This window comes from Leptonychotes weddellii, chromosome 4 (assembly GCF_054177405.1).
Source record: "Leptonychotes weddellii isolate Sample4059 chromosome 4, ASM5417740v2, whole genome shotgun sequence".
In the NCBI taxonomy this organism is placed as follows: Eukaryota; Metazoa; Chordata; class Mammalia; order Carnivora; family Phocidae; genus Leptonychotes; species Leptonychotes weddellii.
In genome coordinates this window covers 85034385-85104753 of record NC_138372.1, presented here as the reverse complement: position 1 = coordinate 85104753, position 70369 = coordinate 85034385, and the positions used below count along the sequence as shown (strand labels likewise).

The window sequence follows — 70369 nt, the reverse complement described above, 5'->3', positions numbered from 1 at the left end:
CACAGAGAGGTCCAGGAAGTGACCTGTCCAGGGCTACTTGCTCCCTGAGTCTCCCTGTCTGTGTTTCTTTGTCTCTCTCTGCTTTTCTCTGTGTGTCTCTCTGTCTCTCCCCTTCTCTCTCTCTGTCTCTGTCCCCACGCCCACAGCTTCTCTCTCCCCCTCCCCTCCCTGCCTCTTGCTCTCTGTTTTTCCAGAGTGGAGTTTATCCTTTGTGAATAGCAGGCCATCTTGGACTGCAAGCTGTTTGAATAAACCCATACTTCTGCTGCTTTTTCTTTTTCTTTTTTTTTTTAAAGATTTTATTTATTTATTTGACAGCGAGACACAGCGAGAGAGGGAATACAAGCAGGGGGAGTGGGAAAGGGAGAAGCAGGCTCCCCGCAGAGCAAGGAGCCCGATGCGGGGCTCGATCCCAGGACCCTGGGATCATGACCTGAGCCGAAGGCAGACGCTTAACGACTGAGCCACCCAGGCGCCCCTTCTGCTGCTTTTTCTAAGCTGTTTTCTCTCAACCAATGGTCAGATCAAGATTTCATTCTCCTTTCCTGTGAGGAGTGCTTCTGGTCCTTGCTGCTTGCCTGTGGTCCCCAAGATCAGCAATACCGGCATTACCTGGGAGCAAGGAAATGCAGAATCTGAGCCCACCACAGACCTACTGAATCAGAATTCTCATTTTAACAAGATCCTAAGTGATTCATTTCCACATTAAAGATGAAGAAGCACTGGCTTTGGTCTTCCCAAGAGGAGGCATATTAAAAGGCTGGGGAACGTTGTGAGCAATGAGTAGGAGCTGCAGGTTGTTTAATAATAATATCTTACACTTGTGTCACGTTGCATAAATTTTCCAAAGCACTTTCACCAACAGTATCTCACCACATCTCAAAATAACCAGTAGAACAGATTTGGTTATTATTCTTACACTGTAGATGAACAAACCCAAGGACAGCGACTTACCCAGAAACAGTGACACAGTCAGTGCTGGAACCCACACCTACCTACTGGTCTAGTGCTCTCTCTGCTTGTGGATGCTCTGGAATTAGAGGGAGAAGGATGCAAGGGCTCTGTCTTTCAGAGGATCCAGGCAGCAAACCTCTGGGCAGGAACACTCTTTCCTGGGGACTCCAGCATCTCCATGCATCCTGGGAAGACAGAGCCTGCCTGGCCCCTTGCTCCTCAGTCCTTTCCTTGGGCAGTGGGCAAGCAGAAACACTCTCAGGTGCTTTTTACCGGGCCCATCTCTGTGAGTTTATGCACAGGCTGGTGATCCTGAGTGTGGGAAGTGTGTGCACCACGGCCTCAGAGCACTGCCTCAGGAAAATAGACCTGTCCACCTGCCTCGAGGTTCAGCTCCCACTGAGTCATGAGGAATTGACTAGTAGCCTGTACGGGCAGCTTGGCAGGGAGCAGCAGGGGGCCCTAAGACATGTGCCCAGATTCTAGGCCCACCCAAGGAGGGTGGTTGTGGCAGGCTCACCTGAGAAACTGCCCTCTTGGGAGTGGGTCCTGCTCAGCCCACTACGCTCCCAGGATGAGGGAGTGGAGTTGGAATTCCCCAAAAGGCAGAGAAAGAAGTTTTTACTCTGTTCCCCCCAGCCCACCCCCATTCATCCCCTCAAGGAAGGAGGCCTGCGCCTTCCTCTGACCCGGTACCCAAGTCTGGCCATACCTCAAAGGTGAGTCAGTGTAAGAACTCTGGGCCTCTGGGCCGCAGGTCCCTGCCCAGCTCCACTTCACACAGCCCAAACCACACAATCCACAACACCTAATCCTGGAACACACCCAGCTCCACACAACCCTGCAAGACACAGAGCTACAGCCACAGACCCCGCCACACATCTTCCACTCCATGACAGCCTAACGAATGCACCCGTGTGAGAGAAAGCTGCTTCTCTTCCTTCTTGTTGTCCTGAGTGCATGCCCTAAGAAGCTGGACTTAGTTATCCTTAAGGTCCCTTCCTGCTCTAAAAACCCCAATCTCCTTCTTGTACTTTAGCCTCAAGCTCTCACTTAGCACAGAGTCACATAGAGCCTGGGCTTTGCATAAGACATCACTGCCCTAAGACCTGGGCAAGCAGGACTCCTGTTCCAGGCCTGAGCCTCAGGGTTCTAGGCCTTGGAGTGCCTTCCTCACAATTTTCTAAGTTCCTTTCTAGTTGCTCTCCTTCAGGCCACTTTCCAATTCCCTACCCATCCCTCACACCCAAGCACATGGGGTTGACCAGATGTCCCAAGGCACTCCCAGATGCACACATGTGGGATCATGCCGAAGCCCTGCGCTGGGTTCCAGTTGCAGGATGGTGGCCTGGTGAGCAGATTGCTCCCACTGGCTGGTGTGGCATTTCTTTTACAGGATCACACAAGCTTAGGTGCCAGAAAGGTGATGGCACTCTGATTTGGGGTGATACAAATTCTCGTAGACACTGAGTCCTTGCAAAAATTCCTTCTCCAGGATCCCAAGCATCCTTGGGGTGGTTTTGACAAGAGTCCACATGCCCACATTCTGCCTTCTGGGAGCCACATGATCACAATTCTTTACACCAAAACCTCTCCCCACAGATGGGTGAGACCATTTGCCCTTCACATCAGCCACCCGAGGTAAACATTATTCCCCCCATTTTGTCACATGTGGAAACCGGTTCAGAGAGGTTCATGGGCCAGGAAGCAGTAGGGAGGGATTTAAATTTAGGTCTCTTTGATGCCAAAATGTCTCCTACCATGCTGCCTGTTAACCAGAACAGCTTTCTGTGAGCAGAGATATTTGGGGCTGTGGTCATACAGACGGTCTTGGCACATTTCTGGGAGCAGGGAGGCTGTTTCTCCCGAGGCCCTGCTTTCTTTTTCTCTCTGACTCTATATTCAGAGCCACGTGCTGGCCTCACACCTTCCCATGCTGCCAACGGTGGGATGAAAAACCCCAGGGCAGATTGGGCCAGTGCCCCCAGAGGCCAAGATAGAGTCCCAGAGTCTGCAGCCCCAGCCTTTCTTTTCCTGGGGCCCAGCCAGAAAGGGTGTAGACTAGCAGGACAGAAGGGAGCCACTCCGTTTCTTTAGCCAGTGTGGTTACCCCTAGAGGGTTAGGAGCAATGAGATCTGCTTCTACAGAAGAGCACCCAAGGTGACTCACTGACAAAGGGAAAGAAGAGAGTCAGGGCAGACAGGACAGCACTGCCCAGGGGGTCAAGTGTGAAAGGCGCTCTCACTACCATCAAGGAGGGAAGGACTTGTCAGCAGCCAGACCCAGACAGGTCCGGGGAGGAACAGAGCAAGGTCTGAGGCTTCCTTCAGTGAGTTCCTATTTACTGAGTGCCGACTGTGTGGCCCACATTTTATAGCCGCTGAGTAAAGACATAGAAAGAAGGGAAAGGTCCCTTTCAATGTTCACAGTAAAAATATGCAAATAATGTAAGAGAAACAAACAAACAAACAAAAAACATCTTCAGAGGGGCTACAGCTTGTGGAAGGCTTCCAAATCTTGCATTTTCTTTTCCACATCATGCCGGCTGTCTTTGCAAAGAGCAGTGCAAGTCAGGAGTCATTGTTGCATTCATTCATTCTCTTTAAAAAGTGCTTTATAAACCAGAAAGGCTCTCATAAACTTCATTGTTTTGAGTGGAAAGCTCTCTAGACTTGGAATCAAAGGACCTGGCTGAATTTGTACTAATGGTAGGACTCGGGCCTCAGTGGGCCTCGATGGGGGTCTCAGTTTCCTTATGTGGAAGATGAAGATTAAAATAAAATAAAATAAATAAAATAAAAACAACCTCTGACCTCACAGCAAAGGTGGTAGGATTCTCCCCGCCCGACAGCAGGGAGCAGGCCCTGAGTCCTCCCAGCCACCCTCCTTCACCCAATCTGGCCAACGGGATGCCTCAGGACCTCTGCAGGCCACCAAAGTGGCTGCTCAGGACCTGCCCTCTGTTAGAGACGGCCCCTTGTGACTCCCTGCTTCTTTGCCTGTCATACGTGTACTCACCCTCTTTGAGCTTACTTCCAAATCTGAAAAATAGGCAGAATGGCACCCACCTCCCCAGGCTGTGGGGAGGAAGCGGGGATGGGGTGTGACTAAAGGTGATTATGGGGGAAAGCACCACACTAGTGAAAGGAATGATTGCTCTTTAAAAGCTGTCATTTTCGGGGTGCCTGGGTGGTTCAATGGGTTAAGCGTCTGCCTTCGGCTCAGGTCATGATCCCAGGGTCCTGGGATCGAGCCCCGCATCGGGCTCCCTGCTCGGCAGGGAACTTGCTTCTCCCTCTCCCTCTGCCTGCCACTCTGCCTACTTGTGCTCTCTATCTCTCTGTCAAATAAATAAATAAAATCTTTAAAAAAATAATAAATAAAAGCTGTCATTTTGGACAAATCAATTAACACTGCCTGGAATAAGGACAGAACTCACCTTGGCAATCTGCATCAGATTGTGACCCTAAGCGGAAGGCCACAGATTTCAAAGACAATATAAAAATAGAATTAACTGATGTGGGAAAGGAAAAGGGGTATGAACCGGATAAGATCATGTTCAATAACCAACTACCTGTTCAGGCGGCTTTGCACACATGTCATTTCATCTGAAACAGCCACTATGAGGTCGGTATCATTTCATAGGTATCAGTGCAAGGAGCACAAAATCAGGGTGATCAGACATAGATGGCACTCCAGTTGTCCCATCCCTCACTTTCTCGACCAAAGACCCAATTCGCTTCACCCCCATGCAAACCGGAGGCGGTAACTCCATCACCCGGGCCGGCAGCATTCCCTGCAGCTCTGGGACATCAGAGAGGCTGAGGTTGGAGCCACCGCTCACTGCACTGGTCTCACCTGGGCCGTGCCACCGAAGCAGAGGCCACACAGAGGAGCTCAGCCACTCTCTAAGAAGGACCCCTGGGACAGACCCTGGGCGTGAACCTGCCCATGCAATGCGGCCCAGAGCGGCGGCCACCCCAGATGCTGCTCACCCATGAGGCTCCCTGCCCGCTCTCTCAGCCCTGGTGGCCCTGCCCAGCTCCCACTCTGCTGGGGACGCAGTCCCTCCCCCACCACCTGCTCCGCACTCCCGAGGGTGCACACGCTCGTGCAGGAATGCGTTCCAGCCGGCTACTTTCCGTGGCAGGTGCCAGAAATCCAACTCAAACGAAACAAGAGAGAAAACTTTATCAGCTCCCGTGATGGAGAAATTCAGGATGAGAACAGATTGTAGCTGAATCTGGGGTCTCAAACACTGCCCCCTTCGGAGCTCAAGTCCCTCCTGTCCATTGCCTTTCTCTGCTTCCCTCTGCTGGATGGCCGTTACGGCTCTCGAGGCAGACGTTCTCTGTGGGGCAGGGAGCGTGGCAGCCCCCAGGTCACAGCCTTATCATCGTCCAACCAAAAATAAACAAATATACATACATATATATATATATATATAATCACCTTTGCATCTAATTATTATTGATAATTCCTCACAAAAATGTCAGATCCAAAAGGTAGAGATTTGGGTCTGTCCGGTCCCGCTACTATATTCCCAGGGCCTATCATAGCACGTAGCAGGTGTTCAGTAAATATTTGTTGAATTAACAAATGATCCCTTCAATCTCTCCCTCCCAATTACCCTAAAGAGATCAAACTAAGCCACTCTCTCGGCCTGGTAAGATTTTGTTCTCCTTCACCCCTACCCTCTCCCTCTCCTCACCCCTACCCTCTCCTTACTCCTTAATGAGGAGTGACTGCAGGTGACCCTTGAAGCATTGGGGGGGGGCTCTGGGGCCTGGGGGGCAGCTGGAAAGGGGCACAGGGGAAGCCTGGCTTGGAGCATGCTCCCAGCCAGTAGCGAGAAAGCTCCCTTCCTCCCCCCACCCCGGGGGCGCTGCTCTGTCTGGTGGATGGGATTAAAGGAGGCCAAGGGGACTCAGGATCCGCCTCTCTCTGAAGACCTGGCTCTGAAGGTTGTAGACCGCTTTACAGCTTTCCAGGGCAACACCTGACCTCCAGAAGGCCACCCTTCTCAAGCATCCTGGCAGTCCAGCCTCCCGGGGCGGTTTGAACTGCTCTCCTCATGCTCCCCCTGCCCAGGCCCTCAGCAGGCCCCTCTCCCTGGAAGTCCTGCTCAGATCATCTCACAGCAGCGGCCCGCCCACCAGTGACAAGGCCCACCTTCCCCCTCCTCCCTTTCTCTTAGGTCCCCGGGGGACTGAGGGGACTGGGGGGACTGGGGGGAGGACAGGAGGGAAGGGGACATCCAAGATGCCCCTTGCCTCTCTCAACAGCTGATTCCAGCCTCCTAAAAAATAAAATGCATTCCCCCTGTGGAGTGGAGCCTCCGAAGGCTCTTTGAAGTGAGAGGAATAAAGCCACCCTGGTCTCCCCCCAGAGACCACAGTGTCTACCCAGCCAAATCCTAGAGACAGGAGAACGTTTGCCCTCAAAAGTGCAGATGAAAAGGCACGGGGCGGGGTGGGGCGGGGGGTGGCAGGGACCTGGGGGGATGGGTAAAGGGAAGATCAGACAAGCTTTTGTTAGTGCCTCTCAGGGGGAGCAGAGGCAAAAAGCTGCCCGTGAAATGTCACCGGATAATGAATGCTATTTTACTCCCACGGCTGAGGTGCCAGTCAGATGCACGCCAAGGGAATGGCAGCGACCCTCGTTAGGAATTTGGGCTGGATCTCCTGCTCTTCTGAGCCTGAGGGGCCGTGGCTGAGCCCCCTCCTTCCCACCACCACCCTCTTGTTCTACTGCTAACAGAAATAATAAATATAAATAGAGCAGGAAAAAAAACAACACAAATAATAAATAACACCAAACTCCCAAGGTTATTGTGAGACTCACGTAAGATAATACATTAAGTTCCTTAGCAAAGGTAAAACATGTTGAAGGTCAGATAGAGGTAGATGGAACCAAGGATAAAAAGTCCCTCAGAGCTTGGAAACCATGCAAGGGCCATGGCTTTACCTTTTCCATGTGATAAGCCCAGCCCAGCGTCTGGTGCATAATAGATGCTCAACAAGTGAAGGAAAGGAATGAGGTAGAGAAACAAGGGAACAATCCAAGGCAGAGCCGAGGCTATAGGAGGGCCGAGTCAGAGGCTCCCAACTCCCCCCACATGCCCCAAAATGATAATACTTATGACCCAGTTACCTGGAGACTTTGGGTTGAAGTAACTTCCTGGCACAGAATTTTCCATGCAGGCCTGAATTCTCAATTTTTTCCGAGATCCCAAGCAGCAGAACGTAAGGAGTAGTCACCTTGTCCCCGATTCACGTTCTTGGGGGTATAGACAGCATGCTCATTCTTTCCTCAAACATTCTCCAAGTTCCAGCTGTGGGCCAGATGCCCAAAATGGCTCTGGGGTTACAGAACTGGCCAAGATCGGTGTCTGCCCTTGCGGAAGAGAAATGGCCTCTCTGTGAATTAGAGCTCTCCCTATGAATGGGGAGCAAGCCGCCCCTCCTGCTCCCTGGCTCATTCACACTGGAGGGAAAGCAGCCCCATGTTCTAGCCAGTCCTGGGACAAAGCCCACAGAACTGAGGGAGTAATTAAAGCTCAGTTTCACCACCATGTTCAGCCCCATTGGGAAGCGTGTTACCACATTCAACTGGGAAAGAATCTGAAGCCCTGGGGCAGGGAGCGGGGGTCCTACCAGTGCTGGACACAAATTCTGGCCTGGGAGGGAGCTCTTGCAGAGGGAGCAGAGGGAGAAAGATGGTCCCTTCTGGTCCTGAAGAACAAAGTATGATGATGCTTCCCTTTGGGTGGGGAAAGGGAAAACAGGGTTTACATTTCCCAGGACAGCATCATCTGCCTCATCTTGGAGACAGTGGGGACCTCACTGCAAGGGATAGAGAAGGAGGCAGGGCCTGTGGCTCTCTCTCTCTTCTTTGGGACAACAGAGGGGCACAGACGGGAAGAGAAGGTTTGTGGCCTGGGAGCTACGGGGCTGGAGGGGGGGAGGTGAGGGGTGCTGAAGTCCAGCATGTTGGAAACAGAAGCGGCTTTTTTAAAAAGCTTCAGTAAGTGAGTAGGAAGAGCAATGGGCTGCAGCCTTCCCTTTGAAGCTGGATAAAGGAGGAAAAAAGAGGGGAAAAACTAAAGATTAAAAATAGTTACTTGGAGAGGAAAGAGGTATTCAGATGTCTTGAGGCTTGTTAGGATTTTCTCTGAAGCCTCATCTGTAAGTGAAATGCTCAAGTTCAACGGTTTTAATAATAGTTGGGTGCTTTTTTTTTTTAATGGAAATTAGGTGTGGATCACTTTACTTGCTAAGGAAGCACAAAGCAGATATCACCGTGTTGAATTTGGAGAGTCCGTATGTGGAAGGAGCCCTGGTTCTACAGCCTTGGATTCAGATCCCAGTTTTGCTGTGTGACTGTGACCAACGTATTCAAACTCTCTGAGACCCAATCCTTTCAACTGTAAATTGGGGCTCTTTGTGACTATTAGAGATGTCAAGAGAATCAAATAAGACATCATCTATAAATTCCCTTTCATAGAAGAGGCACTAAATAAATAGATGTCTCCCCTCATGTGGGATCTCCAATAATTGTTCAAAATGTAAGCAAGGCCCTTGTTGCCACTTGGTTGCAGCATACCTGAACTCAGGATGGGACAGTGAGTACCAGGAATCACTGTGGGCCCCTAAGAGAGTCTCACATTTTCCCGCAAAGTAGGAATGTCTACCTCTATGCTTCCCTGGATACTTCTCTGCGTTCTCAGAATCCCCTCCAATCCCAGGATTAACGACAGCAGTAACCAATGCCGTGGGGTTTATTTATAAATCATTCTGGGTGTGTTTTTATCTCCTTTGAACTTCACGAGAACCCTGTGAGGTATTCAGGAGGGTTTTGGCATTTGTCCCATTTTGGAGGTGATAAAACAGAAATTCTGACAAAGTCCGTGACTTGCCGAGTCTCACCATCTAGGCATCGGTGGAGCAGAACCCAGAGCCTGCAGGCTCTCCCCGATACCGCAGCTGTCTCCCGTGAGCAATTCTGGCCAACACAGCTTATCAGTAACTGAGCATCTGCTCTGAGAGAAAATGGGGCCTCTCCCTTAGACACCATGGGGAATTGGCCTTTCCTGGGGGTCAGATGTTTACTCTGCATCTTCTGGTGAGTTTTATTGCATTACTATGCTAGGCTGCCATAGCGAAGGACCACGGGCCGTGTGGCTCAAACAACAGAAATGGATTGTTTCATAGTTCTGGAGGCTAGGATTCCAAAGTCATGGTGTCGGCAGGTTGGTTCCTTGGTGTACAGATGCCTTTCTTCCCTCTAATTTCTTCACATCATCTCCCTTTCAAGTCTGTTTCTTTGCCCACATTCCCTCCTTTTTATAAGGACACCAGTCATATTGGATTAGGCTCACCCTAATGACTTCATTTTATTTTATTTTTAAAGATTTTATTTATTTATTTATTTATTTATTTATTTATTTATTTATTTGAGAGAGAGAGAGAGAGCGCACAAGCAGGGGGAGGAGCAGAGGGAGAAGGAGAAGCAGGCTCCCCACTGACAAGGAGCCCAATGCAGGACTCGATCCCAGGACCCAGGGATCATGACCTGAGCTGAAGGCGGCCGCTTAATGACTGAGCCACCCAGGAGCCCCCTAATGACTTCATTTTAACTTGATTACCTCTGTAAGGACCCTATCTCCAAATAAGATCGCATTCTGAGATATTGTTAGGACCCCAACATATCTTTTTGGGGGTGGGGTGGGGGGGAAATTCAATCCATAAAAATTATCATCTCCCCTTTGCAAATGAAGAAAACAGTCAGAGAGGTTAAGTCTCATGGCCAAAGTCACACAGCTAGGAAAAGAGACAGCCACCAGCACGGATGCCAGAGGCTACGTGGTCACCCACAACACCATATCCCTGGCTCAGTGGCTAGGCCTCCGTGGAGCCCCCCGCCTGCCATGCGCACAAAGGGCACTGGGCTGCAGAGTTGCCCCTCATGGCTGGGTCAAGGATTCGAGAGGGGAAGGGAAGAGAAGGGGTCCCCTCCCTCCCTGCTGCTGCCTCCTCAGGCCAGGGAGTGTGAACAGGAGAGGGGAAGACGTGACAGGCAAGGAGTGGGTGCGAAGGGGAGGAGGGGAGGCAGCCAGCACGTGGGGGGAGGCTGGGGGTACTAGGCAAGTCCCCAGAGGGTGGGCCCCACCCCCCTTCCCCAGCTCGCCAGGCTGGTTGGTTTCCACCATCTCAGCGGAGAGCCCGCGCGGGTTCTGGAAACAGCTCCCACTCAAGACTTGTAAAATGAAGCTGTTTTTATTCAGATGCTTGAGTCATGTTTTGGAGTTTCTTAACGGACTGGTTCCTGCCTTGCAGTCCCAGTAAAGGAGCCCTGAAGTCAAGAATTAACTCCGCACACTCTACACCACTGGCCTCGCTCACACACACCCGTCCCTGAAGTCCTTTCCCAGGGACACGGAGAAGCATTTGGGCCTGTGGAGGCTGTAAGAAGGGCCGTGGGACAGAGCAGGGAGGCAGAACAGGCAGCCCAGCACCAAAGGCGGTTTCCAGCAAGATGACACCCACCTGCGGCCCTTCCTCTGCTGGGAGCACAGGGGCCCCAAGTTTGCCGACCGCCCCCTCCATGTCTGCCCCACTCACCCAGGAAACAAAACTCTGCAAGCACACTCTGCAAGAGCAGATGCTTCCCGTTTAGGCATCACTGGATTCCTTTGTCTGGGTTGTGTTCTGTTTGCCCTGGAGAGTGGGGAGACCCACGCCCTGCACTGGCTGCAAGACCCAGCGGGGCAGTCATCCACCAGCCAAGGGATTGGAGAAATTCAATAGATAATACAGGATATTGCTTAGCAAACAGTAAAAGGTCCTGTGCAAAGTAGGGTGCAGGTGGATGGTGACAGGTTCATGCTCAACGGACATGTGAAAGGTGGGTAAGATCTAGAATGAAAACTCACCAGGGAGTTGCAAACCCTTCCAGAGCCACGGCTGTGCCCTTTTAAGGTTACCATCCCCACACGGCGTCTGGTGCACAGCAGATGCTCCACAGATGAAAGAAGGAAAAGAGTAAGAGAAAGAAAGAGGGATGTTGCAAAGAGCAGATCATGTCCCTTGAAAAATAACAGTGTAAATTACATTCAGTGCATGCCATGCCCTATTCCAAGACGCTTGGTGTAAATGAGTCAGCTTAAGGCTCATGACCCGCTATGAGGTAGGACGTGTCATGAGCCCACGTTATATATGAGGCAGTGCCGTCATCACTTGTCCGAGATGCTCCAGCAAGCAAGTGGCCAAGCAGGACTGGAAGCCAGGGGCTCAGCGGTAGGTGTCAATGCTTCTCCTGTGCCCCCAAACCACCTCTCCTCACACAGGGCTGTCTCAGGAGAGCCAGGATGACTGAACCCAGGAGGCAGCCAGAGCCCCATCGGGTCCCCTCCTTCTTCCTCCACACCTCCCTCCATACAGGACAACTGCCCTGCTAGCCTGACCATTTTGTGCTCTTGTCATTGCTAGAAAGCTGTGGGAAGAGGCATCCTCCCTCCAATTTTGCCTAGTGCTAACCCCATCCAAAAAAGAGGAGCTAAATCTGCCCAGTTTTTTCTCCTCTGTGGTCAGCTCAGTGTCACATGCTTGAAAACACTTTGAACCACCTCTGTCCCTTCCCCCGTGAGAGATACTCTTTACCTTATTCCTTGTTTTTAAGATTTTGGTCATTTAATTTAGAGACAGAGAGAGAGAGCAGGGGGAAGGGCAGAGGGAGCAGGGGAGGGAGAATCCCAAACAGATTCCATGCTGAGCACGGGGCTCGATGTGGGGCTCCATCTCATGACCCTAGGATCATGACCTGAGCAAAAACCAAGAGTCAGACGTTCAATCGACTGAGCCACCCAGGCACCTTATTTCTGCCGTTTGAAATCCTACCCATCCCTCAAGACATTCCAAACGCTCATTCCTCCATGAAGCTTGCTCTGATCTCACCTTGCCTATCCCATGTGTACCTGTCCCCTTCCACTGGGAGCCCCTGGAGGGCGGGGTCTTGTCTGGCTCATCTCCAGAGTCTCAGAACCCTGATACCATGTGCCTGGCACAGAGTAAGTGTTCAGGTGTATTCACTACATTAAAAGTGTAATGATAGGGGTGCCTGGATGGCTCAGTTGGTTAAGCGTCTGCCTTCGGCTCGGGTCATGATCTCAGGGTCCTAGGATCGAGCCCCACATTGGGCTCCCTGCTCAGTGGGAAGCCTGCTTCTCCCTCTCCCACTCCCCCTGCTTGTGTTCCCTCTCTCTCTGTCTCTCTCTGTCAAATAAATAAATAAAATCTTAAAAAAAAAAAGTATAATGATACTGCAAGTCCTTAGTGTTGAATACCACTTTATAGTGTGCATTAGCTATCTATGGCTGTGTAACAAATTGCCCCCCCATTTAGCAATTCAAAACATGCATGTATTGTCTCAGGGTTTCTGTGGGTCAGGAGTCCAGGCTCAGCTTGGTCGGATCCACTGGCTCCCAGTTTGTCATGCAGCTGAACAAGGTGTCAGCTGGGGCTGCAGTGACCTTAAGGCTCAAAAGGGAGTGGGTCCACTCTCAGCTCCCTCAAGTGACCATCAGCAGGAGCCATTGGACTGAGGGGGGCAGTTCCCCTCTGGCTGTTGGCTGGAAGCCACCATCAGTTCCTTACCATCTGAATCTCTTCATAGGCAGGTCACGACAGGGCAGCTTGCTTCCTCCAAGTGAGCAAGTGCGAGTGTTGCTTGTCTTTGCAAAACAACCTTGGAAGGGATAGTCCATCGCTTTGGGTTTTCTGTTTGCAACACGAACTCCAGCCCACACTCCAGGGGAGGGCTTACACAAGCTATTGAATCCATAGAGGCAGGGGTTACTGGGAGCCATTTTGGGAGGCCGTCAACCACACAGGGAAAAGCATTTCATAAGACAGTATTTGCCAAAGTGGAGCTGGTCCAGAGGAGGGGATGGTCAGAATGAGAAAAGCACATGGTGGGGAGGGCTGTGAGTCTTTTCACCACATGAAAATATAAGGTCTCCCACAATGGTTCAATTCCTGGACCAGTGTGACCACCGGGTTTTCTGCCACAGGTACGGCTATCTCAAGGTGCAACTGTGTTCCTGGTCCCTGGACTCCTGCTGTTGAATGCTCCCTAGCCTGCTCACATTCCCTTAATAACAGTAACATCCCCACGTAGCATACCCCTTTGTACAAAACACTCTCACATTCATTCCCTCACTTTCCTTATTTCTGTCCTCAGCAGATAAATTCTTATATTCCCATTTTACAGCTGAAGAAACTGAGGCCTGCAAAAGTCAAGATCACAGAGCCTAATGAATGGCAGGGTCGGAGCTGAACCCTGTCTGACGGCCTCCAATTTATCTCAACTTTTAAAAACTTGCTTCTATATCAAGACAGTCCCACCTCTAAGTGAAAGAAGTTCTATACAATTTTAGCCTACCATGAGTACAAGGCCCTTCTATTTATTTCCCCAAAACTTAGTGTCAAGGCATTGCCATCTTCCCTAGACTCTTGACTTCAGTGACCACATGCTCCCTGGCCACTTGAAATCAAGTCCAGCCCCCAGAGGGGCCCAAGCATCAACCCTGGGACCTCAAAGGGACCTCTGGGTCTCAGCAATTCCAAGTTTTGGAGATGGCTCCTTCCTTCCCTTCCTCCACACTGGTGCCCTTTCCCCAAAATATTCTCCCTCCCTTCATAGAAACAATTCTCAGTAAAGAAGACAGCGAGGCTTGGTAGGCTGGGTGGGATTTGGGATTTGGGCGGACAAGTATCTGGCTATGACATCTTAGCCCTCGGCTCTCTGAGTTTTCATAAGGAGATCATTCTCCTGTGGTTTGGGGTGCCAATGTCAGGGGTACTAGATGGTATTCCAATGAGCTTGTCCTACAAAAACCATAGAGAAAAGTCACCCCCAGAGGATAAGGGCAAGATGTGCTCTGAAGGAAGTGGACTCTTGATCAGTTATCCAAGGAGGACGGTCTTGGGCAGGTAGAGGGGGAGCCCCCACATCTACTAGAACCTCCCTCTCTTGGATCCGGACCTCACCGAGCGGAACTCGATATGCACTTCAGAGTGAGGGCAATAGGATGACGTGGGAGGCAGAATAATGGCCCCCCAAAAAAGTCCACATCCTAATCCCTGAAACCTTTGAATATATTACCTTAACATGGCAAAAAGGGCTTTGCAGATGTGACTAAGGATCTCAAGGTGGTGAGGTTACCCTGGATTATGTGGATGGGCCCAATGTAATCACAAGGGCCCTTACAAGAGGGAGGCAGAAGATGTGGGGTTCCAGAGGGTCAGGAGATGTGCCAATGGAAGCAGAGGTCAGAGTGATGAGGCCGCCAGCCAAGGAATGCTGGCAGCCCATGGACACTGGAAGAGGCAACAACATTGCCCCCTAGAATTCCCCGAAAGGAGGCAGTCCTATTGACACCTCAATTTTAGCTCACTGACTTCCAGCCTCCAGAACTATGAGATTGTACATTTGCGCTATTTCAAGCCACTAAGTTCGTGCTAATTCAATGCCACGGCAATCATATCCGTTAAAAAGAAATCAGTCAGGAGACAGAGTGGGTTCACAGCACAGCTCTGAACCCCAGCCGTCTAGGGACGTGTTGCTCTGGTCTACTCCCCTCTGAGTCACCCAGAGCCCGTGGGCTACAGTCGTGCACCCACACTGGGGCCAGAGAGTTCAAGGGAGCAGCGCCTTCAGGGGGTCAGGTGGCGATGGCCTCAGTGATTACCAGAGACACCCCCCAACCTCCCGAAGAAGAGGTGACTCGCCTGGGGGGTCCAGCCTCTGCTGTCCAGTGAGAGAGTCTCTGGAAATGCCCACCCTGGAGAATCAGGTCTGATTTCATCAAGGAAAGCTTTTGGGGTCCCCCCTCCCTGACATCCCCTATAGGGAAGCCTGCTGCAAGAGGCCTCAGCTCCAGGACCCTACACACAGGGGGCTGCCCACCCACAGACCTAAGGAGATAGCCAGAGTTGCCAAATTCTCAAGAGAAAGTCGTGGGGAGGCTGCCCCTCTCCGCTCTGCCGGGCCCAGCTTTGGGCACAGGCTCAAGTGCCTGGTGAGCCTCTGTCGCCCACCCCGCAGCCTGTAGCAACTCCCCTTCCTCGCTCTCCCCATAGGTCACAGCTCTCGGCCGCCCTCTGGCTTCAGCTCTCAGACCCTCCAACAGACCCCGTCGCGATTATAAAGGTCACATCGCATCTGGGGGCCCTCTGGAGGTTGTCCAAAAGATGTCGAAGTCCAGATGGCTGGTCTGGAGCAGCAGAGCAGGGGGCGCGGGTCCGAGGGCTGCCTGAGAAAGGGACAGGCTTCCATGAGCCAACATAGCACACGCCTGGGGGCCCCCCCGACTGGGGACAGTTTCCAGGTGCCAGGCCTGCCCCCCTTTCCTCCACTCAGATCCCTGCCCCACATCAGGGGCTCAGAAGCACAGACTGAACGGGGGCCATACCTTCTAGCCTAGAAACTGGGACACTCATTGGCGTAAGAAACAATCTGGCAGATGGAGTCTGATTTCAGAATTACCAGCCTTTTTTAGGACACTGCAATCAATGGAGAGAACAACAGGACAAAATATTTAAAACGTATAATATGGTCCCTCTCCATGAATCTCACCACGATGAAGCTCCCAATTAGCTCTCACCCCTGCAAAACCCTCTGAGGACAAAGGTCATGTTTCACTCACCAGTGGGACGCAAAGATCTTAGTGTTAGACATTTTGTAAATCTCCAATGGGAGAGAAAGGGAGAAGGCACTTTGACAAGGCCCAGGCCCATGTCCAGGGGATCAGTCCCAGACCTCAGGCCTGGCCCCCCAGCTGTATGGGAAAGAACAGAGTCCCCCATGTCACCCTCTTGCATCGCTCTGCTCAGGTTCTTACGGTGGGACAAGTGACTCTCCAGTGTTCCTCTGCCCTAGCTTGGGGATTCATGCTGAACCCCACCTGGAACCCGTACCCCTCAGAACGAGCTGGGGGGTTCGGAGAAGTCAGGGCAGCTGCAGCCCTGGGGGAGGGGCTGCTTTGGGGGCCGAATGGAGCAGGACTGATGAGCAGCAGGGCAGCGTGGAGGTGACAGGCACAGTGGGGGAGGGGAGGACACCCTTCCAGGATGCCACTTGTAATAGATGGAACTGTCCCTCCAAACTCGATATGCTGAAGCCCAGTCCCCAGTGGGACTACATTTGGAGATGTGCCTTTAAAGAGATAGCTAAGGTTAAGTGAGGTCATAAGGGTGGGGCCCTGATCCAAGACAACTGGTGTCCTTATGAGAAGAGGAAGAGACGTGAGGGGGTTGTGTGTACAGAAGGCAGCCCCCTGAAGCCACGGATCGAGGCCTCAGGAGAAACCAACCCCACCAGCACCTTGATCTCTGGACTTCCAGCCTCCAGAACCCAAGAAACAAATGTCTATTGTTTAAGCTGCCCCGTTGCTGGTGATCTGTTTTAGGACACCACACCAGGTCACAAGGTGGTCAGAGAGCACAAGGGGTCGGGGAGACACAGGCTCAAGTGCCTGGTGACCTTTGCCAGGGAGCCCCCCATAGGCAGCATGGGCCTACATCAGTCCCTGGGATCCAGTCCAAACCTCTAGTCCAACTGCCACCAAGTGAGTAGAACATCTACAGGGCGCCTGCCCCAGCCTGCTCATCGGTCCATCTGACTGACTCTCAGGCCAAAGGCAATGGTTTCTCAGGTTCCAACTGGCTTATGTCTCCCAGAGTGGCCTGTGGCCATGCCCTGGGCATGTGCAGACTCAGAAAAGTGCCTGGGGATTCTCCACTCTTTGCACATGATCCAAACCCAGCAGGGCCATAGCCCAGGTACCAGAGCTCTGGCCCCCACATCGCTTCAGCGTGGGGCCGCCTGCCTCACTGTCTCAGGAGCTGAGGCCGAGAGACTGGCCCCCAAGGCGACTCAGGGAGTCCCAGTGGCACTTCATTGTTAATGAATGATGCTCTTGGATGAGAAATGCCCCCCCCTCCCGCCGCCCCGGGGAGCTGATGCAGGAACTGTGGCTGAGATTTGGCACTCCCCCGGGAGGGCCAGGCTTACAGAAATTCCCAGGCAACAGTTCAAAGCTGCAGAAAGTATGGAAGGTATGGCTGGTCCCTGCCCAGGACCCTCCCCAACACAGGCGCAGCCTCTCTGGAGGCTCCTTTTTCCCTCTCAGACGTCCTAAAAATGAAGTTCTAAGGACACAGTTATTCTGGTCTCAATGCTAAACAGAGCCCTGGGAAAGAAAGGGGCTCTCAGGTTTCATGGCTGGGGCCAGAGGACAGGGCAAGAACAAAAGGTGTGGGGAGCTCAACACCTATAGATGGAACTTCAGAGTCGTGCAGAGGAGACCAAGGCCACCAGCCCAGAGGAGGTGTCCAGGGCCATGAGCAGTCCTCCAAAAGGACCAGCCAGAGCGGGGAGACAACTTTGGGCTGCATCTCATCTAGCCCTAGCCCCAGCCCTGAGGATCAAGGGAGTGTCTAGCTCAGCGGACCCTGCCTGCTGCCCAGGCTCCCCGGAGCCGTAACTCCTCTGGGTGAAGGCCAGTCCTAACCCCCTGGAAGGGCCAATGCCGTCCCCAAGCCCCTCTGCACACACAGCAGCCACATCCTCGCCTGGCCAGCTCTAGCTCAAAATGTAATCCTGGGATTACAGATGATCCAGAAAGATTGGAGTGGGAGGATACCCAAAAACAGAGAAGGGGAAGGCTAGCCAGCTAGCGAGGGGTTTGAGGGCAGGGACCATGCCCCCTGTGTCTGTGCCTCCTGCAGAAGCTGACATTGTGCCCTGGACTTAGTAGTAAATTCTGTGATTTGGTTGGCCATTGCGGGGCCTCACCCTCACCCCGACCCTGGCCTAGGATGGAAAGAATGTTGCAAAACTCTGAAGATGTACAAAGCTGGCATTTGAAATTAGCTCACTAGAGGGCGCTCCAGGACAAGAGCTGAGTCTGGGCAGCCCTCACCCTGTGTAGTTTAGAAAGGACAATTTGGAGTTTGTTTATTCATTCAACACATATCCACTGAACAATTACGCTGTGTCAAACACTAAGTGCTATGAAGGATTCAGAAGGATCGAGATGTGACCCCTGCCCTCAAAGGGTTATCTCAGAAAGGTAAGAGGTGTAAGCAAATAATAATGTATCCGTATTTATCTACTGGTAACTTCTGTTTGTTAGGTGTTGATCAGTCTTCACACGCTGTTCCTTCTATCTATAATGCTTATCCCTCTTTCATACCCGCATGCCTTACCCCCTCTTGCATGTCTTTGCTCAGATGTCACCTTCTCGTGGAGCCTGTCCTGCCCACCTCATTTTAAAGCCTATGCTCTTCTCAGGCATTCATGAACTCTCTCTACTTTCTCCCATGGTAGCCAAAACCATCCCACACCCTACGCAGTGGACACATGTACTATCTCCATCATCCGTGTCCCCGCAGAGCTCCGTGAGAGTGGAGGCTTCTATCTGTCGTGTTTATTGAGGGACACGGTGCAGAGGACAATATTTCATACACGGTACATATTCAAAAACTATTTTTTAATAAATAAGACAGGGACAATTCTAAGTAGCCCCCAGTAAACCGAGCAGCCAGGGGTCAGTCAGCAGGTCTTGCCGAGATTTGGAGGGTCTGGATGAGGTGGGCATCACATGCAGTAGAGGTCTTCTCAGAGGTGGTGACATTTAAGCCGGTCTTGAAGGAGAAGGTGCAGTTCCCAGGTTGGAGGCAGTGGATAGGGCTTCCAGCAAAGGGAATGGCCTATGCAAAGGCCCAGAGGCCAGGCCTGCAGGGTGCTAGGTAGGGCCGGGCAGAAGGTCAGACCCTGCTGTTCTCAGCTGGAAGCTGCTGCATGCCCTGGGGTGGGGGGGGGGGCAGAGGACAGGGGGAGCAGCCTCAGCCATGCCCTTCTGCGTGCCCCGGGCCGCTGTCCCTCAGCCCACATCCCCACGGCCCACCTCCAGCTCTGGGAGTGAGGCTTGCTTGCCTGTCTTGCTGCCTCGGGCTTCCTGACAAGGGGCAACCTCTACCACTCCCGGTTCAGTTATATCCTCCCTTCTGCTGCCGCCAGCAAGAAACCAACTGCACAGCTCAGAAAACAATCCATCATTTTGTCATAACATTTCCATTTCAAAGACTTCCTTTCCAAGCTTCTCTCTGGCCAAAGCTTCCTCTCATTAGCATGAGAGGAACCGGCAGGCAGTTGAGTGACAAGGGGGAGGCGGGGAAGAGAGGGACAGGAAACCCGGCTGGGGCTGAGGCCTCTCTCTGCCTGCGTGTGGGGGGGGGGGGCAAGGAGGGGCGCTGGGCTGCCACGCGCATCTGGGGGGGTGCATGCACATGTGCACGCTCATGTCTTCGTGAACTTGTGTTTCTCAGCACTCACGGTGCACACTACCCGGTCATAGACTCACCTGCTCACGTCACAAAGCACAAGCCACCCTTGGGCGCCTGCTCAGCCTCCAGGGCGTGCCAGGACTACCCCCTACGCCGGGGTGCTGAGGATCCAGAGAGGTGAGATGCCTGTGCGGCCCATCAGGGACCCGGGCAGAGACCCGTGTGTAAGTGAATAGCGACAACAGGAGAAGCCGGTTGTAAAGATCCCTGCGGAGCAACTAGGAAGCCGGGAGAGAAGTCTGGCCAAGCGGGCTGTCACCTCAGGGGACGCGTAAGCTGATCTTGAAGGATGAGGAGCAATTCACAGGTCAGGGAGAATGGAGAGAATAACGGGACAAGGGAGCGGCAGGCACAAAGGCCCGGAGGCCGGCACTGCAGGGGGTTAGGTATGGCTGCCGAGGCAGCGGACAGCCGGTCAGGGTCCTGCAGGGACAGGAGCAGCGACTGAGGCTTCCTCAGCCGCGGCGTCCCTGCCCCGGCTCTCACAGGTAGACAGTGCAGGTGGGAGAGTGGGAAGGAGCAGCCCCATCCTGCAGGAACCCGTGCCCAGCATCACAGCTCCCCACTGGCCTCCGGGTTGCCCCTCTTCACAAGCAAATAGCGGATGTGCTGACAGCCCTTCCAAGGCCCCTTCCTCACCTGGCAGACCCCCCAGAGAGCCGGGCCTGGTGCAGAGCCCAGTGTGCCCCCCCCCCCCGAACCTTAAAACCCTGGAACCTGCTGGGCTGCCTTCTCTCCCCCTCATTATCCTCCCACACTGGCTGAGCCGTTCCCCAGGGACAGCAAAGAATGGGGAGTGTTCTAGGCTTTGCACCAGGGGGAGAAGATGCAGAGCAGGCCTGAATGTGGGGCGTGGGTGCATGGCTGGAAGGATCCAAGGGGGAGACCAGCAGCACGCAGCGCCACTCTTGAGGACCTCACTGATTGAATCATTGGTTCATTCCCTCGTTCATTCAGTAATCCTCGATGAGGGCATTCCGTGAATTAGGGGCCCAAGATATCAAAATGAGAGGTGCAGTGTGTGTCCTCAGGGGGCCCACAGTCAGTGAGGGACACAGACAGGGAACAAATGTTAGAACACTGAGCACTATGCTAAGGAGAACACTGGGCAGAGGGGGCCTGGGGGAGGGCCCCAAACCCAGCCTGATCGGGAGCATCCTGGAGAGATTTGCACCCAGCTGAGGTTCAAAGGACAAGCAAAAGCTGGTCAAAGGGGTGGGGGGTGTGGAGAACATTGCAGGCAGGGCATCCTCTGCAGCCAGGAGACATCCCAGGAGGGCCTGCCTCCACTGTATGGTCACTACCCGCTCAGGACAGGGACTGCCACTGGGGTCAGGTGGGCCGGGGGCTGCAGTGGAGGGCCATTCGGTCCCAGCTTCCCATTTATGAAAGTCATCATGTACAGACCTTCTGGAAGTTTGGATGTTTAAAATGCAATTTGCTAAGTGTAAACCATTGAAATATGACACAATTTTTTTTGTGAGCTTGTTCGGCATTTTTTTTTAATCTACAAGAAGCCTAAAAATAATGAGAGTGGCCCAGTTCTGTCTCATTCTTGGCAAACAGGCAATATTGGTCTTGGATAAGAAAAGTGAGGCTTAGAGAAGTCTCCCAAAGACAGAACTTACTCCTTGGCACCATGCTGTCCTCCCTGACCCTGTAAGACTCAAGCACCAAGGCCTACCCTCTATCCTTAAAGTCCTGGAACGTTCTCCTGTAGTCTCTGCCCCAACCCACCCCAGGCTCCTCAGTTCACTTGGGACTGCAGCCTGAGCTCTTCCTCCTCTATGTACTCCCACCCCCCACAGCCCAACCCTGCTCCTTCCCAGCTAGAGGCCACTGGGTGCTCAGCCACAGACCCAGGTAGGCACTGAGGATGGCCACAGACCCAGGTAGGCACTGCCCTGCATCCCTCATCTTGTCTGTCTTTGCATACAGCTGAGAAAGACCCCAAGAGATGCCCCCAGGGGAGCCTCTTAACAGGACCCCATCAGCAGCTCCCGCTGGAAGCCCCCCGCCCCCCACTCCTCTTCCTAAAGAACAGTCTCCTTTGTCAAGTATCATGGCCAAATCTGTAGCTTCCATCTGGTTCTCTGAGACTGCTGCATGCATGACTCACCTGCTCCCCAGCTGTTTGCAGGGCAAGTGTGGTCAGGATAAGATGGGGCGGAGACTAGATATGAACCTGGCCCCAGTCCCCTTTCCGAGCCTTCTGAGAGTCCAGCCACTATAAAGGTGTGACTTGAAGCCCAATCACAAAATTGGGGGCCAGACTGGCTGTGGTTTAGAAAACAGAAGCCTGTCGGGAGACTGCCAAGTGAAGGGGCACAAAGAAAAAGGAATGAGGGTCAAGGGAGCAAATGTGTGCAGCTCAGCTGAAAACTGTCCAGGGAGCCCACCAAGGGGGCTCTGAGCACTGAAATCCCCCCCCAAGAAGCTTGTCTGCCTGACCCCCATGGGGCCTCAGGGTAACGTAACTGGGAAAACCCCTTAAACCCACCTGGATCCCTCTGTTCTAACCCTCTGGTCTGCATTTCCCATGTGGCCTCTCCCCTCCTGAAAGGAGTTGCAGGAACCTCAGAGCAGGAGTGATCTGTCCACTGACAGCTGTGGACTAGGGGGTCCTTGCTGAGAACTAAAGGTGCTCACTAAGTACTAGGGGTCCTTACTGAGCACTAGGGGGTCTTCACTGAGCACTAGGGTCCTCTTTGAGAGCTAGGGGTCCTTACTGAGCACTAGGGGTCCTCTCTGAGAGCTAGGGGTCCCTCCTGAGCACTAGGGGGTCTGGACTGAGCACTAGGGTCCTCTTTGAGAGCTAGGGGTCCTTACTGAGCACTAGGGTCCTCTTTGAGAGCTAGGGGTCCTTACTGAGCACTAGGGGTCCTCTCTGAGAGCTAGGGGTCCCCCCTGAGCACTAGGGTCCCCTCTGAGAGCTAGGGGTCCTTGCTGAGCACTAGAGGGTCTTCACTGAGCACTAGAGGGTCTCCCCTGACTACTAGGGTCCTCACTGAGCACTGGTGTTTACTTTGATTCACAGCCTCCCAGAGCCCTTGCAGGTGGGTCTGCCCCAGCTGCGGAGCCACTCTCCATGTGCTGGGAGTCAGGGTCAGAGTCCAAGACTGCGGATGGGACTTTCAGCTGTGGTTCTTCCTCGTTAATGGCAACCTCAGGACCCTCAGACCTTCCTAGGTGCCTTCTGCCTATTCCACTGTGTTCTCTAAAATGCCCTGAAGCCCTTTTCTTAACAGACCTAGAGCTTGCCTCTCCCTGGGCCAGTGTTCTCTACGCAGCCCCACACTCAAGCCCTTGATCCCCAGGTAGAAGCGTCACCCTGCAAAGGTCCCTCCTATTGTACCCTTTCCCCAGAAAGACCGAGTGGGAGAACACAAAGGCAAGACAGGTCTTGGTTTTACCTGACCTAAGCTTGAAGTGGCCAAATCCCTTGTGAAAGTCTCCACCCACCAACAGTGTCCCCAACCCTCCCCCACCCATGTAGCCCCAATGCCGCCGGACACCACGTGATGCCACGTCCCCACCCCCATAACGGCGCAGGGCTCCGGCCCCACAGAAGCCACATTTTGCAGAGATATGGTATTTATTGAACCATGTGCCTGAAAACCTGATCTGTATGTGTACATGTGCGTGTGTGTGCACGCGCACGTGTTTGGGGCATGCGTGTGTGGTCCGTGCTCCGCGGTGCCATCAGATGGCCTTGGCCAGCCCCAAGCGGTTGTTGACCCTGTCAAAGACGCTGTAATACTCGCGGATGAAGACATCCCCCAGGATCCACAGCTGGGAATCCCCTTCACCCTGGAAGCCACTGGCGCAGAAGCCCATATCCTGGGAAAGGCAAGGCTGAGATGAAGCTGGGCCCAAGCCCGGTCACCGTGTCTGTAGGTGGCCTACCCCGCCCCTACCAAACCCCACAGTCCCTCTCCCAGCTAGCATTTCTTTTCATATCCTTGAAATCACCTTCCGAGGGAAGCAGACAAGTATCAGATTCATCCCACTCAACAGATGAAGAAATTGATATTCAGAAAATCAAGTGACTTAATGCAGGAGAACTCGGTGGGGTCCCCTCATCCCATTCCCCCTTACTTGTCCTCTCCAGCACCCCCCATCCTCTTCATCACCTACTGCCCTGCTAACCAGCCAGACAAGGCCTGGAGGCCCGAGGCAGGCTACCTACGAAAGTCCTAGACAATGCTCCAGGCTCCTGGGCTTAGAAGCTAGAGCAGTAGATGGAGGTTCCCACAGAGGCTATGGTCCTGCCTACCCCCCCCTCCCTCAGGTTGCCAGGCTCTGTACTTTCTGTTTGACCCATTTCTCCCAGGATGAGGCTGTATTGGCCACAGACAAGGCCCGAGGACAGCAGGGCCCCACTCAGAAAGGCCAGTTTGTCTAAATGCACCTCCTGCATTCTCCCACTTTACAACTGGCTGACCTGCCAGGAGAGAGGAGGGGGCCTAGGTGACCCCAGGCTTCCTCTCCTGAGAACTCCTACCGTGCTGGTATAGGCGGAGGAGGGCAGTGGGTACTTTTGGCCGTGGATCTCAAAGACCACCTCAGGCATGCTGCCCAGGCTCCCGCAGTTGATGTCAAACTCAAGACCAGAAGAAAGTCATCTTAGACGGGCAATGGATCTGATCGAGCTCCATGAGGCAGAGAAGGGCAGGACCCCCTCCTCTGCACTGGAGTCAAGTGCGGGGGAGGGGGGGGTGGATGTCTGCCCACTCAGAGGACTCTAGGGAGGCCCTCGGGCCTCAAAAGAGTTACATTGAGTGGGACCTGCTGTCAGCCAACACAGGAACAGACCCCAGCTTGAGACAAAGGGGGATTGGCCTCCATGTTTCCCCTCCAGGCTCAGCCAGAGCTCCCCCAGGACCCTGGGAGCCCTTAGGAGTCAGGGAGGAAGCAAGGAGACCCGTGGGTAGAGGAGGAACAAGGGGGTGCAGCCGAGCTCAGTGAGTCAGGGATGCACCATCCTCCTGGGGGACAGGAAGCCAGACCTCGGCCTCTGCATGAGATGGGAGAGCTCCCACAGCCATGGTGGGCCAAGCTGGAAGACCACGGTGGAGGTCTCCTGAGACATCCCAGCCCCTCCAGGGAAATGGGCCTGGCCTCACCTCGCCATATTGGTCCTGTGTGGCTCCAATGGCTGTCTGGATGTTGAGGATGTCACTGCTGGGCCCGACCAGCATGGAGGTGCCTGTGTCCAGGATGGCCTGACAGCCACCATCACAGGCCACCACCACGCCATTGACAGTAACCCTGCAGAGTGGAAAAAGAACAGCCTCGCAGTGCGTCCAGCATCCGGCACGCCCTCCTTGGCCCCTCCCATCCTCCCCTGCCAGGATCCTCAGGCAGGGAGGAAGCCCAAGCTTAAGACTCTCTGCCTCTTGGGGCGCCTGGGTGGCTCAGTCGTTAAGCGTCTGCCTTCGGCTCAGGTCATGATCCCAGGGTCCTGGGATCGAGCCCCGCATTGGGCTCCCTGTTCGGCGGGAAGCCTCCTTCTCCCTCTCCCACTCCCCCTGCTTGTGTTCCCTTTCTCGCTGTGTCTCTCTCTGTCAAATAAATCAATAAAATCTTTAAAAAAAAAAAAAAAAGACTCTCTACCTCTTGGGGCACCGGGGTGGCTCAGTCATTAAGCGTCTGCCTTCGGCTCAGGTCACGATCCCAGGGTCCTGGCATCGAGTCCCACATCAGGCTCCCTCCTCCGCGGGAGGCCTGCTTCTCCCTCTCCCACTCCCCCTGCTTGTGTTCCTTCTCTCTCCTTGTCTCTCCCTGTCAAATAAATAAATAAAATCTTAAAAAAAAAAGACTCTCCGCCTCTCCCCAGCCCTCAAATAAATAAATAAATCTTCTTTTAAAAAACCAGCGGAGTCATGTGATTAAGGGATGGAATGAGTACCACACTAGTCGCCTAAAGGTCTGGTTTCAGGCTTCCTCCCTGCCAGTCACTTGCTGCAAGCCTTGTGCAAATTACCAACCTTCCTGACCTCGGGCTTCTCATCCACAAAACGGGTACCTTAACAACCCCTTCCTTGACTTCCTCCAGGGATGGTCGTGAGGTTCAGACTTGACGTTAGTAAATTATAAAATGAGGATACTAGGGTAGCACCCACCTCCTAGGGTTTTAGTGAGGAATGAACGAGACAGTCCTGTTATCCCTCAGCCCAATGCCTAGCAGGTAGTAAGGGCTCAGGAAGGGCAGGGCTCTTATTAATAAAGTAGCGGGGAACATCAGCATTCTCGCTGACAAAGCTCACTGGCCTTGCAAGGGTCCAGTTCAGAATCTGATGTGATGGGCTTAGGAGCTCCTGTGTTGCGGCCCTTCTCGGAGCCTCGCGGGCTGATCCCCAGGCCCTGGCGTCCCCACACCTGGAGGCGGGCCTGTGGCTGGGGCCCAGGGCTGCCGCTCACTCACCTGTCCACGGTGAACTGCCAGTATTCCTGCACGGTCACGGGCACCCAGTGCAGGGAGCCTGTGTAGTAGGACGGGTCAATGGCTCCCAGCGTGAGCATGCTCCCCTGGCCATTCCTGAAGCCACGGAAAGGCGAGTGGTGGCACTCGGACACCCTGGCTGGGTGCAGCCCCACACGGAGGGGGGCAGATGCCATTGAGACCGGGCCCCACCACCCTCCCTGCCCTCAACCCCCACCTCCACCCCGCAGGCTTCAAGTGAGCTCTCCCGGCCTCCCTGCTCCTCGGGGCTTTTCCCTGATAACAGCGTCCTCTCTCTGAGCTCTGTGGCCCCCAGGCTGAGGCAGAACCTGCAGCCTGGGCGGAGGCAGGAAGTAACCATCACACAGTTCACATGAGCACCAGGCTCGGCTGGGGCCAACCGCAGCTGTCGCCCTGTGCCCATCCCCCCGTCCCCAGCCCTTTGGCTTCAAGTAGGAGAGAAGGTCTTCAACCAGATCCCACAGACTTTGGATTAAAACTGCCCCCTTCCACCCCTCTGTTCCTTCTGGGGCTTTCCTCGCGGCCAAGAAGCATGGGTCACCTGCTCCCACTCTGCGGTTTTTAGTTCCTAGACCGCAGCAAGCTCTCTCACCCCCCGGGCTCTAGCACATGCTGTCCCCACTGCCTGAAGCATGCTGTCCTCTGTCTCACCTGGAGAGCTCCCCCTCGTGCCTCAGAGAAGCTTCCCCTGCCCACCCTGCACATGCACCCCCATCCAACTGGGCTTCCCTCAGTGCTAAGGTTTCCCTGCATCCAGATCTGCCTGCAGTGAGTGCCCTTCTCACAACTGTAATTGTGTGATTGCGTGTTGTCTGCTCCACCTGCTAGAAAGTTAACTCTCAGTTTGTCTTGTTTGCTGATGTATCCCCTTCTTCTGGCAGAGCACCTGCACATAGTAACAGCCCATAAATATTGATGGAGTGAATGAATGCATGAACGCACCAGTGTACCCCTTGCCTGGGTGCCCTTGACCTCAGTGGCCCAGCACCTTCCTTCTCCTGAGTGTGGTGCCCTTCTCCCCATCCTGCCAGCCGCCCTTCTGTCCAGCTGAGCTGCACCAGTATGGGGGCAGGAGGACAGAGGAGGGAGCACTGGACTGGGAGTCAGGAGCCCTGGGTTCCACGTGTGACTTAGCCACCAGTTCCCAGGGTGACTGTCCTCCCAGGCCTCAGCTTCCTGCGTAGTGACAGGAGAAGGCTGGACTCCTTTGGAGCCTACTCTGGAAAGGCTGTGAATCTCAGTGACATCAACAGATGATTATAGAGGCCTGGCCATTTCGGAAAAAAAGATGTTAAACGCCCCTAGGCTGAGATGGGTCAGGCTTCATGTTTTAAATGCCAGAAAGCAATGTCAGATGTTGGTCCCGTGGATTCGGGCTGCAGCAGAGGCTATACTAGGGGCTTTTGGAAAAGTGGTTAAGTCAGCCTGGAAACAAGGAGAGGGTTTGCTTGGATTCTGACCACCACCCTGGAGTTGCAGGCTCCCAGAGGGGTGGACATTCCTCAGCCGACAGACCTTGCCAGGCCATGAAAGTCTGGCTCTGGCTGGGGACAGCTCCTACCTGGACAAATACACAGAGAACAGGTCTTGGGCCACCAGGTGCTTCTGCATGATGTTGTCGAAAACTGGCACTGAGTACTCGGAGGCCAGAGAGGGGTAGGCCAGCCCCAGGATTCCATCGAACTCAGAGTAGGTAAAGACGTTGCCAGGCTCCTGGGTGCTCAGGCCCACAGTCTGCTGGGAGTCCACGATATTGGAGACCTGCAAGAGAAGCCGAGTGTCCTCCACCAGGGGCCAGAGGCAGGAAGATCCCAGGGCAGGCCGGTATCGGGATCAGCCTTGGAGGCCACCCCCCACCGTCCCTCCTCCAGGCAATGTAGTTGTGTGAGCTTAAGATGAAAAGCCCTCATTCCCCAGCTCTGCGCTGTGTTGTGAGGGAATGATCCTGGAGAGGCCAGGGATGGAGGAATCGAGGACCCGGTGAAGGGTGCAGACAGCAGTGCTCACGGTGCAGAAGTTGGGGGGTGAGCCCAAAGAAGGGGGTGGGGTGAGGGAGGCTCCAAGGCCCCCTGCCAGCCTGCAGCCTTATCATTAGCTGCACCTGGGGCGTCTGCCAGGGAACAGCTGGGGGCAGCACAAGGGACAGAAAGAACATGCACCCACTTTGCATCTAATAGACCTAGCTGTGCGTCCTTGCTCTGTTGAGTGCTGACGGTGTGACCTTGAACAAGCACCTCTCTGAGCCACCACCTGCATCTCAAGGCAATGCTGAGGCCCATATAATACGAATGCTGAACCTGTATCGAGCACTTAGGAAATGTTTGGCCATTGGACATTAATGGCACTATGCTAAGGAAGCACTACCTCCAAATCTCCTGTTAATCTGCCCACTTTCTGGAAGGCTGCTGTGCCCACCAGCCCTTTCTGAGCTCACAGGGCCCTCCAGCTTCCACTCAGTCCCCTTATAGCCAAACCATCCTCCACACATACAGCCAAAGTGATCTTTGAAAATGGACGTCCAGTCATGTCACCCCTTGCAACGACCCTCCAGAGGCCCCCAATGGCACTCAGGAGGAACCCTTTGTCCTAGAGTCCCCTCATGTGCTGACCCTGTTTTTCACACCTCATCTCTTGCCTCTGAGCCCTTGACCCACACTTCTTCCCCCACGCCAATCTTCTTTCTCCTCCTCCAGTGCCCCAACTTGTCCTCATTTGCACGTCACCGTGCTGAGGAGGGCCTGACCCCCGTGGCTCTCTCTCCCACCCTCTGCCCAAGGTGGGCAGGTGAAAGCCGCCTAGCGCACCACGGCTGAGGCCAGCAGACTCGGACCAACTCCTTCATGAAGATGTGGGGTTTCCCCCCCGAACTCAGAACCGCAGAAAAGAAAGCAAATGACTCCAGGCCTCAGAGGAAGTAGGACCCCCGGGCAGGGGATTCGCCTTCCCAGGCCCTGTCTGCTGGGACCACCTCAGCCGGTGGCTCTGGGGCCTCCGCTGTCTGGCGCCAACCCCTGGGGAGGCCTGAGCTGGGTGGGCACCTGCCCTGCCAGTGGATGAGGCTGAGGAGAGGGCCGACAGCAGAGAGGAGCCGTGTCCCTTCGGGCTCAAAGCAAACGAGCCTTCAGCCAGACCCAGGAAGAACTCCAGGAAGATGCCCCAGGGGATGCCGCTTGATTTTTAGTCTTGGATAGTGGGTGAGGAAGGAAAGCAGGAGGCTAATGTGTACTGAGCCCTTCTTATGTGCCCACCACTGTGTTGAGTACTTTAGAAGCCAAAAAGTGGCAAAAGGCAGGGGAACCTTTGTCCAGAGGGCACAGATACTCCCTGACTGAAAGGAGATGCTGCTCCACGGCGCCTGGGCAGGGGACTCGCCTTCCCAGGCGAAGGAGTGAGCGCAAGCCAAGGGCACCGCTCAGAGGATCAGGGCGTGGGTCTGACACTCAGCTCCCAGCCACCAGCTGTGTGATTCTGGCAAGGGACCAACCTGGGCGCTTCAGTTTCCTCATCTGCACAATGGGGTAAAGTACCTTCCTAAGAACTCAGTTTACAGTGAGAGCCCACAGGTGACACTGGGGAGCTCGGTGCTGGCACAGGCTGGGGATTTGGAACCAACTATGGCCAGGACAGATGAAAAAGGTTGGGGAAGGTGGAAACTGGGCACGGAGAAGCCTCTCAGGGGGGACTCTGGGGGCTGGCATGGGAAGGAGAGGAGGGAAGGACCAGCCACAGTCCCTGCTGCCTAAGATCCCTCCCAGAATCCCTACCCACCAGGCTCCCCAGGGGCAGGACGCAGAGGGCCTCTCCGCCCCGGCTGGAGGTGCGGCCCACCAGAGCCTGGGTGTCTGCGTGGCAGCCCACTGGCCCCAAGCCCCACTCACTGTGACGGTATCAAGGCCCAGGAAGCCCTGCATGCTGCCCGTGCCGTACTGGATGGACAGAGGCTTGTTCAGGTTCTGGAAGGTGGAGGACTTGGCCGGGTTGAAGCGGTGATGGCTTTCTGAAACACAGACCCAGTTAGTGAGGCCTGTAGAATCTTCTTGCCCCTGACAGCGCCAGCCAGGGCTGAGACCCTCACGGGGTCTTGTAAGAATGTGGTCTACATACTAACCATTCTCACTGCAGAAAACAAGCAGCCCACTCTCTCTTGATCCCCCACAGTCTGGTAAAGAAAAATTATCTTTTGCTGCTCCACCCACCTCTCGGAACCCCAGTGTTACCTGTGTAGCTTCCAAACGAAATAAGAAAGAAAAAAGCCATCCCTGTGGTTTCCATAGACTTGTCACTTTTACCAGCTTTGTAACCTTAGGCAAGACTCTTTTCTTCTCTGAACTTTGCTTCCCTCTCTGGTAAAGAGGGATAACAAGAACACCCATCTCCCAGGATTGTTGGAGAAATAAATTATTAACATGTATTAAATTAAATTATTAACATGTATTAAACGTTTACTCATCACTAGTAATAGATCCTGTCACTTTATTCTCCCAGCACCCACTGGCATATCATAGCCCCATTTTATAGAAAGGAGAACTGAAGACCCAGGAGGGTCAGCAGCTTGTCTTGCTTCTTGATAAAGACTAAATAAATAAGTAAATATCAGGGCTGCTGGGTGGCTCAGTAGGTTAAGCATCTGCCTTTGGCTTAGATCATGATCCCAAATCCTGGGATCGAGCCCCACATCGGGCTCCCTGCTCAGCGGGGAGTGTGCTTCTCTCTCTGCCTGCCGCTCCCCCAGCTTGTGCTCTCTGCTCTCTCTCGTGCTCTCTCTCAAATAAATAAATAAAATATTTTTTAAATAAATAAATAGCCTAAGCTTCCCTAATTTCCAACTGGTGCTTTATACATCAGACCCGTGATTTGCACACCTTCTCAATCTGTGAGCAGTTGGAAGGGCTGAGCAAGGAGATGGGGCACAACCAGGAGGCTGGGAATGTCGAAGCAAGCTCTCCTGTACCCACGTTCTCCCCAGCACGGTGCAACTCAAGAGTGGTGGCCAGAATCTAGCAAACCCTCTCCTTGTTTCCAAGCTGACCCAACCTCTTGTCCAAAAGCCTCCAGCATAGCTTCTGGTGCAGCCCGAATCCACGAGACCAACATCTGACATTGCTTTCTGACGTTTAAAACGTGAAGCCTGACCCCATCTCTGCCTAGCGACATTTAACGTCTTTTTTTCCAAAGTGGCCAGGCCTCCATAATCATCTGTTGATGTCACTGAGATTCACAGACTTTCAGAGTAGACTCCAAAGGAGTCCAGCCTTCTCCTTTCACTACGCAGGGCTGACAGTGGCCCTGGGGTCTAAGCCTGGAGGGGCAGGCCGGAAAGGGAGATCACTCACGGCAAGCATAACTCTTGCAGTAGACAGAGGGCACCCAGAGGTCCGAGGAGCCAGTGTCAAACACCACAGTGAATTCCTGGGGTGGGGTCCCGATGTAGATCTTCCCAAAATACTGACACTGGGGACAGATAGCACAAGGTCAGGGGTGGGGAGTACAGCATAGGGATAAGGGTCGATGCTTGGCATGGAGAAAAGGGGAAGAGGGGGAAATGAGGATCACTGGGGAGGGTTCTCCATCTCCAGTGACCACACTGGGCTCCCCCCCACTGCTCACCCAGCTGTGCTGGCCTGCCCCTCCCACAAGCCCTACAACCACCGCTGGAATCAGCCCCAGAAGCAGACATTAGATCAAAACATCAGCCCTTCCCGGTAGGAAGACTGGGCCCTGCCTGCCAGGGGCAGGGACATAGAGATAGGACACCAGTGAGGTACGGACCCCAGATCCCGACCCAAGCTGTCCCTGCCACCCCTCCTGGCCAGCCTCCCCATGTGTCAGAACTTAGGTCGGGGCAGGGGTGAGCATGACCTAGATAAGGCAACGAGAGCACAGGAAAGACAAGGCAGGCTGTTTATTGCCAAGAGTGACAGATGAGGGAGAGACAGACTCCAGGAAGGAAGAGGACACCAGGGGTGGCTATAGATGGGCACCAGAGCCCCATCCCTGCTGAGTCCAGACTAAGACATGGGTCCTCTGGGCTGGGAGACACAGGCATGGGGGTGCACCTGGGAGCAAATTACGTGCCCCCGAGGGATGTTGTCTGCTGGCCTGAGCTCAGACCCTCCTGGCAGTGACCTTCAGAGCCTCGCCTTTGCTGGGTCTGCTGGCCCCATGCGGAGCTGACTGAGGGGGGGGGGGGGACAGCCTCCACAGCCCGTGGGGCTCCGTGATTCCTAGAAGGGAGGAAAGAGGCAGGCGCCGGGAGGGAGCATCCATCGCACTCTGTGTGAGAAGCGTTATTGGAAGGGGGGCAGAGGCACTTACATCCAGGTAGTTGGTCAAGGGCTCGCTGGCCACCTTCTCCAAGTTGGAGTACTTCTTGCTGAAGGAATACGGGTGTGTCTTCAGAAAGTCCTCCAGGAGCCCACGCTCCTTCAGGGCCTTTCTCAGCGACTTGCCTTTGTGTAGAGGGACCCTGAGGAGACAGGGAAGAATTCGTGATGCCGATGGGCATCTCCTCAGGGCTGCCCCGCCTCAGAGAATTGCCCAGACTCTGGGCTATGTAAGCTCTGCCCTCACATTTTTTTAAACATAACTCAAAGGAAAAATTAGATTTTACATCAGTTCACAATTCAGTGCTTACCCTTACTAAACACGATGCGCTCTGATGTTCCCTATTCCTTTCTCTTTTCTTAATGCTGGTGGAGACTCAATATATGTATTTTATAGCCTGCTAATAAGTTTCGCAACTCTGAGGTTTGAGAGACACAGTATCATTCGTTCAGTCTCCAAACTCTTGCTGCCTGCCTACCATGTGCCAGACATTGTACGGGGCCCAGGACTGCAGCCTCTGCCGTCTGGGAGCAGGCTGTCTGGAGAGGAAATGATGTCCCCCACACTCTGCTAAACGCTGTAAAAATGCTCCCTCCCTTGCGACCCCTGTGATTGGCTCTCTGGGTAGCCTGAAGTGTGTGGAAATTCTTCAGAGAGTTTCAGTACAGAGTGTGGTCCTCAGGGAGCTTCTGATAGAGTTTAGGAGTTGGATGATGGAAGCAAATCAACAGAAGAGCATCGAGAGGGAGAGAACAGCAGAAAGGTTCTAGACCCTGCTCTGCAGGCTGTGGCCCCTAGGGTAGCCTCCCCCGCACCCCCCCAAGGCCCTCTGAGCTTCAGCTCTGTCTCTGCAAAATGGGCGACCTCCTTCCTTTCCAGCCTCTCCCCAGCCCTGCCTTTGACCAACAGAGTAGCTTCACCTCTCTGGTTCCTAGTTTCCCCTCCTCTAGGCTGAAGGAATGTAGGCTGATGATCCTGGTGTCCCTCCAGTTCTAAGGGCCATGCGGTCCTCCTCTGCGGGGCTGATTTAAGGACAGGCTCCTCCCTGGGCCTGACTTCACAGAGACCACAGCTATGAAAGTGCTTTGAGAGTAATAAAATGGCAGGAGTTCTAAGACCCTCAGAGAAAATGGGTTTTCTCGTGTTGTTCACATGCCAAACAGATCCCATATGGAACAGCCCTGTATGTGAATTATGGTCTCTCCTCTGGTGCCTCCCTTCCCCAGCCCTCAAGTGTGGCTTCAGCCAGGACCCAACAGAAATAAAAGGTCCTCGAGTCATTTCTCAGCCTTTGTCTCTGATGATAGAAAAGGAAGGAGGCTCCCGGGCCCAATCCTTCAGCTGCCCTTTCCTGTGTCCTCATCTCCAGGTCCCCAAAGCGTGGCCTCCTGCTCCCACTCACCTCAGGACCCACTCGTGGAATGCCTGGTGACCCCCGTAGCAGCAGCTTCTTCTCCGCTGAGCTGCTGTGTCCAGTATGAGGCCCCAGAGAGCCTCCCTCAGAGGGGCGCCGACAGCCCACTGCCCCACGCCGAGAACCAGGAGGCTCCAACTGCGTGGAAACCTCCATCCCCCCAGGGCTGCCCCCCTGCACTGAGATCACCCGATGCCTGGTTAGAAAGAACTTCACTTTCAAGACACAAGGAGCTCTGACTGGTCAAAGGTACCCTGGGTCCTTTTCAGGGATCCAGTTTCCCAGGGATGGATTCAGGTTACCCCAGGCTCATGGCTTGATGGGGCTCGAGCCTGGGAACTGGAGATAGTGTGATGTTGTGGCAAGAGCGTAAGTCCACTTGGGACCAAGTCCTAGCTCTTCCATTATGAACCATGTGGCCTTGGGTAGCTCAGGGACCCTCCCCGAACAACAGCTTCCTCATCTGTAAAATGCAAATAATAATACCTACCTAATCCAAGAGGTTTAGTGGCACCTAGCAGCAAGCAGCTCAAGAAATATCAGTTATGGGGCACCTGGCTGGCTCAGTCAGTAGAGCATGTGACTCTTGATCTTGGGGTCATGAATTCGAGCCCCATGTTGGGTATAGAGATGACTTTTTAAAAAAATCATTTCAAACAAAAGTATCAAAAAAAGAAATATCAGTTATTAATTTTGGAGGAAAACTTGGGAATCTCACCCATAGAGGGAGCTTTATTTTGTTTAAGAAATGCATACATAGCTCTTATCCCGTGCCAGGCACCATTCAAAGCATTTTACAAATACCAACTCATATATTCCTCATAACAACCCTGCAAGATGGATGCTGTCTGTTATCCTGATTTTACAACAGAAGAGGAAATAGGGCACAGGAAGTCAGGTTAGTGATGGAGCTGGGGATCAAATCACAGGCAGTTTGACCCCAGAAGCCATGCCCTTGGTTTCCCAGGCTGCCCATCTGACCCTGTGTTGCTGCTCACCACCCCTGCAGTGGTGGGGGCATACCCTGAGGGAAAGGTTCCAAATGCAAAGGCAAGACTATCCTGGGAACCCGCAGCAGGGCCTCTGAAGATTCCGCGTGGGCAGGGTGGAAGACCACAGGAGAGACCCACCCAGAGCAGGTGCCTGTGACGGCCTCCCCGCTCCAGCCCCAGGCGCCCGACACCCACCTGGAGATCCCACTGCCCTGGGAGAGGGCGACGACTGCAAGTAGCACCACGAGACACCTCATCCTGGACCGCAGGCTGGCCACTTGCTGGAGCCAGTCCCCCTTCCCACAGCCTTTATAGAGAGTACTGGGTCCCCTCTGGCTGCAAGCCCGGGCTGCAGAAATGACCCCCTGACTTCGGGCTACTCCACAACCACATTAAGATAGTACCCCGAGTACCCAACACCCACCGCGATAAGGGCCCCAGACTCCACCACCGCGGGACTTCAAAGCCAAAGGGTACACGTGCTTGATCTTTAGGCTTGGAAATATCACAGAGGCCTCCCCGACTGATTTCCCCTTCCAGATGGGACTTCTTGAGCTAGCACAGATGGGGCCACCGCCAGAAACCCTTCTCATGTGTCCCCTGGTGGTCTGTAAAGAGGTTTCTTAGCAGCAGACCCCTCTCCTCCCTGGGCCTGACTTCACAGGGAGCCCGCAGCCTGCCCTATCCAGGAATCTCCAGCTCAGTGTTCCCGGGCCCATGTTCCAGGGGACACTCCATCTACTCCTGAGGCAGAGAGTGCTCCTTCAATCTGTCACCCCGGTCTAAGAGAGACGGCAGGCCCAAGACTCCTGCACCGTCTGGGCTGTGTCCCCTGGTTCTATGTTAGAAGGGTGTTGGGAAGATGGGGGGTAGATGCCAGATCCCATGAGCCCCTGGGGGAGCTGTCGAGGGTGAACAGGGAAGGCAGATGTGTGTCACACACAGAGAGGAAGGAGGATATGGCGCCATGGTCAGATTTTGGCAACAGGTGAGGCCAAGAGCTGGCACCCTAGTCCCACACATAGGCCTAAGTCGAGCTTCTCAGAAGGATACATGCAGGGCTTTGTGATGAGTAGACGGCCCCCTGAGAGAGAATTAGGGCAAAAAGGGAAACAAAGGCTCAGCCACAGAAGGAGAAGACCGCATCCCAGGGTGAGGGGAGGCTATAAACTGGAAAGTCAGGATCAAATCAGGATTCAGCAGGGGGTTTGGGGCCACAGGTGTGTGGGAGAGTGTGCCCTGTGGGACAGATGTCTGGGTAGCAAGGGAGTGGAACAGAGAGGGCAGGCTGGGTAGCCAAAGAGGCAGGCATGCGGTGGGCCCCGGACACAGGGGCACGCAGGAGGGACAGACCCAGAAGCTTCTTGTATTTGATGAGGCCCGCCAGCAGGGGAACTGAGAGTTTTATGGCAGGAGCTAGGAAGACAGCCAGATGGGATCCCTCCCATGGCAATGCCCCATCCAGCCATCCTCGTCCCTCCTCAGAAGGCCTGCGTATCCCGGTCCCAGCGGCCCTGCATCTGAGTGGCCTTTCCTGCCCCACACCAGCCTGGAGCACGCCGAATAGTAGATGCTCACTAAACGTTTGGTTAAGCAAATGAGTTGAATGAACGGTCTTGCCAGCACTCAAAGCACAGCAGGGCCCCGTCTTTATAACGAGCTACAGATGATGAGACGGAGACTCAGAGAGGTTGATGGACTTGCCCCTGAGGAAGAAGACCTTGAACTGTCACAAGAGCCCTGGTCTGACACACTACACACAGCCCCCCGGGGCCCGGCATGCTATGGGAATCTCACGAGTTTGCAATATCAAGTCTGGGGCGGTTCTGCTTGGGACAGGCAGGCCTGTGTGCAGCACCTGGGGCCGGGCCCCTCCGGGGTCAACACCACCACATCGGCGCACCGGAGCACTCTGCTCCACACCCCCAGGGGCCCAGCCCGACCCAGCAGCAAACACTCCTGAACAATGAGCCTGGCAAGTCAGGCTCAGCCATCCCTCCCGCTGGAAGGTGACCCTCGAAGCCAAAAACTAAAGATCCCTTAGCACTGGTTGCTCTGGGTTTACTCACGAGATTGGGATCATTCTAACAGCATTCAAGTGCGCGCTATCAGGAATGCTGCGCAGGCTTCACAGAGCGTCAGAACTGCTTATCCACGGGGGCAGGGCGAGAACCGCCAAAAGCTTTTAGAAAAACCGTGATAAGATTTCATCACTGGCTACCCAGCACCAGGTGGGGACGATTCCCCTTGGTCTAGATTCTTTGTGCCTGGGGACTGACCCACAAAAGTGGCCAAACTAAATCAGGGCCTGGGGATGACCTGTCCTGGGTTACCCACCCCCACCATGATCTCCACTCAGACATGAGCAACCTCAAAGCCGGTTCGACGCAGGATCTTCAACGTGCTCACAAGGGCCACAGAGATATGGAGCTGGTGTCATTTCCATGCCTGGGGAGCCCACAGTCGGGTGGGGACAGATAGGATCCCATATGCGTGACCCTGCTGTGACAAGCAGTATAGGGAGAAATCCAAAGGGACAAACATCTTCCACGGCAAGGAGCCAGCTGACAGGGGAGCGTGGTTTCTGGAAAGGGCATGTGTGACTGTCCTGGGTTTCAATCCTGGGTCTGTCTGCCACATGGTGGTGTGGCCTTGAGCAAGTCCCTTTACTTCTTGGTGCCTCAGTTTCTTTTTCTGACACTGAGATGCTCATGGGAGGATCAAAGACAGGACAGTCCAGTGCTGCCGTGTGTTAGGACTTCTACAAATCTGAGTCATAAATGACTGCCATTGTGTGACCTTGAATGTTCCAAGTCACCCCCCCACCCAGCCTCAAAATGTGGGATTCACAAGCTCCTGGAGCTGGTCTGAAGCTCAGGTATGTACAGACCATCGGTTCTTTTCCTGTTCTAGAAATCAACCGAATTTCTGCATCGTCCCTGCAGGCTGGGGGCAAATTAATCTTAGCCATTTTTACATAGTGCCCCATAGATATGCTTTGGCACCCCTGACTCTCCAGCATGCTGAGTTTGGGGGTGGGGGCAGTGCTCGGTAGTCTTTCCTCGCCCCTGCCTGGGCCCCTGTTGCCTCTATGCTTCGCCTGGGCCAACCCAGCCTTCTGGAAGCTGCCTTGGTCACACTCCCCAAGATGGGCCACACATTCCCTCCTCTCTGGTCTTGCCACCCCTCTGGACCACCACCAGGAAGCAGACTCCAGGTCCCTGTCACTCAGGACCTGCCTGTCTCCCCGCCCCCCACCTCTTCCTTCTACACCCTCCGAGGAACCCTGAGTTCCCCTCTGGCTTAGGCTTCAGGGCACAACATCTTAAGCTGGAGGTCCTGCAAGTCACCTCTGGTTTCTGCCCTGCCCACATCTTCCCGCAGCGTTGGCTTTTCCTTTCCTGAGGAAAAGAGAAAGGACAAAATGAGAGGATTTTTTAAAAATCATAAATCATTATCTCCAAATATTGCCCAGCCATACTACCATAACACGTATCGTGTGCTTACCTAGTGCCAGACCCTGTGCGTGAGCCCTTTAAAATACCTCCATGTTACAGACGAGTGAGCAGGAGCTTGGAAAGCTCGCCGGATCTTCCAAGTCACTCAGCTAACAGCAAATGGATTTAGGATGCAAACTTGGGTCTGTTTGGTCCTTGACGGCACATGCTCTCAGTCGGACCACGTGACTCTCACAGCACCAAAGTTCTGCACGTCAGCAAAGAGGGCCACACTGTGTCCACACTTGACGAGTCTCAGGCTGAAGATGAAGGGATCCTAGGGTCTTTAATGCAGGACCCAGGAAGAGCAAAGACTCAACTGGGAGAGACCTTGAGAGGGAAGAGACCTGGAAAATGCGTCAGAAGGCTGCCCTGCACACCACCCTTCTCCCTTCCTGCCCACCAGTGATCTCTGTGAGTGATACACTGGCCTGTCTACCATCCATGGTCAGCAGAACTTTGGGGGGAGAATAGCTCCCAGCCTCCAAAAATGCACTTCTATTTGTTCTACAGTAAGCACCCTAAGCCCTGGAAAAATCTGTCCAACGCATCATGGAATTGCCAGGTCCTCTTGGGAGAAGGGTAGGGTGGGAGTCCCACCCTGCACACGGGAGAGGGTGTTATTAGTTATGGGAAACAGCAATGGGGAAGCCCATCCAGCTTCCTGAACGGGATGGGAAGAAGTAGGAAAGAGTCAAGGCTGTCCCAACTGGGCACTAAGCCAGATCCGGTGTCTAGATCACTGTGTCATGCATCTTGAGACCATGTTTTGCTTTATAAATATAGTTTTAAGGAATCACTATATAGTTGGGGGAGGAGGCTTGGTCAAAATTTTAAGTAATAGTGTTGTATTGATGTCAATTTCCCAGATTTGATATTTGTACTGATTCTTATTTTAATAACTATAAGAAAATGTCCTTGATTTGGGAGACACACCAAAGTAAAGGAATATTGTGTCTGTAAGTTCTAACAGAATTTCTCACAGATCAGAAAATTTACAGGGAGAGAAAAGAGAATAAAACAAACGTGGTAAGGCGTCAGCATTTGTGATGTCTGGGGAAGGTATACAGGAATTCTTTGTATTGTTTCTGTACGTTGGAAATTATTGATAAATAAAAAGATTTTAAAGGTTGAAATAACTCAAACACTTCTCCAAAGAAATTCCATATTTACTAATTTGACACATGGCGTCCAGCACTTCTAGAAGGAGGAGGATGGAAACCAAACCACATCAGAGCAGCCCAGGGCCCTGCTCCAGGGAAAGCCCTTCAGCTGAGGCTGCGGGGAAGGGGGCGCACAGCCGGCCCTAAATCCCATTCCGGACAGTTTTTCAGGTGGGGAGGTGAAAAGAGGAAGAAAATAGAATGAGGGAGAGGAAGGATGGGATAGAAAGGTTCTCTGGTAGAAATCAGGCCTCTCCCAATGGTGCCTGCACCTCTCCGTGGTGCCTACGCCTCATGACCGAGCAAGGCAGTGCTCAAATGGGACGCTGAAGGTGGACCTGGGGAACTCGAGGCCATTGCAGGACAATGAAACAGAATCACAGTGTCACGCATCTTGAGATCATGAAAGTTTTACTTTATAAATACAGTTTTAAGGAATCATTAAACAGTTGGAGAAGAGGACCTGGTCCAAAATTTCAGCTTCAGAAACTTTGCGACATTGGACTTGGCAATTATTGTTTGTATATGACACCAAAAGCATAGACAAAAAAAGAAAGAAAATAGATATATTAGACTACACCAAAACTAAAGACTTGTGCATCAAAGGACACTCCCGGCAGAGTGATAATGCAACTCACGGGATGCAAGAAAATATTTGCAAATCAAATATCTGATAAGGGGTTAATAGCCAGAATATATCAAGAGTTCCTACAACTGAACAACAGACAAAAAACAAGTAACTCGATTACAAAAGGGGCAAAGGACTTAAATAGACATTTCTTCCAAGAAGATGTACCAATGGCCAACAAGCAAGTGAAAAGATGCTCAACATCGCTCATCACTAGGGAAATGCAGATCAAACCACAATGAGATATCAGCTCACACTCATTAGGATGGCTGCTATCAAAACAAACAAACAAACAGAAAATAACAAATGTTGGCAACAATGTGGAGAAATTGCAACTGTTGTATATTATGGCTGAGAATGTAAAGCCTTGCAGTCATGATGGAAAACAGTGTGGCAGTTCCTCAAAAAAATTAAACAGAATTACCATATGATCCAGCAATTCTACTTCTAGATGTATACCCAGAAGCACTGAAATTAAAATCTCAAAAAAGATATTCGTACACTCGTGTTGATGGCAGCATTATATACTAGCCAAAAGGTGGAAGCAACCCAAGCCTCCATCCACAGCTGGATGACTGGATAAACAAACTGTGATGTACACATACAACAGAATATTATTCAGCCTTAAAAAGGAAAGAAATTCTGACACATGCTACAATATGGATGAACCTTAAGAATTATACCAAGTGAGGGGCGCCTGGGTGCCTCAGTCAGTTGAGCGTCCAACTCTCGATTTTGGCTCAGGTCATAATCTCAGGATCGTGGGACTGAATGCCTCCCCCACCCCCACCCTCCCCACCCCCCACCCCCGTAGCTCAGTGCTGGAGATTCTCCCTTTCTCTCTGCCTCTCCCCCTGCTCATGCTCTCTCTCTCTCACTCTCTCTCTCTCTCTAAAATAAATAAGTAAATATAAAAAAAGAAAAAGAACAGTATACCAAGTGAAAGAAGCCAATCTCAAAAGCACAAATACTGTATGATTCCCCTTATATGGAGTACTTAGAGTAGTCACATTCAACGAGACACAGCGTGGAATGGTGGTTGCCAGGGGCTGGCGGGGAGGGGGAAATGGAGACTTCCTGTTTAATGGGTGTAGAGTTTCAGTTTCGCAAGATGAAAAGAGTTCTGGAGATGGATGGTGGTGATGGTTAACACCATCGGATAACAATGTGAACGGGCTTCATGCCGTAGAACTGTACACTTAAAAATAGCTTAAAGGGAGGAGGGAATTGGAGGGGGAGACTAACCATGAGAGACTATGGACTCTGAGAAACAAACTGAGGGTTCTAGAGGGGAGGGGGGGGGAGATGGGTTAGCCTGGTGATGGGTATTAAAAAGGGCACGTATTGAATGGAGCACTGGGTGTTATACACAAACAATGAATCGTGGAACACTACATCAAAACTAATGATGTAATGTATGGTGATTAACATAACATAATAAAATAGAAAAAAATAAAAGTAAAAAAAATGGCTTAAATGGGTAACTTTTCTGTTGCATATATTTGACCATAAAAAAATTGAAGTTTACTTGTAAACAAAAAGAAATACCATCTTGTGAACCAAATAGAAAATGTAATACACATCTCTTTACAACTCACCATCTGAGAGATGGATGACTTCACATGTCACATCCTCTCTTTGAACATCTGGAAAACCTGTCCCTTCCTGGTATGCTTTCCCCAAGGACATTTGTCATTGTGGAAAAGAAAGGACCTGGGGTCTGAGTCATGGGGTTTTCAGAACTGGAGAACTTGGCCATGTATCTACTACATGGCCCCAGTCCCTGCACCCCTGTATGCCAGGCTCCCCAGCTTTGCCCTTCGTTAGGTGATTGCCAGTCTCATGATCCTCATCCGTAAACATCTTCCACCTCATAGGGGTTTTGTGATGATCAATGAGGCCATGTAAAGTACATGGTAGACAGCCGGCACTCAGCCATCACCAGCTCCTATTATTATGCTCTTCTCCAGTCATCCCCAAAAGTATTCAGAGTAGGTATTATTACCCATATTCTACAAATGAGGGAAATGAAGCGGAAAGAGGTTAAGTCACTTAGCCCGCTCCCAGATCAGAATGTGGTGGTGCCAGGCTTTTAATCCAGGACCCGTGAGCTTTCCACTCCACCCTTCTCGGGCCTCATTTAACAGAGGAGAGACCTATGGCTCGGCGACATTGGCAAGGGGAGAAACTCAGAGGCCGACGGGCCGGGCGGGTAACGCAGAAGAGTCTGGTAGGCAGTGTGAGAAAAATCATCTGCCAAGACTCTACCAAAATAGTCTTTGTTTTCACTCCACCATGGGTTAGGCATATAACATAAGAGGAGCCTCCATGATACTGATGATTGTGTTTCTGATTCCAATTTATAAAATAAATATCAAAAAATAGAAATTTTCAATTCATTTAATTCCCTTCCAAAAAAAAATTTTCAGCATGAGGCATGCCAACGCTCTGCAGACCCAATACATTATCTGCAGGTCTGATGCAAACCCCAGAGGCAGGTGTGGTGGAGGCCCCCGCGAGTGGTGGGTTCAGGGAATGTCTACGCTCCTGCCAACGACTGGCTACCCCAACCACCAGTTCCTTCATGCCACCATGGGAACCCAATGCAGGGACGCCAGAACTTTCCATTTCCCAAGAGATGCAGAAAATGCGGCCTCTGGGGAAGATGTACCAACTTCCAAATAAAGGTGACCCTTATTCTGATACCATGCAGACAAAATAAGGCAGGCGAGCAGGCAAGCCCTTCAGTGTCAGGCTCCAGTAGGAAGTCGCGTGGTTTATCGGCAGAGCTCAGACAAAAGAGAAGCTCTGGCTTCGCAGACTCCAGTGAAGCCCACCAGTGGTCTTCCCCAGCCGAAGAGCAAGAGACACAGTGGAGAGGATGGGCAGAGGGAAGGAAGTGCAGGATGCCCAAACCTGACAGTCTCAGCCTACAGAGTCAGGACGACAAGCAAATCTTTGTAGGGTTCACTTATATTCAGGGTTCACTAATTTTCCTCCGTCAGATCTTTGCCTGAAGCTACACCCAAAGATTTTCTGCAACCCCTCCTCCTGGATGGGAAGACGCACACCATCCAGCCACATTAATTAGAGAGGATTTTTTTCCTCTGAGGTGAATGCGTGTTAAAAATATCAAATATTAATCACTGGCAACATTAATTTATAATAATGCTTGTCTCCCTCTCAACTTCCACCACGACATCTGGCCTGACTGCTTTGAAACTGACACCCACTCCATCGCGGGAATTATAAATAGCCTGAGTTCAAATCTTCACCTTGAACCAAACAGACGGGCTCCATGGGGTGGTTTACAGAATGAAGATGGCTGCAGTGCGCAGTGAAGTCCTGGGTGGGTCTGTTTGGGGTGGTGGCGTTTATTGCTTTTTTTTTTTTTTTAAGATTTTATTTATTTATTTGACAGAGAGGGAACGCAAGCAGGGGGAGTGGGAGAGGGAGAAGCAAGCTGCCCGCTGAGCAGGAAGCCTGATGCGGGGCTCGATCCCAGGACCCTGGGACCATGACCTGAGCCGAAGGCAGATGCTTAAGCGAATGAGCCACCCAGACGCCCCTAGAATTGTTTTTTAAAGACAGAGATCTTGGAGTGGGAGGCGGGGCGCTGGAGGGGCAGGGGCAGGGAGGGGCTCTGGGCTGCTTCCTCGCTGTTGGCGGGGGCCGGCCTCACTCCCCCCCCCCACCCCCCACCAGCCCATTTCATGATCTGTCAGAGGCAGGCCTGGGCATAGCTGTTTTTTCCACCCTAAGTTCTCGGTCCAGTTTCCATACTTGCCCCTGGGGATTGATCGGTGCAGACACCATCTTCTATTAAAGGGGGGCAGCACTTACTTTATGTAAACAGAAAAGAAGTTCATCGCAGCCAACAGAGCACTTTCGGTCCACAAGCTCATGCAGTAACCAGAGTTCACACTTCCCGTGCGTTTGCCCAGGCTGGCACCACCTCATCCTGTCCCTGCAGCAACCCTGTAAAGTAAGTCCTAGTGGGAATGCTGCTTCGCCCAGGAGGGAATGGAGCTTAGAGGAGCTGCTTTCCTGAGGTCATCCAGCTAGCAAGTGGTGGGCAGAGTCAGGATTCAAACCAAGTTGTAGGTCGCAGAGGTCTCCTTGCTTACTCCCTTTCCAGGGTTTCTCGAGCTGCAAAAACTCCAGCTTCCCAGGCCCGCTCTCCAGCAATTCGCATCCAGAGGCTCTGGGATGGGGCACGGGATTCTGGGGGTACCTAACAGATGATGGCCACCACCAGGGAAGGTACTCCTCATGACAACCCTGGGAGGCAGCAGGAATGACTGTCCTCATGCATCAGATGTGCTAACGGACGCTGGGAGTTGCCTGACCCCTCAGGGAGCTGAGCGGAGAATCTGAAGCTTTGGTCCCAGTGCCACCAGGTGGGATTGGACAACCAGATGGAAGGGCAGGGAGAGACAGAGCACCTCATGGAGGGGAGAAGGCAGGTAGGAGTGGGGAGGGCAGTGTCCGGGAAGGAGGGCAGGAGATGCTGGGGGCCCCATTTTTGATAGTCTCCAGCTCCGCAGTGGCTCAGGGCATCCCTGGGGCCAGCCAGCAAAGCCCCTCCTGGCACACAAGCTTAGCGATGAGGCGGTCTCCACAGGGCTCCACCAGCCCAGGGCTTCTGGGAGGGTGCAGGCTGTCCGGGGGCGTGGTGGCCATCGGCGGGCTTCCCCATGATCCCAGGCACCCATGGAGCTTAAGGGGAGGAAGGAAATGGATATCTCAAGAGCAGACCACTGATAGCACACCTCTTAGTCATTTCACAGCTGTCCCTTGCCAGTTAGGGCCCTGGGAGATCCTCCTGTCCACACAGAACTGCAGCAGGGAGCAAGAACATTCTCTCCCATCTTTCTCCAGAGGCGGCCTGGCCACCAGGCTGGGATCCCATCGTCCCCAGTGCTTAGTACCCCTGAGAACATTCCCAGGTCTTCCCTCCGACCCCACCTCACTGGGCATGCACCGGGGCCTCCTCTCTGTGTCCCTCCTTGGAGACTAAGGCGACCAGGTAGGCGCACCTGGCAGAGGAGGTGTATGGTCCCTTTCTGTCACCTGGGAGCAGGTGTGACTGCTACTTACCGAGATAGCTGCCCCCAGCAGGCCCCAGGGTGGGGGACCCCAGCAGAGGTCTGGGACCCATTTTTCTGTTGCCTGACTCCCTAACACTCCCTCCAAACACCGAGCATCCCGTTTGGTCGGTCAGATCCCCCTCGCTCCCTTTTGCAGCTGGCCCCCAGCTGGGGACTGGAGAGCACCTGCGGGACACACGCAGGACATGTGTTTGCCTCCTGGCTGGGGCCCCGGGCCATCCAGCATGCCTCCTCACCTGCAGGCTTTGCAGCATCCAGGTGTGGGCCCAGCTGCTGGCCTTCAAGCACTTGGAAATTACAGCCCCTTAGAGGAGCCTCCTCTCTCTGTTCCGCTGTCACCCCTCTACGTATTCCTCTTCCTGCTTCGCCACTCTGATGATGGAAGTTTCCTCAGGGACAATTATGCCCCCTTGGAAACCTAATTGTGGATGGATGCAGACCCAGGCGTAGCCACACACACACCCACTACCCTCCCCACCTCCTGTCTTGCTAGTCCTTGTTTTAACATGAAGATCAGCTCTAGCTGGATGGAACTTTTCTTAATGGAAGCTAACCTCTCTGTCCCCCCTTGGAAAGACAATTGGAATTTTCATTATAGGCCTATTTGATTTCCTCCAAAGGTTAGGGTGATCAGGTAGGACAGTGGCTCCCTGGAGGTGGAGGTGCGGGGAGGACTTGCAGCCCCTCACTGGAGAAGAGCTTGTTAGAGGCCCCTCAAATCGAGTCTCCAGGACTCAGCATTTTGGCATCTTCCTTTGCTGCTTCTATGTACATTGAAGCTTGGGGACTGCAGGTTTATGGGGCAAATGACATTTCCTAGGATCGCCCGCTCCTGGGGGGGAGGGGGGTGGTCACCAGCCACAGTGACACCTGTCTCAGGGGACATACATGCTTTGGCTGGTTTAATTTGAACCCAATTTGAGAAGAGGCAGGATAGAATTCAGAGCCCACTCTCCTTATGCTTTTTCTAGAAAAAAAAAAAATTGCATAGCGCAGTATTAAGATCACGGCCCATATTGAGCAAACATTACTTTAAAACAGTGACTCATATGTTTAAGCAAGGTATTAAGAGGCACTTAGATAAGATTTGTGTATCTATGTTCCCAAACACGGTTGTTATTGAGCTTTGCCTACATAAACCTGTGCTTCTAAATTTCATAATATTAACGGAACCTGATCTGGACAAATGTAATTTCTTCCTACCACATTCCAATCCTGGGAACCTAAAGCACGTCCAGGAGATGACTCCAAGTCACACAGTCTTGGTGAGCCGGTTCCAGGAGGTGCAGGCTCTGGGCAGAGAGATCCCAGTGCGGGCTGACCAAGATGTTTTCATAAATAAACAAAAAAGCATAAAGCATGCCCAGTATGCTTCTTCATGCACAGCCTGTTCTAAGCACTCTGCATGGGCTTGCATTGCAACCCTAGGAGGCAGGTACTATTATTGTTCTTTCCATTTTACAGATGGGGACACTGAGGCAGAGAAGTTTAGCAACTTGCCCAAAGTACCCAGCTAGGAAGTGGCCTGACCAGGGTTCAGACCCACACTGTCTGCGCCATCCACCACCGGGCTGCGCCACCTGTCGGGAAGCAGAAACAGGGTAAGTTTGCCGCAAATTCCCTGAGGAATGCCAACAGAGCAAAGTGCAAAATGACGAGGGAACGTCAAGCTGCCATTCAACATATTTGTTTACTTAGTCTTCGGGGCTTAGTTTTGTGATAGAATTTCACAGGCTCCTCTCTGCCTTGTCTCTGTCAGAACTGTGCCCACAGCTTCTTACTCATCAGTGTTTCTGTCCGTGTAGACCCACTTCCTCCTCTTCATGAATCTTCGGCCCCCAAGTAAAGGTTCCCCTGTCCTCGGTAGGACAGGGGAGGGGCTCGGGGGGGCTCTGATCCCTTCTGAGAACAACACCCAGGTTTTTCTTCCAAGGTACACTCATATTTAAATGAAACAAATGTCCCTATGATCCATGGGCCACAGGGCCTATTGGAAAACAGGCAGAGGCAAAGATAAGAAAGAATCTTCTGGACAGAGGGCCATAAGCTGTGTCCCTCCTGTGGCCTGGGCCACGTGGTCTTCTTGAGGCTTGGGCACTGCTGCGCTCTCAGGCCGGTAGCTGGCTGCAGGCTCCACCAGGGAACTTTGAAAGGTAGTCGAAAGGGGCCTCAGGAGAGCTGAGGGGGAAACCATGAAAATGAATAAAAGAAAGAGCATTCAAAATGGAGTCAGGGGCGCCTGGGTGGCTCAGTTGTTAAGCATCTGCCTTGGGCTCAGGTCATGGTCCCAGGGTCCTGGGATCGAGCCCCGCATCGGGCTCGCTGCTCGGCGGGAAGCCTGCTTCTCCCTCTCCCACTCCCCCTGCTTGTGTTCCCTCTCTTGCTCTGTCTCTCTCTGTCAAATAAATAAATAAAATCTTAAAAAAAAAAATGGAGTTGGGAAGCCAGGATGGAAGAGGTGTCAGGAACATCATCAAAGATTGCCTCACCCAGCAGGAAGAAGGAAGATTTCCTCCGCCTGGCAACAGCAAGAGGCCCTGCCTGCGGGCAATGAGTAGCTGCCACCGCTTTGAATCTCATTTTCCTCCAGCCAATTTCATTTAAAATGATCCCTCCCAACTTCCCTCCTTTCCTCTGAAAAAGGAGGCTCTCCCGCTGTGTTCTCCAGACTTGCCTATGCTTCACCAAAGTTGGCTTGTCCTGAATTGCAATTCCTCTGCTGTTCCCAAATACACTCATTTGCTGCAGGAGAAACTTTGCTGTTTCGTTTTTAAGGTGGACACCACCTACAAGTTGTTCTCCTGGTGACTCTGTGGCTTTGGGCTTCTGAGGCTAGGTGTGGCCCCGACCAGGACTGGAACAGGGAATGGGTCATACTGCAACCTTATTCCCACCCAGGGTCAGCTGTCCAGGGTATAGATCCTTTTTTTTTTTTTAAGATTTTATTTATTTATTTGAAAGAGAGAGAGCACAGAGGGAGAGAGAGAGAGCGAGTGAGAAGCAGGCTCCCCGCTGAGCAGAGAGCCTCATTCGGGGCTCAATCCCAGGACCCTGAGATCATGACCTGAGCTGAAGGCAGACGCTTAACCAACTGAGCCACCCAGACGCCCCAGGGTACGGTTCTTAAAGAGGCACAAACATCCCTGCAAGAAAGAGAAGATTCGGTGCCAGTTAACTCAGCTGCTACATAGGAACTTCTCCACTCCTGCCAAGGTAGGCAGTGCCCAGCAGTGGTAAAAGAAAAAACCTTCTTTGCAGGAGACATCCTGCCTCCACGTAACATCTTTGCAGCAGGCTCGTGGAGGACTGAAGGGCAACTCTAGGCCAGTGTCACTCCCCGAGCTCCACCAGCTCCCGGCTCCAGGTGCAGCGAGCTGCCACTCATTTTAAGATGCAGGCACCAGGAACCCGAAAGCCCAAGCTACACATTGCACCATATAGCGCTTTTGTCCTGCTAATGAGGGATTTCTTTTATTATCCAAATCGTAAACAGTTGAGTATACCATTCAAAGAGCTGTCGGGTATAGAAAACCACTCATTACAAATGCTTCATTGGGTGCATCTTTCTCCCCGGCCCACAAGATACATGTCAAATGAACATTAAGAGATACCAAATCGTTTGCCAGCCTGGAATATTCCAGTCCTGCTGTGCCCGAGACCCTGAGGACCTCCCAGGTGCCTGCAGGCTCCAAACCTCAGAAGCCGAAGCCTGGTTTCATGAAACACGGGCCATTTTGTGCAGCTTCGGGCAGTGCTGAGGCAGGGCCTGGCCTCATTCCCTTCAGCCTGGGCACATTGGCCGGACCTCTGCCAACAAGTTGGAAAGCTTTTTTTTTTTTTTTTTACTTTATGGATTTTAATATTGATTTTTTTTAAACAGCTTCATTGAGACATAATTCATATCCCATGGGAATTCGTCCACGTAACATCTAGAATTCCATGTTCCTTAGATATTCACAGTCATGCAGCCATCGCTACAACCTAATTTTAGAACATTCTTGCCACCCCAAAAAGAAACCCTGTACCCACCAACAGTCACTCTCTATTTTCTTACACTCGGCTCCAGGCAATGACCAATCTGCTGCCTGTCTCTGGAGATTTACCCATCGCGGGCATTTCGCATAAAGAGAATCATACGAAATGTGGTCTTTTGTGTCTGGCTTCTTTCTTTTCTTTTTTTTTTTTAAGATTTATTAATTTATTTTAGAGAGAGCGCAAGAGTTGGGGGGGAGGGTGGCAGAGAGAGTCCCATGCACTGAGCACAGAGCAGGACACGGGGCTCGATCTCAAGACCCTGAGATCACAGCCTGAGCCCGACTGCACCGCCCAGGGGCCCCTGACTCCTGTCATTTAGCACAGCGTTCTCAAGGTCCGCCCTTGTTGTGGTAATAGCAGTACTAGGTTCCAGTTTACGACTCAATGACATTCCACTGTATGGGCACGGCATCTTTCATTCATTCCCCAGTTGATGGAGGCAAGCTGTTTGTGTAAAGATGGTCCTTCACTTTTCTTTCCGATTCCCCACTGGAAAAACCCTATGCAGAGCGGGCCCCAGACCACCTTGTGCTTCCCTCCTCATCTGGTGGGATCCGAGGTTTTGGTACACTCCAGGAGAATTCTCCAGGTTGACTCTTGGGCTGGTCTCAGATCGGACACAGGGCAAATTTTCAAGAGCAATTCCTCAATCCCAGGGTTTATCACTGTCAAAGCTCTGAAGGAGTAAGCATGCCAAGTGTTGTCCTTGTGGGGGCTTGAGGCCTTGGCCCCAGCTTAACCCGCCCCCAACCAAAACCACGCTGGGTAAATACACAGTCGAAGTAAAACAGTGTGTTTGCTGTGCAGACTCGGCTCTGAGGCGAGTGCCCAGCCCCAGAGCCTCCCCTGAGCTGACCTTTCTCTCTGGCTGAGGGAGGCTTCCTGCTTCCGCCGTGGGTCTTCCCTCTGCTCATTGCCCCGGAGTCTGGTGGCCAGAGTCTGTGAGATGGAAGAAGTGCCGGGGAGAGACACTGAGCAACACGCACTCGTGTGCTTGCTTGGTGCCGGCCAGTTGGAATCCTACCCAATACACTATCTCGAGTTCATCCTTCGGTATTCAGGGGGAGCGGGGCTTAGCGGCAGACTTCCACTGAGTCCTCTAGCATTTTAGGCCCTTGAGAGAGCTCCAGGCAGATGCTCGGCTCTGCTCAGCAGCTCAATGTCTGGCCCTTGGTCCTCCATGAGGAGCACCCATGAACGCACCTACCCCCACCCCCCATGCTAGGACACCCGGCTTCCCTTAGGCCCTCCCCTTGCTCAGCTCAGTTCCAGCCCCCGACTGGTGACATCTCCCCTCACTGGTGCCAGCAGCTGGGTCCCTCCCTCTGCCCTACCTTCCGCTAGCATTCTCTTAGAGGGGACGGTCCTTTTTTGTCTTTGGGTCCCCAATGGCAAAGTCCATCCGACAAAAGTAAATGGAATTTGTACAACTTAAGATGTTCTCACTCACAGATCCTGTACTTTCCCACTCCTAGTCTGCACCCCGGGGCCCGTCCTGGTCTCTCAGGGCTATCGTGGGCTTTGTGTATGGCTCGCCCAATCTCCAGGACCTCAGAGGGCCTCCCTCTGCTGAGCCAGAAACTGCAAGGGGGCGGGAGGTGAGCACTGGGGTGTGGGGACTCTGGGGGGAGAAGGTCTGTGACAGGTGGCAGCTATAAACCCTACATACCAGAGGCCCCTGAGACTCTCACCAGCCTGTCTCCTCCTAGGAAATGCCGCTGCTGTTTCATTCATTCATTCATTTGTTCATTCAGCAGATGTCTGTTGAGCCCAGCTCTAAGCCAGGCACCAGACACAGGAGAAAACCATGGTCTCCGCCCTCCAGCAGCTCATGGTCCTCTGTTAACCATGCAATAAAGGGACCCCTTAGCTCATAAACTAGTAATAAACTAATTAATTAATACATGAATTAACTGGGGGTTCCACTTCAGATGACCAGAAACTTCTCAGTCCTCTGTGGGCCCTCCCTTCAGATCTGCCAAGGTGTCCGCCCCTCCTCCCCATCCATGGCGTGTACCCAGATCCTGAAAGCAAGCACCCTGCCATGTCCCATGTCTCCACTCCAAACATTGTGGGGAGGAGTCTGGGCCAGGCCAGCCAGCCCAGAACACCCCTGCCTCCTCCTCCCAGCTCCCTTCTGCCCGCAGTGACAGACCACAGTGCAGACAGCAGGAGGGCACCGCCTGTGTAGCTTGGGGTCTGGAGAAGGGCTGCCGGATGGCAGGCAGCCCACCAACATCCTCTGTCAAGTACTCAGGACACCTGGTACTTGGATTCGGTACACCTGATACTGGGCTTGGTCTGTGATGAGAAGAACCCTGGCCCCCACGCCCTGAAGCCACCCCTGGCAGAGGGCAGCCTCTGGCCTCAGTAAATGAAGGGATCTGTGGCCAAGAAAGGGCGGTGCAGGCACTTGGCAAGGAGCTGGGCCCAGAAGCCCCTCCTGCCCCCCTCTCCATCCCCCCCCTCCACCACAGGCCTGGCTGTTCTCAGTCCCTCGACCTCATGCCCCTGGGGATGCAGTCTGCTGTCTACTGGGCACAGGAGGCGAGTCCAGGTCCTGGGAAGTGAGGCCACCGAGAGGATAGGCTGGGGCTGGGTCTGCCCCCAGGTGAGCCTCCATCCTCTGGCTATGCAGCTGCTCCAGCCCTGGCCCCCACTATTCAACCCGGGGACATAGGCAGGATGCAGACACTGCCCTTCCTTCTCTCGAGGGGTGGGGAGTGCTCTCTAAGAGCAGGTGCCAACTCGGGGCCTGAGATGCATCCCAGGTGTTTCTGTGTTGATGGATGAGGATGGGGCAGGGGGGTGCATTTGAGTGGCTCTTGAAGGAGGTGTTGAAGTCCCCAGACAACAGAAGAGAAGCAGAGCATTCCCCGCAGAGGAACAGCTCAGGCAAAGACACATGTAGCCGCTTCCACAGACCATAGGCCGTCCCGAAGCTGAGAAGCCTGGTGGGGAGCATGGGAGAGGCAGAGAAAGGGTGGGTGGGGGCTTGTCGCTCCCTACCAAGGGCTGGGCTTTCTCCTTTGGAGCTGAGAAGGGCCATCGGGGAGCACAAACCAGGTAAATGTGCCGCCTAGAAAGATGCTGGTAAACAGGCCAGGGTGGATTTTAAGGTGAAAACTGGAGGCGGAGAGAATAGGTCGGAAGCAGTTGCCACAGGCCATGCTGGGCAGGATGACTGCTTAGACTTGGCCATGGCTGCCGTGAGAAGGGACAGTAGAAGAGAGAAGAAATCTAGACTGCTCTTGAGCTTCCGACTTGGATCCTGGGGGTGATGGGAGCACTGACGCAGATGACTGGCAAAGAAGATGGAGATTCAGGGGTACAGGTAGGGGGAAGGGGCATCCCATCATCCTCGTCTGGCCCCGCCCACCTCCACGGTCCCACTCCGGGGGAAGCTGGAGCGTGTCTCACCGGAAGATGACAGTAGCTTCTAGGAAAGAAGCATCTAGGAGGGACGGGACCCAAAGGGGCAATTAAATATTTCTCCTGTGCTCCTTAGGGTGACAGATTTCTTTCCACAGGTGGAAGCACTGTCCCTCTAAGCCTCTGGTTGAATCTTGGGGACATCTGGGGAATGGTCCCCGTCCGCTTTGAGAATGGTGCATCTTTGACTCTTCCTTGCCATCCCCAGGTTGGTCACTAGATGGCACGAGACTCCACCTGTCGGGGAGGAAGGGGCTTGGACTAAGAGGAGGTAAGGCAGTCACTGAAGGGGCCCGCATCCTGAAGGGGTGTCCTTTTCACCTAACCCTGATTTAAATTAATTCTTCAGGAATACGTTCTTATCTTGGATATATTATTCTTATAAGTAGGTTCTTCTTATAATTGTATTTCTGAAGAGTATATTCTTGAATATAAAGAATTCTCACAAATACACTTTTCTTACCCCACCACCACCCCCCGCCAGTCTCCCCATCTCTCCTCTTAGGGCTTCAGAAAAAAAGCAGCGAGAAACTGGGGCAGAGGTCAATTATACATTCCTTGGCATTCTGGTATAAAAAATGAGAATTGTTCCAGTTAAACTAAATAGGGTCTGCAGACTGGCCAGCTCCCAGATGGGGACAGAGATGGGGGGCTGCTGCAGGTGGCAAGTCAGTGCGCGCCACGTCATGGGCACCCCCCTGCCATCACCCCGTCTCTGCTGTGCTGAAGCATGTGGCCATTGTCTCACCCAGGATGGCTCTGCCTGCCGAGGACACGGCTTGATTGGGGAGGGTCCCGCACACCATCATGACGTGGTAGGAATCAGCAGTACCTAGAGACCCAAAGGACAAGGATGGGCAGATTGGAACCCTAGACATGGACAGTAGTTCTATGTCCAGCCCCTGAGCCTGAGTGCAGGGGGGAGAGATTTATGCATGGGCCGCAAGAAGGGCCAAGAGTCAGCAAAGCAGGCAGTGATGTCTATCAAAGGAGCCGAAAACAAAGAGAAGGCGCCCTGAGTGGGGCTCAGGTCTGGCCTGAGGGGGTCCTGCAGTAAAGCCTGTTCTGAGCATCCCTGAGCAAGGCGCTGGCAGATCCAGGGCAGATGGGGGAGGGCAGGAGCCCCCAGGGCCTCATTAATCACAATGTGCTTAGAGGCTTATACAGTGTCCTTTCATCTTACATTTTGCATTTTTCTAGGCTAGGAATTGGGGTGAGGAGGGGCTGTGGGGACAGTAGCCTGGCACTTAGGCGATGCTCCCAGCCCCTGGGTTCGGACACAGGCTCAGGGCCATCCTGATACAGACTTCCTCATCCCACACATGGTGGTCTGGGGGCATCAGGTCCTGGATACTAAGCAAAAGAGACTAAATTGCAGAAATGGGAGTTGCAACCCATCCAGATCTCACCAATGGAGTCCCCACTCAGCTGCCAGCTCAGGGCTCCCTTCCTGTCTCCAACCCACCAATGCGCCCGAGCCTGAACAGCACCCTCCGGGCCCAGAGCCCAGTGCCTGTCACCCTTCATTCAAAGAAACCCTGAATCCACTTTCGCAAAAAAATTGCCCAAAACGAAAGGAGGAACACCAATGGCATCCTTCCCCACCTGGAAAAGGCCCCGTCCTGCCCTCCCTACCCCGTGTCCCCACGCCAGCAGGAACACCACGGCCACTCGCCCTTTGTTCATGCTTTTATTCTGCAGGGGGCAGGTCAGGGAGCGCAGCTTCTGGGGCACCACGCAGTCCTGGGTGAGCCGAGGGCAGGGTCCAGGTGGGAGGAGCTTGGTGGGGCTGGGTGTTTTAGAGGCCAGTGGAGATCAGTGACACAACTCCCAGACAGACAGCTTTGAGCTCCGGGAAGCCTTGCTGTCTAGAGAAGTTGCCTTCTCTTGGTGTGAGGCCTGTGCAGCCTGGTCTCTGGGCGGTAGTTGCCTCCCCCAGGTCCAAAATCAATGTGCTTGCCTGCTGTCTCCCCTCCCACCTCCCCACCTCCCCAAGCTGGGCAGAAGCCCCCGTCCTCAAGGTCACAGACATGCTCCCAGGGGCTGATCCTCGGAAAGGAGCTGTTTGAGGTTACTCCCTAATCGCCTCCTAAAATGTCAATGGCTGATTAGATTAAACTGCCCCCACTTGCATTCTATAGGGAGGCCGTGGGAACTGGGGGCTTCACTAGTGAACTGGTCAAGTGCGCGGGGAGGGGCCTCGGAGGCAATGCAGTTCTGGCCTAGTGGGCGGGCTCCCCGCACCTACCATGAGATCACCGTCTACTGCACCCCGGCCTCCCGCCACCCCGGAAAGGTCGCTCCTCACAGGCCTCATGGAAAGGGCCTGAGGCTCAGTCCAGGACCTGTCACGCGGAGCAATACATCCAGGGCCTGTGCTGGGGAATGTGGGATTCAGGCAGAAGAGCGCATGCAGGAAGGGGGAGAGACGGGCCCAGGGAAGAGGACAAGCCACCTCTGAAGACCAGACGGGTGAGTGAGGCAGAGGCTAAGGGAAAAGAATCCCCTTCCTGTTACGTACAACCCCTCAGGCAGCCGGAACAGGGAAGAGAACCAGTCAGGCCCCGTCTCGGACCACAGCCCGAAGCTGGGACCCAGTGTGCTGTGCGTCAGCATGCACGCACACGGCTGTGCTAGGGAGGAGGGACCGAGGAGGACAGTTCGGGGACGGGGCGGTGGGGGAGCTGGGCCACAGGGCACATAGGGCCTAAGAGGCGAGCCCAGGCTGGGCTCATGCAGAGGCGCGATGTGTATCCCGACAACAGACAGGCTCCTAGAAGCTGATGTTCTTCAGGTCCGTGGAGCAGCGGTACCTGCCATCCAGGCACCTGGAGCACACAGGTTGGGCAGGCAGGGGCAGGTGTGATGCTGGCGTTTTCTGAAGAAGGGGACCTGGGAAAAGAGAAGAAGGAGGACTCCTTCACCATAAGGGAGGTGGGCCTCCTGGCAGGAGCCTCTGGCCAGTCCAGCCCTGGCCGGTGGCTCACCCCTCCGACCAGCCCGACAATAACAGTTATGACAGAGGGGGAAACTGAGGCACAGTGGCTGAGCGACACGCCAAGCTCACGCAGCTAATTTGTGGAGGAGCCAGGATTTGAACCCAGGCAATCTGGCTCTTGGGACAATGTAATCAGCCACAACACTGTCCTTCCGCTCCAGCCTTAAAACACCACAAGCCCCCGCGCTGCCTAGCCAGGTCCTCTCGCCGGCACACGCGTACATGCACGCACACACGTTGGTGGACCGAACATCACTTATAGCTCACCTGTGATGTGCTCAACGCTAGGGGGTGCTAGGGATGCAGCGGTGGACAGGACAGGCACCGTCTCTGCCCTGTGACTCACCCAGAGACCGAACTATTGAGGTTTCCTCAGCGGAGGGTGAACAGGAACGGTTATGATCACAGGTAGGGTCAGACTGCCCGGGTTCAAATCCTAAGTCTGCCACTTCCCAGCTGCGTGACAACTGGCAAGTTCTTTAGTCTCTGTGTCTCAACTTTATTATCTGCAAAATGGGTTAATAACAGCACCTACCACACATGGCTGTAAAGAGGTTTAAACTGTACAACTGCGAAAGGACTTAGTCTGACAAGTGGCCCATGGTAAGCACTCAGCATTAGCTCTTACTGCCACTGGTGTCTCCTTTGGGAATATAGATCCGCAGCTGAACCACCTCACACACCCCGAGGCGGCAAGGACTGCCTCGCCATCCCACCTCCCCATCCCCCAAGAGGCCCGGATCAGGAGGGTGACCACAGGAGGATGCTCTGAGCCCGGAAGAAACGGGGCTCCTGGGTGCAGTTGTGCTTCCCTGAGGAGCATGACAGACTCCTGAACCGCAGGGAGCCCGGGGGAGGGGGCTGGCACGCGGGGTCCCCATGCACACCTCTTGTTGCTCCTGTACCCGGCCCTTCTATGCCCCCTGGGCTGGGAGCTGCCTGTCAGTGGACAGCAGCAGGGTGCGTAGGGCCCAAAAGAGTACAAGTCCCTCCTTGAAGCATATGCCCTGGGCCCGTGGCTTGCCTCACCCTAACCAGACCCATCCCTTGGATGGGAGGCCATTTTGTGAGTCTTATTTCATGTTCTTGAGGGAAAGTTCCTATGGGTAGAGAGCATTCAGGCCTCCTTGAGAATCTGAGCTCATCAGATCTGAAAGAGACTTCGGGAGCGATCGGTCTCCTCCCTCATATACATGAGGCGACTGAGGCCCAGAGCAGTCATGCTAATTGCCCAAGGCCACTCAGCAAGTGAGCAGCTGGGGTTCCCGCCCCCAGGTCTAACAGGCTGTGTGATTAGTACCCCCCCACTCCACCCCAGGCTGCCTCCAAGGAGCAAGGAGGCGGTGCCCAACCCCCCTGAGATGTCAGCCATCTGGCCCTGGGCCTTGAGCAGGTCTGTGCGGTACCTTATGGCTGCCGGGGTGACACTCCTCTCCTTCCCGCCCCAGCGGGGTGCACATCCGAAGCCCACATAGCCACAGGCTGATGGCACAGCACGTGCCCGCCCCACACTGGACATCCCGCTCACAGGCCTGCGAGGGGAAACAAAGCGGCCATTCATGCCCGTTAGTGCCCCCAAGAGAAAGCAGAAGGGAGAGGTACATCCAAAACCCTCACGGCAGCCTCGCACCCCATGCCGCACATCCGTGCTCCTGCCTCACTTGCGCCGGGATGCTCAGGGCTCAGCGGGGCATCAGCACTGAGTCTGGGGACCCCTCCAAGCTCCTCGGAGGCCACCCAGTAGGGAGGCAACGCTCCTCTTCAGACCAATGCAGAGGTCAGGAGACACAGCTCTTCCAGCCCCAGGACATGCTCCAAGGATGCTGGTGAAATGGGACTGATCTGAGTTCCTAGAGGTGGGAGGGGCATTGATGGCCCAAGCCCCTAGGGGCTCAGTCCTTGGTTAGTCCAAGCTCCTCCCATCTGGACCCTGCCCTCGGCTCACCCAGGATGACGTGGTGACCCGGAAGCAAGGTCCCAACCTTGACCCCACACCCGGGGATGGTGCCTACCTTCCCCATGCCGGCCCCCACCTCGGCCCTCCCCTTGGCCCTCACCAGAAGCTCAGCCTCACCCCAGGTGCCAGCACCCCAGAGAACAAGGGGCTCCCCCGGGGTTTCTCTGCTGGCCTCCTTGATCCCCAGATAGGGATGGACCCCTCTGGGTTGGGCTCCAGAACAGGAGCTAAGCGGCCTTGGCTGGTTTCTGGAAGTTGCCATTTGTAAACAAGCCCACCCAAGCCTGCTTTAAACAAAAGCCTGAACGGGAGGAAATAGACCTCTGAACTGCTCCAGCCTCAAGCAGGGCCACAGTGGAGAAGCACCCGATCTTGGCACTCCCAGAGAAGTTTGGTGGCTTTTCTGAGCTGAGATTCACAGCTGTGGAGCACCCTCTGGCTACCTGGGTGGGACCTGGCAGAAACTGGAAGCAGCCAACTTGCTCAGCCCCGGGAGAGAAAGTGGGGGTGCGGGGTCTGCTTGCCACCCAGAGGAGGTGCAAGTGACAGTCACCTGGCTGTGCAGGTCTCCAGCCCAGTGAGGGCACATCTCACACACCCACGAGGCCCTGCAAGCCCGGGGTTAGGGCCAAGTAGACCTTCCCTGACTTCTTCTACAGAGCTGGAGCATCATTGTCCCACTCTGGCAGGAGGGACCATCCAAGCCTGAATCCGGGATGGTCACAGTCCAGGGAGCAGGGGCGTGTGGTGGTGTCCACCCAGCCTCTTCCTGGGAGTCAGCCTTGGGGCCTCAGCAAGGCATGGAGAGTGGAAAGAGATCCTCACCCCCTGAGAACGGGGTCCCACCCTCTCCTTGTCCTGTCTGTCATGCATGTCCTCCTACCCTAGATTTCTCTCTCACTGTGCTATTCAAAGGGTCCTCTTGAAGGGTTTACTAGAAAGAGATTTTCCCACCACCACTTGGCCAGATGTTGGAGCTGGCCCCATGAGGTCACCTGGGCGTCAAGGTCAACCCGCAGCTCCCATCCCTTTTGGTGGCTTCTCTCCTTTGTTCTTAGCCTCCCCGATCATCAGGCTACACAATAGGAGGATTCAGAGGCTGATTCATTAGGTATAATTTTGCCCTAACAATGTTATTCATGCTCTGGGTCTCAAAAGCATTGACTTGCCTTTAATATGTGTTCGTCTGTGAAACTCAAGTCTTTTTCCTTTAAAAAGGAGAAGAAAGAAGTTTTCCTTTCTGTGATCATGAAAACTAATGTGATTCCAAGAGACATTTGGCATTTTTCTACATTTCCATTCTCTATGTGAAAAGTTGAAGGACGCTGGGGAAAAATAAATAAATTTCCCTCTCTCGCTCTCTCTTTTTTTTTTTTCCTAGTGGCTTTGATCTGAAAGCTCTCAGGTATTACTCTCCATTTTAGTAAGAATGGTCCCACCACTGTAACACATTTGAGGGTGGTCCCGGGGAAAGCCCCAGTGTGAAGGCAGGCAAGTGCCCCTGTGTGGGGAGCCTCCACTGGGAGGCTAGATTTCCATTTGTTATCCAATGCCTGCTTTTGGGTACACCCAGCCAAATGCTCTGATCAGAACCAGGCACAGTTAAAATATACAAATAATAAAGGAAGGAAAGAATTTCAAGACAATCTTTCTTAAGAGTAGAAAAAGCAGAGGTTAAACATCCCCAATTAAAGCTAATAAGGTCACTGCCTTTAATTAAGTCAACATGCTGTGTAAATTACACTTGACATGTGGACCAGATTGTATAAAAACCAAAATTTACACAAAAGATAAATTATGGGGTGCTAATCAACTTTATGAAAGAATTCCTTATTACACAATTAGGAATCTTCATGTTCCCCAAGGTCTAAACTTCAAAATGTTCGATGTTCTCCTAATGCAATTGAAAATTTTAGATTGGATTTACACACAGCCTCTCCAAAGTAGATCCCGTCTAGGAGGGGGGTAAGGTCCAACTAATCCAAAAAGCATGTGGAATGCCTCTCTGAAATGCTGGCTGACTGCTGACTCCTCAGTTTTTTTGGTTTGCCCCCCTGCGTGGTTGCTGGCTCCCATCCAAGCAGACCCTGACACCCTCCCAAAACCCAGGGCAGAGAGGGAGTTGGACGCCTTACCCCTGTGATCACGGCACAGTCTGACACGGTCACCAGAAGAAACATGATTGAGACTCGCATGGCACCTCTCATGGTCACTTGGGGTGAAGGCACGACGCTGCCCGTTCCACAGCCTCTTGCTTGTTCCCGCTCAGCCTCCTGTGCCGGCTGGGAAGGCCAGGCTGTCTGGCCCCCTCCCTCCTCCCAGATTTATGCAGTCCGATCCAAGCTGCCTGTGGATGCCTTGCTCTGCTTTTCCCTTCCCCGTCACCAGTGCTATTCAGATGATCTCAGGGATGAACATGAGACCTGAATCCCTAATGACATCAAATCACCATCAAAACCAATAAAAAATGAGCACATCGGGGGCGTTGACAGGGGCTCGAACTCTCCGAGGAGCGCAGAGAGGCAGTCAGTTACATACATTTCACTCCATGGTCTTCTGCGCCTCTGGGATATCCTTCTATTCTGCTTGGGGCGGGGGGTGGGGGGTGGCTCTGGCAATGAATTAAGGGATTTACAACATCACCATTAATCCTTTCCTGCTCCAAACTATGCAACATACAGGATCATCAGTCCCCTCACTGTCAAGCCAACAAGAATTATCTGGGCATTTACCATTTGTTCAGCACCGAGTTGGTGGTCCAGAGGACACGGATGGGTAAGGCAGTGTCCCTGGTTCTCTAAAAGGTTAAAAGTCCAATAGGAGACGTAAGACAGTGAGAAAACAAGGCCATGCCGGTGGGGTTGATGTCTCTGAGAGGCACACATGAAGAGTAGCTCTCTAAGAGGCTCAGGAGTCACTTGGTACAGGACTCAGTGTCACTTGATACAGGAACCAGAGGGCAGAAGATGAGCACAGGTCTCTGCTTGGGTGCGACTGCAGCTAAAGGGCACCAGGAGCCTCCCCACTGTCTTTTTGGATTTGGAGTGAGCATGAGAGTGGGCGAACAAACACGGTGGGCTCAGGTGCCAGTCTGGTAGGAGGTTGATTTGGGGCATGGTCCCTCCTGCTGGGTGAAGAAGCCCCCGGTCCCAGACTTCCCATGCCAGCCAACCCAGAGAGAGCTCCCAGAATCCTGTATCAGGCAATCTGCTTTCCTCCACAAGGATAAAAAGCTATTATTTCCAAGGCATGCTTTGCCATATGTTAATAGATGTTACACACACCAATGAATAAATAAAAGATGTCTATAGTCAACACTTAGAGAAACACTGATTATACAAGTTCAGCCAGGATTTTTTACTGCAGGACTTTTCAGAGCCTTTCATAGGCTACCGAGCAGGAAATGCAATTTGTAGTATCTCCCAAACCAAATCATCCATCAAATGCTTTTTTCTTGGAGTGTCTCAGGGAAATAGGGTTCCTACATAGAAACGCTGGCAGGCATTTACGAGTGCAAAGAGAGATGAACTAGCACAGTAGCTAAGAGCTAGACCCCAGAGGCAAGACATCTTGACTTCTGATCCCAGATGGCTCATTCGTTTTATGACCCCAAGAATACTGTCAGTCTCTCTAAACCTCAGTCTTCTCATCTATAACATGGCGGTGATAGTACCACTTACATTACAGGGTTTTGTGAGTATTCATCCATTTATTTTTTCATTGACTATGTATTTATTTATGACTATTCCATTGAAGGCACTGTTCTTGGTGGTGGAAATAAAGCAGTGAACAAAAAAAGGTTCCTGCTCTCAGGTAGCTTCTCTTCTAGTGAGGAGATAGGTAATAGACAACCAAACAGATTTATAATAAAATGGCTGGGTGTATTGAGTTCTTTTTTTTTTCTTCTTTTCTTTTTTTTAAGATTTTGTTTATTTGACAGAGAGAGACACAGCGAGAGAAGGAACACAAGCAGGGGGAGAGAGAGAGGGAGAAGCAGGCTTCCCGCCGAGCAGGGAGCCCGAAGCGGGGCTCGATCCCAGGACCCTGGGACCATGACCTGAGCCAAAGGCAGACGCCTAACGACTGAGCCACCCAGGCGCCCTAGGTGTGCTGAGTTCTATCAGAAACAGAAGACAACAGAGCTTAACAACAGGTGATATTTTGGATGGGGTGAGTGTCTTTCCGAAGAGACACTAGAGAAGGCCTAATAAAATGAAGGAATGATCTGGGCAGCACCTGGGGAGGCGAACCAGAGCAAAGGCCCTGTGGCAGGGCCTTCTTGGCCAGTTCCAGGAGCAGCAAGGAGGGTGGCAGGCAGGGGATGGGAGGGGTTACAGTTGGAGCAGGAGCTGGGGCCATGCCCTGCCAGCCTTGCAGGACACGGTAGGGGCCTGACTGCAAATGTGCCAGAGATCTTGGACGGTTTGGGGCAGGGGAAGTGGGCGGGGGGGGATGTCATTTATACTTTGAAAGGCTCTCTCTGGCTGCATATAGAGAATTACCTGAGCTAATGCGCGTGACATGCTTATCACCATGCCCCGCATAGAGCAGCGGTTTGCTAACTATTAGCAATTTGTATCACAAAAAAAAAGATGGGCCTATCTGCCTTAATATATCTCCTGTGAGGTGGGCATCAAAATAATGAACCTGTTCGGCCCACCTGTATGCTGAGCACTGAGTCAGGTGCACAGCCAGAGAACTGAGGGACCACCCGGTCTGTCAGACGCTTACCCGGAGGAAGAAAGCAGGGTCACACTGGGTGCTGGAGGAGCTCCCGAAGCAGTCCTGTGGGCTCTGGGTGTCCCCACAGATGCCACCTCACACAGGCCGCCTTCCATGAGACAAGAGTAGATGATGGCTGATCACCCCCAGTCCTCCCCCTGCCTCCCATTCTCACCCCTCCCTTCAACACAAAACTAATTATCCCATGCACCTGGTGAAGAACGGTAGCGAGAAATACCGTTGCAAACAAAGCCAATAACATGATTGAAAGCCTTGTATTCACCTTGAACGCTGGCACTTGAGGAAAAGCCAGCTTGATTAGAGGAAGGTAAGGGATAGCTGGTGACTTTGGTGGAAATCCCACAAGAGGTTTTTGGGGAGCTTTCAGGGTTCTTTACCTGATAACTTGATGAAGCAAACATTCGCCGAATGCCTTCCAAATGCCAGGCCCAGGAGCTCATGGTTCCCAGGTCTGATTTCTCTCGGGCACTTGAAGCTCTCCTGTTCCTGTGTACATGTGGATTTCAATAGTATTCCTGGCACGTTTTAGCCAAATCAGGGTCACTTTGGGCTGACAGATGTAGCACAGAAGAGAGAGCAGGAGGGGGGAGGCCCTGAACTAGACAGGCAGGAAGCCCAGGAGACAAAGGAGAAGTGAGTGGTGAGGAGAAAAACACAGTGACAAGTACTAACAATGACCTTGCGTGTCCCCCAAGGACAAGAAAGCTGGTGAGATGTGTGGGGCCAGAGAGGGTGAGGCAGGTGGACGGGGACAGCCTGCTGCTGAGTGATTGCACGAGAGGGCTCCATGTCACACGCCTTGTGACTGGGACCTGGCCCTACTTCTCGCTCTAGCTGATGCCAGTATCACCATTTTCCAGACTGTACAGCTGTGTGTGTGTGTGTGTGTGTTTTCATTTGCATGCATGTGTGGCGAGCAAGGGCCACTCTCTGGGCCCAGGTCAGCGCTGACCTGGCATCCTCTCCTAAGATGGTTAATGCTCATCCACGGAATAAATTTGACTCTGAGGGTGTTGGCGTTCCCTTCCAGCTCCACCATGAGGTCCTTGTTCTGTAAGCTACAAAGCAGTGCATGTCCAGGGGCCTCTCAGCCCCTGCCTGAGTGTGACAGAATGTGATCACTACCATTGGTTCCTTGCCAATGATTAATGTGAATTGACTCTGGCTCATTTAAGAATGATAGGAAGAGGGGCGCCTGGGTGGCTCAGTTGGTTAGGCATTTGACTCTTGATTTTTGGCTCAGGTCATGATCTCGGGGTCATGGGATCGAGCCCCTCGTGGAGCTCCACATTCAGCTCGGAGTCTGCTTGAGGTTCTCTCTCTCCTTCTCTCTTTCCTCTGCACCTCCCCCTGCTCATGCTCTCTCTCTAAATAAATAAATAAAATCTTTAAAAAAAAAAAAAAAGAACGATATGAAGAAAGAAATCAACAAACAATGGATACCAAAGCACTGGGGCCAGGAGTTCTAAACCTGGGGTCACAGACTCCCAAGAAGTTCATGAGCAGAATTCGGAGGACCCATGCACTTGGCTAGAGAAAAGAATTGTGTCTTCATCCTCACTAAGGTCTAACCAAATTTGAACATTTTCTTCGATTCTAGCCATAAGCCACAAACACAGTTATCAGTAAAACCTAGGTCATTGTCACCAAAAGAAGTTGCAGATGTTTTCATATCCTATCACTGTTGTTGCAAACAGGTCAAAAGATTTCAGCTCATCACTATATTAAAGTCATGGGAGTTACTGGGCCCACTGCTGGACTGTGCTACTTGAGGTGTTAATAAAGAAGCACATCTATTACCATGTCAGACATGTGTTCTTAAGATGTTTGATAACTAAATTTTAACATATTGATTTCCTTTGTAATCTTGCACACTTTATTCTATATGTTTACAAACATTATTCTGGGAGGAAGAGTTAAGATGACGGAGGAGTAGGGGGACTCTAGGCTTGCCTCCTCCCTTGAACACAGCTAAATAAATATCAAATCATTGTGAACACCCAAGAAATCCATCTGAGGATTGAGAGAACAAACTGCACATCTAGAGGTAGAAAAATGGACACACCATGGCAGATAGGAGCTACAGAGTGGTGATCTGGGGGAGAAAAGAATCGTGGGTGCTGTGAGGGGAGGGAGCTCTGATAACGGAGGGAAGAATGAGAGAGAGAGAGACTGACAGAGACAGAGTGAAAACAACATACAGGGGATTACACAAGAAAAACTCTTCCCCAAAACCATTGACTGGGAAAAGGAGAGGGGCTGATTACTGCAAGTTTTTATAAGCAGCGGAGATCAAAGTCTGAAGTTTTCGAAGTCCACACCATTGCCAGGGCTGTGCCTGGCAGACTTAGCAGTACTTCTGTGGTGAAGGAGGGCAGAGGCCTTGGAGCAGACAGCAGGGTCTGAAGATCCCCTGTGTCACATGGGTAGAAACAGTTCCCCTGCTTGGAGTGCTTTTGGGAAAGGCACAGCCTCTCCAGGGACAAAAAAGCTGGTGGGAGCCAATGTGCTGCCCTGTTTATTAGCATAGGAACAGAGAGACACCTGTTGAGGGCAGCAAGCCTTGGTGCCGACTTTTTGCTGCACTTTATCATAAACTCTGAACCACTGTGCAGTTGTGCAAGTGCTTTTCTGTGACAAACCAGCACCGGCCACAGCGAGGCGAGACCCTCCCCCAAGAGATCAGCATGGGATCATGCCATGCAGATCCCTAAAATTTGGAGTTTTGAAACCCAGCCATGCCCCAAGATAAATCCAGCCACACAGGAGTACTATGCCACCTGGCAGGCAGACAGCTTGGACACAGACAGGATGAAGGCAGGGATCTGATGGAAGCTGGGGACACAAGAGGAAAGATTGTTTGCTCTTCTGTGAGGGCTTCCTGAAGAGTGGTGGGTGCAAACTCCCAGCTCTGGGATGAGAGAGCAGGGCGATGCCGTTACCCCCCAAACCCCGCCCATCAGCATAGACCAATTTCAATGAGCAACATGAGCCACTGACAGCAATCCCCACACCCTGTGCCCTGAAAGTGCATCTTTATTAGGGCAAGTCCCCCTGAGAACCAGCGCAACAGGACCCTCCTCCAGAAGACCAGCACAAATACCTCACATGCACCAGGTCTACTGATCATAGAGCACTGGAGAGCTTCAGCTTTAGGAGAAATAGGATCTAGCATCTTTTTTTTTTTTTAAAGATTTTTTTATTTATTTGAGACAGAGAGAATGAGAAAGAGAGAGCACATGAGAGGGGGGAGGGTCAGAGGCAGAAGCAGGCTCCCTGCCGAGCAGGGAGCCCGATGCGGGACTCGATCCAGGGACTCCAGGATCATGACCTGAGCCGAAGGCAGTCGCTTAACCAACTGAGCCACCCAGGCGCCCGGATCTAGCATCTTTTAACAAGCAGACCAAAACACACCTCATTAAAACTTGCCACCAGTTGACAAGGTCCAAACACCCCCCACTGCAGGCAAGGAGAAACTCTGCAGAGGACTAACCTGAGGGAAGGAGCAGCCAAAACACAGCAGCAGAGTGCACACTCTGAAACACTTCCTGAAGCACCAGGCCCAAGACAGCATAGGACTTCTTCTTAATATAGCCATTACTCTCAGGAGCAGGAATATAACAGGCCTTCCTAACACATACACAAACAAACAGTGACCTAGACAAAATGACAAGATGGAGAAATTCACCCCAAGAAAAAGGACAGGAAGAAGTCACAGTCAGGGATTTAATCAAAACAGATATAAGTAAGATGTCTAAACCAGAATTTAAAACAACAATCATAAGGATACTAGCTGTAAGGATACTAGCTGGGCTCAAGAAAAGCATAGAAGACACTAGAGAATCCCTTACTGCAGAGATAAAAGAACTAAAAACTAGTCCCGCCAAAACAAAAATGTTATAACTGGGATGCAAAACTGACTAAATGAAATGACAACGAGGAGGATGAAGCAGAGGAACGAATCAGTGATATAGAAGATAAAATTCTTGAAAATGATGAAGCTAAAAAAAGAGGGAAAGAAAGGCATTGGATCATGAATGTAGACTTAGTGAACTCAGCAACACATTAAGGCATAATAACATTCATATCATAGGAGTCGCAGAAGAAGAAGAGAGGGAAAAGGGGGCAGAAGGTTTGTTTGAGCAAATTATAGCTGAAAACTTCCCTAATCGGGGGAAAGAAACAGACATCGAAATCCAGGAGGCATAGAGAACTCTCAACAAATTCAAGAATAGCTGGCCGACGCCAAAACATATCATAGTCAAATTCAAAAAATGCACAAAGAAAAAATCCTGAAAGCAGCAAGGGAAAAATAGCCCTTAACTTAAAAGGCAAGACAACTCAGGTTCGCAGCAGATCTATCCACAGAAACTTAGCAGGTCAGAAGAAAATGGCATGATGTATTCAACATGCTGAATGGGAAAAATATACAGGCAAGAATACCTTATTCAGCAAATCTGTCATTCAGAATAGAAGGAGGGATAAAGAGTTTCCCAGACAAACAAAAACTAAAAGAGTTGGTGACCACTAAACCAACCCTGCAAGAAATGTTAAAGGGGACTCTTTGAGTGGAAAAGAAAGACCAAAAGCAACAAAAGCTAGACAGGAACAGAGAACATCACCAGAAACACCAACTTTACAGGTAACACAATGACACTAAATTCATATCTAGCAATAATCTTTCTGAATGTAAATGGACTAAATGTTCCAATCAAAAGACATAGGGTATCAGAATGGATAAAGAAAACAAGCCCCATCTGTATGCAGCCTACAAGAGACTCAGTTTAGACCTAAAGACATCTGGAGATTGGAAGTGAGGGGATGCTAATGACATCAAAAGAAAGCTGGAGTAGCCATACTTACATCAGACAAACTAGATTTTAAACCAAAGACTGTAACAAGAGATGAAGAAGGGCATTCTGTCATAATTAAGGGGTATATCAGTCAAGAAGATCTAACAATTGTAAATATTTATGCCCCCAACTTGGGAGCGCCCAAATATGTAAATCAATTAATAACAAACAACGAAACTCATTGATAATTATACAAGAATAGTAGGGGACTTTAACACCCCATTACAGCAATGGACAGATCATCTAAGCAGAAAATCAACAAGGAAACAATGGCTTTGAATGACACCCTGGACCAGATGGACTTAACAGATATATTCGGAACATTTCATCCTAAAGCAACAGAGTACATATTCTTCTCAAGTGCACATGAAACATTCTCCAGAATAGATTACTTACTGGGTCACAAATCAGCCCTTCACAAGTACAAAAAGATTGAAATCATACCATGAATATTTTCAGACTACAATGCTATGAAACTTGAAGTCAACCACAACAAAAAATTTGGAAAGACCACAAATACTTGGAGGTTAAAGAACATCCTTCTAAAGAATAAATGGGTCAACCAGGAAATCAAAGAAGAAATAAAAAAAATACATGGAAGCAAATGAAAATGAAAACACGACAGTCTAAAACCTTTGGGATGCAGCAAACGTGATCCTAAGAGGGAAGTATATAGCAATACAGGCCTACCTCAAGAAACAAGGAAAGTCTCAAATACACAACCTAACATTACACCTAAAGGAGCTAGCAAAGGAATAGCAAATAAAGCCTAAAGGCAGCAGAAGATTAGAGCAGAAATAAACAAACAACAACAAAAAAAACCTAGTAGAACAGATCAACAAAACTAAGAGCTGGTTTTTTGAAAGAATTAATAAAATTGATAAACACCTAGCCAGACTTATCAAAAAGAAAAGAGAAAGGACCCAAATAAATAAAATCATGATGAAAGAGGAGAAATCACAACCAACACCACAGAAATAAAAACAATCAAAGAGAATATTATGAAAAGTTATATGCCAATAAATGGGGCAATCTGGAAGAAATGGACAAATTCCTAGAAACATACAAACTACCAAAACTGAAACAGGAAACAATAGAAAATTTGAACAGACTCCTAACCAGCAAAGAAATTGAATCAGTAATAAAAAAATCTCCTCAAAAACAAAAGTGCAGGGCCAGATGACTTCCCAGGGGAATTCTACAAGACATTTTTTTTAAAGATTTTATTTATTTATTTGACACAGAGAAAGAAACAGCTAGAGAGGGAACACAAGTAGGGGGAGTGGGAGAGCGAGAAGCAGGCTCCTGGCTGAGCAGAGAGCCAGATGTGGGACTCAATCCCAGGACCCTGGCATCATGACCTGAGCCGAAGGCAGAACTTTAGTCGACTGAGCCACCTAGGTGCCCCTCTATAAGACATTTAAAGAAGAGTTAATACCTATTCTTCTCAAACTGTCCCAAAACATACAAATGGAAGGATAACTTCCAAACTCATTGTATGAGGCCAGCATTACCTTGATTCCAGAACCAGACAAAAATCCCACTAAAAAGGAGAATTACAGGCCAGTATCCCTGATGAACATGGATTTAAAATTCTCAACAAGATACCAGTAAATCGAAGCCAATAGCACATTAAAAGAATTATTCACCACGATCAAGTGGAATTTATTCCTTGGCTTCAGGGGTCGTTCAGTATTTGCAAATCAATCAACATGATACACCTCATTAATAAAAGAAAGGATAAGAACCATACGATTCTCTCAATAGATGCAGAAAAAGTATTTGACAAAATACAGCATCCATTCTTGATTAAAACCGTCAACAAAATAGGTACAGATGGAACACACCTCAACATCCATAAAGGCCATATATGAAAGACCCATAGCTAATATCATCCTCAATGGGAAAAACTGAGAGCTTTTCCTCTACGGTCAGGAACAAGACAGTTCACTGTGTCAACACGTGACACTCTCACCACTGTTATTTAACACAGTACTGGAAATCTTAGCCTCAGCAATCAGACGACAAAAAAAAAAATAAAAGTTATCCAAATCGGCAAGGAAGAAGTCAAACTTTCACTATTTGCAGATGACATAATACTCTATGTAGAAAACCCGAAAGACTCCACCAAAAAAATTGCTAGAAGTAATACATGAATTCATCCAAGTCGAAGGATATAAAATCAACATAGAGTAATCTGCTGCATTTCCTTACACCAATAATGAAGCAGCAGAAAAAGAAATCAAGGAATTGATCCCATTTACAATTGCACCAAAAACAATAAGACACCTAGGAATAAACCTAACCAAAGAGGTAAAAGATCTGTACTCTGAAAACTATAGAACACTTTTGAAAGAAATTGAAGAGGACACAAAGAAATGGAAAGACATTCCATGCTCATGGATTGGAAGAACAAACATTGTTAACATGTGTATACTACCCAAAGTAATCTACACATTTAATGCAATCCCTATCAAAATACCACCAGCATTTTTCACAGAGCTAGAACAAACAGTCCTAAAATTTGTATGGAACCACAAAAGACTCTGAATAGCCAAAGCAATCCTGAAAAAGAAAAGCAAAGCTGGAGGTATTATGACTCTGGACTTCAAGCTCTATTACAAAGCTGTAGTCGTCAAGACAGTATGGTACTCGCATAAAAACAAACATATAGATCAGTGGAACAGAATAGAAAACCCAGAAAAACCCACAGTTATATGGTCAACTAATCTTCAACAAAGCACAGAAGAATATCCAATGGGGGGAAAAAAACCAATCTCTTCAACAAATGGTGTTGAGAAAACTGGACAGCCACATACAGAGGAATGAAACTGGACCACTTTCTTATACCATACACAAAAATAAATTGAAAACGGATGAAAGATATAAATGAGAGACAGGAAACCATCAAAATCCTAGAGGAGAACATAGGCAGCAACCTCTTTAACCTCGGCCGCAGCAAATTCTTACTAGATGTGTCATCAGAGTCAAGGGAAACAAAAGCAAAAATGAACCTTTGGGACTTCAGCAAGGTAAAAAGAAACTTCTGCACAGTGAAGGAAACAATCAACAAAACTAAAAGGCAGCCTACGGAATGGGAGAAGATATTTGCAAATGACATATCCGATAAAGGGTTAGTGTCCAAAATCTATAAAGAACCTATCAAAAAAAGAATGAAATCTTGCTGTTTGCAACGACGCGTTTGGAGCTAGAGTGTATTATGCTAAATGAATAAGTCAGAGAAAGAAATACCACATGATTTCACTCATATGTGGAAATTAAGAAACAAAACGTATGAATATAGGGGAAGGGAAAGAAGAGAGAGAGAGAGTGAAGCAAAGCATAAGAGACTCTTAACAATGGAAAACAAACAGGGTTGATGGAGGGAGGT

At 51.9% G+C, this 70369-nt stretch overlaps 3 protein-coding genes across 3 annotated transcripts in view; 1 reads left to right on the top strand and 2 right to left on the bottom strand.

Moving 5' to 3' along the window:
• KCNA10 (potassium voltage-gated channel subfamily A member 10) overlaps positions 1-22 on the top strand; it is a 1536-nt gene extending 1514 nt beyond the window's left edge. The window contains exon 1 of the mRNA XM_006749502.2: positions 1-22. This exon is cut by the window's left edge and continues 1514 nt beyond it. Coding sequence (XP_006749565.1) covers positions 1-22 — 22 coding nt within the window.
• A 22978-nt stretch (positions 23-23000) lies between these two features.
• Positions 23001-34818, bottom strand: LOC102727979 (chymosin-like). The gene is made up of 9 exons (XM_081817194.1): positions 34757-34818; positions 32147-32297; positions 31165-31282; positions 29710-29828; positions 27393-27592; positions 25793-25906; positions 24492-24636; positions 23870-23968; positions 23001-23205 (listed from the first exon to the last, which is right to left on the bottom strand). Exons 1-9 carry the CDS (start codon positions 34816-34818, stop codon positions 23068-23070), a joined length of 1146 nt encoding a protein of 381 aa, XP_081673320.1. The 3' UTR covers positions 23001-23067.
• Positions 34819-54996: 20178 nt separating this feature from the next.
• PROK1 (prokineticin 1) lies at positions 54997-59782 on the bottom strand. The gene is given in 4 exon segments (XM_006732840.2): positions 54997-55265; positions 55268-55319; positions 56832-56957; positions 59518-59782. Coding segments are annotated over 4 exon segments (315 nt in total). The 5' UTR covers positions 59590-59782; the 3' UTR covers positions 54997-55200.
• Between the last annotated feature and the right edge of the window lie 10587 nt (positions 59783-70369).

Excerpts from the sequence above, each read along its gene's own strand:
- LOC102727979 (XM_081817194.1), bottom strand. The coding sequence starts at position 34,818 with ATGAGGTGTCTCGTGGTGCTACTTGCAGTCGTCGCCCTCTCCCAGGGC. Across the intron at positions 25,907-27,392 it reads TTCTCTGTGTATTTGTCCAG|GAATGGCCAGGGGAGCATGC; the intron begins GTAGGAGCTGTC and ends CCGTGGCTTCAG. Across the intron at positions 24,637-25,792 it reads TGGCAGTTCACCGTGGACAG|GGTTACTGTCAATGGCGTGG; the intron begins GTGAGTGAGCGG and ends TCCACTCTGCAG.